This window comes from Oncorhynchus gorbuscha, linkage group LG02, assembly GCF_021184085.1.
Source record: "Oncorhynchus gorbuscha isolate QuinsamMale2020 ecotype Even-year linkage group LG02, OgorEven_v1.0, whole genome shotgun sequence".
NCBI classification, from domain to species: Eukaryota; Metazoa; Chordata; class Actinopteri; order Salmoniformes; family Salmonidae; genus Oncorhynchus; species Oncorhynchus gorbuscha.
The window spans coordinates 25,692,015-25,743,043 of record NC_060174.1 but is presented as its reverse complement, the minus strand read 5'-3'; the positions used below and the strand labels follow the sequence as shown (position 1 = coordinate 25,743,043).

General features: G+C 45.0%; 4 protein-coding genes across 15 annotated transcripts; 1 reads left to right on the top strand and 3 right to left on the bottom strand.

The window, feature by feature from the left end:
* Positions 1-2,682: 2,682 nt before the first annotated feature.
* On the bottom strand, positions 2,683-7,514 carry prmt7 (protein arginine methyltransferase 7). Of its 4 annotated transcripts, none has more exons than XM_046293403.1 (17): positions 7,231-7,512; positions 6,949-6,985; positions 6,610-6,759; positions 6,338-6,446; positions 5,909-6,021; positions 5,591-5,820; positions 5,305-5,485; positions 5,100-5,227; positions 4,816-4,954; positions 4,614-4,697; positions 4,455-4,502; positions 4,272-4,358; positions 3,945-4,106; positions 3,789-3,863; positions 3,461-3,618; positions 3,222-3,318; positions 2,683-3,068 (listed from the first exon to the last, which is right to left on the bottom strand). In XM_046293403.1, exons 1-17 carry the CDS (start codon positions 7,323-7,325, stop codon positions 2,910-2,912), a joined length of 2,052 nt encoding a protein of 683 aa, XP_046149359.1. In that variant the 5' UTR covers positions 7,326-7,512; the 3' UTR covers positions 2,683-2,909. The 4 variants fall into 4 exon arrangements, with proteins under 4 accessions (XP_046149359.1, XP_046149358.1, XP_046149357.1 ...); XM_046293402.1 differs by having other exon boundaries at positions 3,461-3,621; positions 7,231-7,508; XM_046293401.1 differs by having other exon boundaries at positions 3,789-4,106; positions 7,231-7,514.
* A 279-nt stretch (positions 7,515-7,793) lies between these two features.
* Positions 7,794-14,753, bottom strand: exoc3l1 (exocyst complex component 3-like 1). Of its 2 annotated transcripts, XM_046305881.1 has the most exons (13): positions 14,533-14,753; positions 13,825-14,000; positions 12,985-13,204; positions 12,337-12,755; positions 11,826-12,115; positions 11,021-11,138; positions 10,215-10,340; positions 9,934-10,034; positions 9,640-9,756; positions 9,155-9,431; positions 8,909-9,067; positions 8,575-8,708; positions 7,794-8,392 (listed from the first exon to the last, which is right to left on the bottom strand). In XM_046305881.1, the coding sequence occupies exons 1-13, from the start codon at positions 14,570-14,572 to the stop codon at positions 8,206-8,208; spliced, it is 2,364 nt and encodes a 787-aa protein (XP_046161837.1). In that variant the 5' UTR covers positions 14,573-14,753; the 3' UTR covers positions 7,794-8,205. The 2 variants fall into 2 exon arrangements, with proteins under 2 accessions (XP_046161837.1, XP_046161845.1); XM_046305889.1 differs by lacking the exons at positions 13,825-14,000; positions 14,533-14,753 and having other exon boundaries at positions 12,337-12,750; positions 12,985-13,126.
* A 2,210-nt stretch (positions 14,754-16,963) lies between these two features.
* LOC123999814 (anillin-like) lies at positions 16,964-35,177 on the bottom strand. 8 transcript variants are annotated; one of them, XM_046305860.1, is made up of 24 exons: positions 34,984-35,177; positions 34,704-34,798; positions 34,429-34,608; positions 27,661-27,729; positions 27,322-27,497; positions 27,026-27,118; positions 26,803-26,892; positions 26,358-26,526; positions 23,325-23,626; positions 23,094-23,188; positions 22,074-22,203; positions 21,719-21,854; positions 21,310-21,501; positions 20,979-21,105; positions 20,568-20,616; positions 20,378-20,434; positions 20,222-20,254; positions 19,941-19,962; positions 19,797-19,846; positions 19,281-19,334; positions 18,877-18,963; positions 18,633-18,740; positions 18,334-18,479; positions 16,964-18,071 (listed from the first exon to the last, which is right to left on the bottom strand). In XM_046305860.1, exons 2-24 carry the CDS (start codon positions 34,792-34,794, stop codon positions 17,906-17,908), a joined length of 2,622 nt encoding a protein of 873 aa, XP_046161816.1. In that variant the 5' UTR covers positions 34,795-34,798; positions 34,984-35,177; the 3' UTR covers positions 16,964-17,905. The 8 variants fall into 8 exon arrangements, with proteins under 8 accessions (XP_046161816.1, XP_046161796.1, XP_046161791.1 ...); XM_046305840.1 differs by having other exon boundaries at positions 19,737-19,846; positions 34,947-35,175; XM_046305835.1 differs by having other exon boundaries at positions 19,737-19,846; positions 34,984-35,173.
* A 13,012-nt stretch (positions 35,178-48,189) lies between these two features.
* Positions 48,190-49,833, top strand: LOC123992117 (C-C motif chemokine 4-like). Its single transcript, XM_046293399.1, has 3 exons — positions 48,190-48,908; positions 49,113-49,233; positions 49,418-49,833. Exons 1-3 carry the CDS (start codon positions 48,845-48,847, stop codon positions 49,548-49,550), a joined length of 318 nt encoding a protein of 105 aa, XP_046149355.1. The 5' UTR covers positions 48,190-48,844; the 3' UTR covers positions 49,551-49,833.
* The last annotated feature ends 1,196 nt before the right edge of the window (positions 49,834-51,029 follow it).

Here is a 51,029-nt window from a genome sequence, read left to right as displayed (position 1 = left end):
GGAGAAGGTCTCCGGAAATGGTCTGGAGAAGAGAGGAGGGGATAGGGTCGAGCGGGCAGGTTGTTGGGCGGCCGGCCGTCACAAGACGCGAGATTTCATCTGGAGAGAGAGGGGAGAAAGAGGTCAGAGCACAGGGTAGGGCAGTGTGAGCAGAACCAGCGGTGTTGTTTGACTTAGCAAACGAGGATCGGATGTCGTCGATCTTCTTTTCAAAATGGTTGACGAAGTCATCTGCAGAGAGGGAGGGGGGGGGGAGGATTCAGGAGGGAGGAGAATGTGGCAAAGAGCTTCCTAGGGTTAGAGGCAGATGCTTGGAATTTAGAGTGGTAGAAAGTGGCTTTAGCAGCAGAGACAGAGGAGGAAAATGTAGAGAGGAGGGAGTGAAAGGATGCCAGGTCCGCAGGGAGGCGAGTTTTCCTCCATTTCTGCTCGGCCTTCCGGAGCCCTGTTCTGTGAGCTCGCATTGAGTCGTCAAGCCACGGAGCGGGAGGGGAGGACCGAGCCGGCCTGGAAGATAGGGGACATAGAGAGTCAAAGGATGCAGAAAGGGAGGAGAGGAGGGTTGAGGAGGCAGAATCAGGAGATAGGTTGGAGAAGGTTTGAGCAGAGGGAAGAGATGATAGGATGGAAGAGGAGAGAGTAGCGGGGGAGAGAGAGCGAAGGTTGGGACGGCGCGATACCATCCGAGTAGGGGCAGTGTGGGAAGTGTTGGATGAGAGCGAGAGGGAAAAGGATACAAGGTAGTGGTCGGAGACTTGGAGGGGAGTTGCAATGAGGTTAGTGGAAGAACAGCATCTAGTAAAGATGAGGTCGAGCGTATTGCCTGCCTTGTGAGTAGGGGGGAAGGTGAGAGGGTGAGGTCAAAAGAGGAGAGGAGTGGAAAGAAGGAGGCAGAGAGGAATGAGTCAAAGGTAGACGTGGGGAGGTTAAAGTCGCCCAGAACTGTGAGAGGTGAGCCGTCCTCAGGAAAGGAGCTTATCAAGGCATCAAGCTCATTGATGAACTCTCCGAGGGGACCTGGAGGGCGATAAATGATAAGGATGTTAAGCTTGAAAGGGCTGGTAACTGTGACAGCATGAAATTCAAAGGAGGCGATAGACAGATGGGTAAGGGGAGAAAGAGAGAATGACCACATGGGAGAGAGAAGGATCCCTATGCCACCACCCCGCTGACCAGAAGCTCTCGGGGTGTGCGAGAACACGTGGGCGGACGAAGAGAGAGCAGTAGGAGTAGCAGTGTTATCTGTGGTGATCCATGTTTCTGTCAGTGCCAAGAAGTCGAGGGACTGGAGGGAGGCATAGGCTGAGATGAACTCTGCCTTGTTGGCTGCAGATCGGCAGTTCCAGAGGCTACCGGAGACCTGGAACTCCACGTGGGTCGTGCGCGCTGGGACCACCAGATTAGGGTGGCAGCGGCCACGCGGTGTGGAGCGTTTGTATGGTCTGTGCAGAGAGGAGAGAACAGGGATAGACAGACACATAGTTGACAGGCTACAGAAGAGGCTACGCTAATGCAAGGAGATTGGAATGACAAGTGGACTACACGTCTCGAATGTTCAGAAAGTTAAGCTTACGTAGCAAGAATCTTATTGACTAAAATTATTAAAAATGATACAGTACTGCTGAAGTAGGCTAGCTGGCAGTGGCTGCGTTGTTGACTTTGTAGGCTAGCTGACAGTGGCTGCGTTGTTGACACTACACTAATCAAGTCGTTCCGTTGAGTGTAGTAGTTTCTACAGTGCTGCTATTCGGGGGCTAGCTGGCTAGCTAGCAGTGTTGATTACGTTACGTTGCGTTAAAAGAACGACAATAGCTGGCTAGCTAACCTAGAAAATCGCTCTAGACTACACAATTATCTTTGATACACAGACGGCTATGTAGCTAGCTATGTAGCTAGCTACGATCAAACAAATCAAACCGTTGTGCTGTAATGAAATGAAATGAAAAATGTGATACTACCTGTGGAGCGAAGCGGAATGCGACCGGGTTGTTGAGTGCGGAAGTTCTATTCAGTAGACGTTGGCTAGCTGTTGGCTAGCTAGCAGTGTCTCCTACGTTAAGGACGACAAATAGCTGGCTAGCTAACCTCGGTAAATTAAGATAATCACTCTAAGACTACACGCTCTAAACTACACAATTATCTTGGATACGAAGACAGCAAAGACAACTATGTAGCTAGCTAACACTACACTAATCAAGTCGTTCAGTTGAGTGTAATAGTTTCTACAGTGCTGCTATTCGGTAGACGGTGGACGTTTGCTAGCTGGCTAGCTGCTGGGCAGATAGTGTAGACTACGTTAGGACGACGAAATACGAAGTTGCAATAGAAGTGCTGACTGTTTCACTTTGTTGTCCTCTTTCTTCTGTCCTTCTTTTGTCCTTATTTTGTCTTCCTTTCTTCTGTTAACTAGATATTTTTTGTTGTTATTCTTTGTAAGCTAGCTAGCTTCTTCCAGGAGAGTCCCTAGCAACTGCTTAGCAACAAGTAAACAATTCTGTTAGCAATTCACCTAGCTAAGATAACTGTACAATTTTATGAAAAAAATAGTTATTTTTCAAAAGCCTGTCTTGTTTAGTTTGTTCCTTGTTTTGTCTTCTATTGAGTCTTGCAGTTTTCTCTTGATTTTTTCGATGTACTTCACTCTAAAAAAAACATTTAAATCTCAATAAATACAGGAGCTCATTTTTCAGCAGCTGCTCAATTTAGAACTCCGGAATTTTAATCATTTTTCAATCATGGCCTGTTTATATATTCACTTTCACACTTAAAAGCACAAGAATACAGTATAAAACAAACACCATCCATCAGTATTTGGTTTTACTAGAGTAATTTGGGGCTATATTTGCAATGTCTGTCCTCTTTATAGAAGCCAACCCAGAGATGTCCAATTTCATGTGTACCACTACAGATCATTGTGAGGCAACTGTGAAGTCCATTTTGATATCCCCAATGCTGGGTTCAAAGGTGAAACTATATGACACTGAGGCCCTTCCATCCCCTGAGCTCTCCCATGGGGACCTGAAGAAGTACACGCCTTGTTTCCGATGGAGACTCCATTCACAGGCACCCTACAGGGGAATAAAGAGGGGTTCATTTACTATTCAACTATATAGAACCATTTTGGATCAGTGAATTTATTGAACCTTTATCAGGGATTCATACTGAATTACAGAAATACAAATTGCAATGAATTAGTAGTATTGAATGAGTGATGTTAGTACCTCTTCACTGACTGGTCTCGTCAGGCCCATGCTAACTTTGATGTCATCATTCAGTTGGTACTCCATCCACAGGGCCACACCATGGCAACGTCCCCTCCTGTACAGAAACACAAATGGTGTTGGGGACCATTTGGAATGCAGTTCTCAGAGGATATTTGAGAATGTACTCTTGCTAGGAGATAATAAATTTACTTACCGGTATGAGAAATTAAAATTCTGACCAAAATAAGAGTCCGTACCTCGTAAATGGTAGTGATCCCTGACATCTGATTGGCTGTTCAGGAACACACTGTAGGAAGTCAAAGGTCATGACAGCTCTGGGCTGGGTCAGGGCCCGACACGGGTACTCCCATAGGGGCTGTGGCTCGGCCTCATGGGACTCACGGAAATCCAGAGACTGCTGCGCGAGGAGCGTTACAAAGGTGCTGTGAGTGAGAGCTAATGAATAGACTAGAGCAGTGCCCATTGCTATCTTTGATCACATTGATACGTGTATTTTTCTCCAACTGAAATTGTCCATTCACTTAAAGGTAGTTTAAGTTCATATTGAAAGAGGTGGATTCTAACCTGAACCATCTCATCCATAGGTCCAACATCAAAGCCTTCACATGTACCACAAGGAGCTCTTATCCTCCACAGATCCTGACAGAGGTTGAATGAATGAGAGAGGCACAAGTTCAAAAGTTTACTTTTCATTTTACTACAGATGCCAATATCTCTTACCTGAAATTCCACAGCGACCATGCACAGAGTGGCAGAGCAAGGCAAGATGGTGGCATTGGGTGTCAGCAGACGGACCAGGGCAGTACGGCAGTACCAGAAGTACAGGGAGTGCCAGGGCAGAAGACTGGTGCTGAAGTAGGGCTCACCTATCAACACTGATATCTAGGGGACACATGAAATAATATAAATACATTCATCAAATAAAAGCAGTAGAAAAGAGTAACAACTTTTACAAGTGTAAAATAGTTTTTGTACAGACACTGTTCAGGGGATTGTAATACTGTATATCATATACAGATCACCCCCAAACAGTGTTACTGTTAATACCTGTTCCCCCGCCAGGTCAGTACTGGACAGCTGGTCAGGACGAATCCCCAGAATCTGAACTCCTCTCATGGAGTTGGCATTCAGCACCTACAGAGATATATACACCTTTTATCAACCCTGTGTTCATTGACTTTCACTAATAGATTTGAACAAAGTAACAACTTTTGTTATGGGGACTCTCACTTGTTCAATGACCTGCTTCAACATTCCAGAGTTTTCCAAACTGATCACCTGGATGGATACAGACAAACCTTAGTGTGGCTTTGTTGGAATCATTTCAAATACCAAATAGGTGAGTAAACATATACAAGTACGGGCATGACAAAGTCAAAATAGTAATACCTTCTTAGCTCCAAGCATGTGAGCGAAGATGGGTAACAGACTCCCATCACTGACGCCTACGCACACGCTGTCTGGTTTTATAACCTAAAATTGACAAACACCCATATTCATTATTTGTATCGAATAGTAGCTACACCATATCCATTATGGCAAAGCCGCACACACCCTGCTCTATGCCTGACCCTCAAACCTCATCACTCACACTGCGTAGAGCTCTGACGTAGCTCTGTGTGCGCTGGCGGTCGTTGAGCTCCCCGAAGCGCGTGCGTGTCCACACCAGGTGAGCCTGACAGACGCAACATGGCCGGCAAGGTGGTGCCTCACTCGACATGCCCTGTTGACTGAGAGGACACATAATAAACAAATCACACACAGCTCTGATGAAACAACCGTTACCACCCTTCTTTGTACAACATTAGGTAACTACAGACAGTTTTGTACATCGAAGTAGTCTAGTGTGTGTGTGTGTATATAGGAGTTAGTTACCCGTCTGGCTGTAGGCTGTACCACAGGCTGTAGTCATCATGGGAAACAGTAAGGCTAAGTTCCTCTCCCTCTGCCACCCTCCTCTCCACAGGAAGGAAGTAGACACTCTGCATCCAGTGATCCCGCCACTAAAAAGACAGACACAAACATTACTTCCTCAAACTGTATCACACATGTACATCCATGACATACCCACTGCACTTACAGGAGCGGACTGAGGGTCTGGGTAGGTCCAGCTGGGAGCCATGGAACACACGATGGAGCCGCTGGGGTCCATGTCTATGTCCCACCAGGAGAGGACCACTTGAGCCCGGCCACTGGACTGAGCTGGGAAGCTGGAGGAGTGGGACTGAGGGGCACTGCTCACTGGCTTACTGAAGTCCACACTGAGAGTGAGAGAAGAGAGAGAAAAGCATAAATTACCACTGAATGGAGAAGATTAATTGGGAATATATGTATAATACATGTTTGTTCAACAATGTGCATCTCACCTGAACATGGTGCAGAGAGGCCCTAGTGGTGTGAAGCGGTGAGGGGGCACCTGACTGAGCTGGATGTCACAGACCGAGTGGGCTCCAGCACAGTGGCTTACAGCGGGAGGAGGCAGCAGTTTGCGACCATCCACCTCCATGGGTTGTAACTGTGCCCAACTCCACAACTGCTCTGACTCCACTAGCTGGGCATACACTGTGGCACGGTGGGGCACAGCCTCACAGCCCGCCTACAGGAGAAATACACATCTGCTTCACACGTCGGACTATTTCTCACAACACACACACGTGCACGCAAGCACACACAGACACACCTACCTGGACCAAGTTGAGATGAGCATGTTCATAGCTGGGTAAGGCTCCCTCTCCAATCAGTTCAGTGTCAAACAGCTCTGTGACGAGGACATTGGCTCGAGTCTGCATGTCTCCATCTGGAGTGGAAACACATGTAGCAGACTTATGATAATACAGTTGAGGTTATAAAGTTTCCCTGCACAGTTAAAGAAAAGTGCTCCAAAGTGGATGTAACTGCACTGTATGAGGCATATTTCAGATATATTTCAGGTCACAGTTCATTACATGGGTTATTGTTAAGGTGATTCAAAAACAAACTTTGCACTTGCCATCAAACTTGAGTTAGTCACACACAGGAGTTACTGATGCTGCAGCACAGGCCATTTGAAAAGACATGTTTGAATCAGCACAAATGTACGTCACATGACTGTGTGTGTGATACGTGTGACTTACCTAGTCCAACTGTCACTTCTGTAGAGTGTTTATTGATGATCTTGATCTTGTCTGAGAAGCCATTTTTCTTCACTATTCTGAAAGCAGCGTCTGCCATGGGCTTGAAAACCTATTGGATGAGAAAACAAATCCCAATTAAATGGTGTTTCAAAATCAATTCTTCCATAGAACACCATTTCCTATATTCCATTATCCTGTCATTGATGGTGAATTCTAAACGCTATTTGATTGATTTGCCAATGGTGTGTGGGTTTCAGCAAACTCATGCTCACCTCTACAGCGTAGCAGTAGTCAGCCCCAGCTGTGACAGCCATCATGGACAGCAGTCCTGTTCCAGTGCCAATGTCCAGAACGATGACTTCCTCACCCCGTGCCTTCACTCTGCTCACAGCAACCCTGATGCCCTGGTAGTATTTCTCATTCTGGAGGGCAGACAGACAGAGGTTAAGATACAACATCAGTGGTCCCCAACCAGGGGTACTTGGCCTACTGGTAAAATGCACATGAAGGGTACTTCAGGGCTGTCCCCCGGACAGAAACATACAGGGAAAGTACAAACTATATGTTGTAAGTGTTATTTCCTGTCAAATGAAGCATGGACACACACTCACCCTATCGTGATCGTGCAGCATATCAGCATAGCAGGACCTGAGAAACAAACCGGTGATCATAATTTGATCAGATACGGACGTGGGAACACTGCCTAAACGCCCCGGACGCGAAATCGAGCTCACCTCATGGTTAAAAAAGTGATTTGACAAAAAGATAGAAAATAGTGCTTTGTATAGCTAGTGCAATAAATTCATATTAAATTATATACAAACGAAATGTTGCATTGGCGGAATCTTTTAATGGAATGTAAGTGGTTTGCTTGCTAGCATAACGTTAACTACCTGGCAATCTCTTGATGATAGTCATACTCCTCACTCTCCTCGACCCAATCCAACGCGCCTGTGGCCGGGTTGGCACGTCCGCAGAAAGTCTTCATTACAGTAGCTATATATCGATTCCGATGCCACGGTCTTGTATCAATATAATATATTGTATTCCAGAATAATACCGTTTTTACACTAATCCCTACCAAATTGGATTATGGCAGCATTGCTTTAACGGGGGCAGACATGTTTTTTCTCCCCCAGAATGTCAATTGGGGTGTATTCATTCCGTGAATTCTGTTGGAAAACGTTTCTCAAACGGGACAAAATGGGCGGAAATGAACTGAATGTGTCCAATAGAAACTCAAGTTTTACTCCGTTAGCTTCTGTTTTGTTCTTAAACGGTCAACGGTTCCCTTAATGAATACCCACCTCACGTCACCCTCCAAGTCACATGACTAGTGTCAAATTAACCCTTTGTTATCTGAGCGCTTCTGCTCTTTTTTTCTGGCAGTGTATACTTGTCATTGTAACAGATTGATCAACTATTTTTCCAAGTAAAAAGTAACGAAATCCACAGATTTTCAGTTAGAATGTATTGTTCATCTGAATATACATACAATGAATAATACAGTAAAATACATCACATTACAGGTGTCCCCCGATGTTCTGTAGGTACAGTCTCTTGTGGTAACAATCAATTTAGAACATCAAAAGGATTGATTTTACATTGGAATTGTAATGTATTCATTAAGACCATCTCACCAGACAATATCCATAGTACCACCCTGTGAAGCTGAACAAGCATTTGACTGCATCTGCAATAACACCTGCTAAACTGTGTACAAGACCAATAAACATACATTTGAACTCTGCAGACCATCAAGCTTGATATACAATCCACTATGCGGTGGATGGATGTATTATAAAGTTGATATAACTTATGAATTACAAGCTGTGTGTTGTGTGGATTTAAAGGCTGCAAAATTGTAGTCAGGCACACTTGGCAGTAGGCAGACAGAATGGCATGCTAGGAGTAGGGACCAGGATGTCAGAGAAGATGGGTCGGTAGCCAGCAGGAAGAGGAGGAGTGCTCTGCTCCAGGAGGTCCAGAACTGTACCCCTCACATCCCTGGAAACATCTCCCCTAACATCCAGCAACACTGACACATGCTCATCACTGAGGGGCACAGACAGAAGACCAACACAGAAGATCAACACCTGACTACTGAAGAGACGGCTGTACAAGTGTCCCTGATATAATCATGTCTTAGGAGTGCGGTCATTAAGGCAAATGTTAGATGTGTTAAAAAACATGAATTGATTTATAGGATATTGATATGGTAAGGATTGTGTGTATACCTGATATCAGGGTACTTGGCCACCAGTCCAGACACCTCGAGCGTAAGCATGCTAGGGTCTTTAAGCCGGATGAAGTCAGCCAGAACAGGCAGTAAAGCCATTGGGTTCACCTCACTCACTGATCCCTCCACTTCCTAAACAGACAGTGCATGCATGAACATGGAATACTGTAAATAAAATGGTGTAGTGAATAAAAATGAAGGAAGGGGTGGGTATATGTTGAGTATGGTGTGGGTTGGGTATGTAGTCTGTGTACCGTGGGATAAAGGACAGAGCAGAGCGGAGATGAGTGTCCCACTAAACTGGGTGTGGCTAAACTCAAGACTATCCTCACCACCAGGCCCTGGAAGAGATCCCTCAGATGCTGGGCATCCAGTGCCATTCTCTGGGCCAGCTGGCGCCGCTCCTCTGCATTCCGACACACCAGCCTCTTCTGCATCAACACCCTCACATACTCCACCACCGTCAGCCACTGGCACTCTTCCTGCAAACGCTACAGGAACAGGGAGGGGTCAACAATACCATACAGAAGACTAGTATAAATCAGCTACAGACTAATTTGATTGTCAAAGAGCCTGACCTGCCGGCAGGGTGGGCGAACACGACTATACAGCTCAAAATGGCGCTCCAGGACTCCACATAACTTCAGGGTAACCGTGACGTCTCCCTGGGCCAGCCAGGAGCGAGACAGTAGTCCCTGCAGGAAGGGCTGGAGCTCTAGCAGCAGCTGGTCCATCACCAGGCGGCAGGCCCTCCTCACTGCTCGGTCCAGAGCAGCCAGGGGGCCGGGGGGAGTCCGGGAGAACCGGCTGGCTGAACGGGACGAGAGCTGCTGCTGCAAACTCTCTGTGGAGGTTCTGAGGAGAGGATAGGATACGGGGAGAAACAGAAGATAGGAGGGGAGGGGAAGAAGAGGAAAGGAGTTGAGACGAGAGGCAAGGACAGTCTTGAACAAACTGTATAATATACTGCATGTATGTGTGTACACAGACTCACATTGATGAACGTAAAGATGAACAGAAACAGATAGCACTGACAAAAATAAAACAATATACAGAAGCTCACTTGAGGATGATGCAGTTGCTTATAGAGGCCAGTAGATAATGGAGGTAGAACTTGTTTTGATTTGTGCTCTGATCCCTGCGGTGCTCCTTCCCAAATTCCACAAGAGCCTCCCGAAACCTGGAAACAGAGGGAGACGGAATGAGAGACTTACATGATGGAAAGAGAACGAGGACCACGTATTTAATTGCAGTTACAATGAAATATCATAGGTTGCATTAGACCTTAAATATGTGAAAAGTATCACTGATTTTGTGCCACATTCTCACACATACTGATATAAGAACACTGACCCACCTATTGAGGAGGTTCTCCATCTCATAGAGCCCCATCTGTATGGTCTGATCCCGAAGTGATTCACTAACCATCAGAGCCACCCGTGCATTCTCCTCCAGCATCTAACACAACCACAACACAAACACAATATCAGTTCAACTCAATCATCGGCCTCAAAACACTCAACGTGTCGCCACAAAAGAAACACAACATTGCCACAACTCATGTATCTGCATAGAAATATAATTGAACCACATTTTAAACCAATATTAATGTAGAGGTAGTGAGGTATGTATGTTTACTTGTGTGATGATGGTTGGCAGGCTGGTGAGGTAAAAGCCTTCGTGGTCTGTGTCTGGTTCCTGGTCTCTCTGCCAGTCTGTCAGCTCCACCTCCAGGGCCTTATGCATCCACTCAGACACACTTTTCTACAGCACAATACACACTCCACTCAACCACACTTTTCTACAGCTCAATAAAACACAAACTCCATAGGGACCTCCTAAGTGGCATAGCGGTCTAAGCCACGGCATCACAGTGCTAGAGACATTACTACAGACCCGGGTTCATTTCCGGGCTGTGCCACAACCGGCTGTGGCTGGGAGTCCCATGGGAAGGAGCACAATTGGCCCAGCGTCGTCCGGGTTAGGGGATGGTTTGGCCGGTGGGGCGTTACTTGGCTCATCGCACTCTAGCAACTCCTTGTGGCAGGCCGGGTGCCTGCAGGCTGACCCCGGTCACCAGTTGAACAGTGTTTCCTCTGACACATTGGTGCAGCTGGCTTCCGGGTTAAGCTGGTGGGTTTTAAGGAGCGCGGTTAGGCGGGTCATGTTTCGGAGGATGCATGACACTCCACCCTCGCCTCTCCCGAGTCCATTCGGGAGTGTCAGAAATGTGGCGAGATCAAAAATTGGGGAGAAAAAGGGGGTAAAATACAACAACAACAAAAAACTCCACTGAGACAGACAGGGATATCCCACACCACAGTGCACAGAGGCATTAGTACACAGACATACAGGCACACTGACAAACAAACAAGACCTAGTTAGAAACACAGATAGTAAAGGCAGACAAACAGACAACTCAAAGACCCAGAAGTCTCACCCACCCGCACACTGTGTACGTATTTGTTCTGCAGCTGTTCCAGACACTCCTGGGAGATCAGGGGTCCCAGCTCCTCTGACTCCATCTCCACCATTAGGTCTGGATGCCCCATCATATCTGAGCTGCACACATACGGTACACACTGATCTAATTTACCAAAGTTACCAGAGTCTTCAGTAATTTTGGTAATCAACAGAAAATGGATTGCAATCTATGGTAACTTTGGTCATTTATACATGCATAACTTAAATTACATATATCATTAATTTGTCCATATTGTCCAAGAGAAAATAGCCTAATTAATGAAAAAGCATTTATTCAACAATAGCATTGTTTTCAATTACCTTTGCAACTCCTGAAACTATTTACTTTTTTGACAACTGCCACGAGTTTGACACAAAAACATTGTCAACAAATACATAGACAATGCCATAATCAAATAAATAAAAATATAAAGGATATTTCATTCTCAAACTCCTGTATTGAACACCAATGGTATTATGGTTTATATTTAGGATAGTTTTTTACAGCTTAGTCATTCAATGTTTTATTTTGAAATCATCTTATGTAATTATTTCATATAATAATGGGATAAGGCCAGACAGCGGGCCAGAGATAATTACAGACACCTGTGATAACCTGAAGTTCACGAAAGGGCCACTAAATATATAAAATCCTTGAAAGATACCAAAATTCTGTAAGTTTACTGGTAAACTTATAAAGTTTCCAGTAATATACCCTTCTTTTGCAACCCTATTAACACATAAAAACATATTTTGGCTCAAATTGTTTGGTCTATATTTGCTCACCTGTTGTAGATGTGTAGGACCCAGTTAAGAACAGCAAAGATCTCCCCGCTCTCCAGCTCCCATCCGCTGACCTGGCCCAGGTGTGACTGTAGACAGCGGTGGCAGGCCCGGAGGTAGGCCCTGGTCAGGTTATAGTGGGGTGGAACGCAGTGGTCCAGCAGGTGGCGCACCGTGTCCAGGTCTCCCATGATTCCGTGCTGTAGGGCAGACAGGTGGCCTGCAAGGCCAGGCCCACGGGTGTGCAGGTAAGAGACGCTACGGAAACGTGCAGACACTGCCTCTTCCAACACCTAACAGAGTACAACATCACTGTAAAGCACCTGTGCAATGCTACTGTCAAAACACAAGGAAAACCATCCATGTATCTCATTAACATAGGACCTAGGCCTATTGCATCATGCTCTATTCCAGTCATTTATTTTGATGTACATGTGTGGGCTCTTGAACGATGCTCAACCCTATCATTGAATCTCACAGTATTCAACTAGTGTACATTCAAGTCTAGACATACTTGGAAGAAGCGCTCCCTCCAGCAGCGTGGCCGTCCAGAGGGAAGAGGCCTGCTGTGCCCCCCTGCACCTCCTCTCTCCTCCAACATGGCCTGATCCAGTGCCTCCTCTCGCTCCACAATCCTCACAGCAGACACAAACGGCGTAGGGTTCTGCCGGGCTAAAGCCAGTCCACTCCCCACCACTGCCCACAGCTCCTTCCCCAGAGCCTCCACCAGCTTTCCAACACCTGAGAAGTAGTTCCTGACCAGTTCCTCATCCTGGACACTGAGGGCTGTCCCTGCTGTCCCAGGGGCCCCTGCTCCATGGAGCTGCCACAGGATGTCATCCTGCCAGCACTCTAGCTCCATCAGACGTGCGTGGGCCTCCAGGAGCCGGCGAGATTCTACCAGCCTCTCTGTCTCCGATACCATGCTCTGTACTGACAGGTAATAAGGGAGACACTGTAGTTTTAGCCAAGTTACAGATTGACATACCGGTAGTTATTAAAGTTTTGGCTGGAAGGGAGTCAATTATTCCTTAAGGAACAGGATATGTGCATTTATGGGAGTCTCTCTGAAGATTCAATTAAGTTTTATTTGAAAAGATTCATGAAATATTTTCCCAGTTGTGAAGCTACAGAACCATGGAAGCTGTTAGGGCAGTCTCACCAGAGTAGAGGCGTGGCAGGTTGCTAACGGCAGCAAGGAGTTGACAGTGATTGACAGAGACTTCTCGCATCATCTCCAGAGCCTTGACTCCCTCTGCGTTTCTGCTGGACTCCACCCCTGCCTTCCCCAGGGCACGGGACACCTCTTTCAGCTCTTCCCGGGCCTCACGAAGCTGCTCCAGGCCCCAGCCCACCCCCTCTAGGTAGGACTGGACCACTGACTGGAGGAAAGGCAACATATGTAGGATCTCACAATCAGAAAATCAATCAAGGCACAAGTGGAAGTGCCATATAATAATCATTTGTTGGGTGCTTATATTTGTCCTATTTCATGTACAAGTATGTATTATACAAATGTGTGAATTGGAAATGTGTTTTTTGCATATACCAACTCCCCCGAGACACCCTCGGAGAGTGGTGGTACGGCCAGGGTCTGCCATTATCAACGGCGACCCTTGAGCTATGAGACCAGGGCTGCCCAACCCTCTTCCTGGAGATCTACTGTCCTGTAGGTTTTCAGTCCAACCCTAATTTAGCGTATCTGATTCAGCTAGTTAAGGTCTTGCTGAGCAGCTAATAAGTAGAACCAGGTGTGTTAAATTAGGGTTGGACTGAAAACCCACAGGACTGTAGATCTCCAGGAAGAGGGTTGGGCAGCCCTGTATTAGGCCATCGACAGATTTTTCACCTTAACATATATTATGTTAACATCGACACAGATTAATAACCTGCCATCACAAACATTTTGAAAAATCAATTTCTCTCTCAAGTTTTTTAAATTTCATGTGGAAAGTGACAATAGCCTCTAGTGAGAGCTGGTGTGTTTGTAGTTACAGAATACCTTGAGTCTTGACTGGATGGACGAGGTCCTCTGGCTTTCCCTTTTGCGGTACTGTCCTAACCTCTCCAGATGCTCAGGGCGACAGAACACACCCGATGCCCACTTCAGGGCCGCGCCCCTGGCCAAGCTCTCTGCCCTCTCCGCCTCTGGCCACACCTCTGGGAGCGCTGCCGCATCTGTCAATCACACGAAAACAAGCTCAATTCACCAGACATTATGTGACAGGAGGATCCACGTGAAAGTATACATCTCTGTCTGTCTTTATAGAATAAAATCCCTGTTTTGTTCAGCTTGTATGTGTGTGGGGACATGAGCGATTATGAATCAATGGAGAGCAGCACGGTGTGTTAATCTGTGTGTGTGCGTGTGCAATTTAAACAAACAGCTCTGTCTCACTGGTGGTCATGAGACAGAGATGTTTACTACAAGCATTAAATGTGACATCAGCATTTCTGCTGCACAATAAACCTATGGAGAATGAGACTAATGTATTCATTAATAGCACCATCATGCTTGAAATACAGAAAATAATACGCTTCCTCTGTCTTAAACACAGAAACAATTCAATTTGGAGAGGATGAGAGATATACATGCAAATGTATTACAATCTATTCTTTCCTCTGTTGTGAGTTAGTGAGAAGTGGGTGTTGGTTAGAGTCAGTGGGTACAGTCTGTTTTGGTTGTTAGCAGTGTGTGTAGAGTCTGTACCTTCAGGTTTGTCACCACCATTCTTGTCTCCGTCTGACATTTAAGTTCAGTTCAGCGGTCCGCCTGTCCACCACCAACAGTGGCCTACCCAGAGGGCCAGAACACCACTGAACGAGGGGGATGATCAGAGCCCGAAAGAGAGAGAAGGGGTGGAGGAACGAAGGCACATAACCATTGTACTGACGGCCTTCCTCTCACACTCCCAGACACATCCTCTACGCAGAGGCCGGCAGGAAGGGAGGGAGAGGGGGCAAAGAGGGGGGAGGGCAAGAGGGAGGGGACTCCAGCCAAAAGACAAAATCCAGATGGATGGGGGGGAAAAGGGGGAGAGCTAGGGGGTTATGGTCTTGTTTCGAAGAGTGCCGCTCTGTGTCTGAAATTATTATTTTCCTTTACGGGCAAATTCATTTTATACATACGCGTTGATAGAAAAATACATGCATACAGAAAACTCTTCCATATTTGTAAGACATTGTAGTTTGTAAAGCAGCTCAATACAATGAGTAAATTATGTACTGACCTTAAGCTGCACATTGGTCTCTGAGGAGCGAAGTCCCAGTAAAGTCCTCTGATCCTCCACAGCTGTTGAGATCTGGGACAAACTAGGGACGTTTCACAACTGCTACCTCTAAAGGGAGTTTGTTTATTTGTGTATCAGTCAAGGCCTCTGACCTCTCCCCACGTCTGTGTTTACATCTCCTCGTTTCCTGGACCTCTTCAAAACACACTGAATTATGCCAAGTGGCCCAGACACTAGCCAACAACAGCCTCAGTGGGGGTATTATTACAGCCTTGGTATTCGTGATGGGATTTCTTACAACTATTTTCCTTTTCCAGTTTGTAACACAATCCAGTTGATGCAGCTTCCACAAATCAGTGAGGCAGTCAATTAGAGTTTATTTGATGTAAAGCCTCCTGTACCATGTCTTTAGTGGTTCATATGCCAAGTACCATAATGGGTTCAGGCCAGGTATCTAACAAAACAAAAGACTTAGAGAAACTTCCCAAATATGACAGCAACAGATTGGGGAGAGGATGTTATATTGTCTCCTCTCAGGGTGGGACTGTTGTACTTTCAAGGCCAGTGCCCCATTGTTCTTACTGTATCTTACTGACCACCCAGATCACTAAAGTCACTGGATGTCTATCATTACTTGCCCCACAACATTGGCCTTGTGTGCACTGGGCATCTCACTACTCATGTCAATGTTATGCTAGCTATAGGCCCAGTATGCATACCAAATGGCATCATATTGCCTACAAAGTGCACTACTTTTGACCAGGTCCCACATTAGTACACTACATTTTAGAACAAGGTGCCATTTAGGACCCGTTTGCTGGCTGAACACAACACTTTGAGGCGTGGTCTGTACAGATGTGTACCCCTGTGCCACTCCTCCACTGTCATCACCTTGAGCTGAGAACAGCCCCACCTCCACCCAGAGGGGCTCAAGGGAACAGGAAGTCTATTTCTGTAGTAGTAAACCAAACACAGGGAGTACTTCCTGTCTGGCATTCCTGACCTGGGCTGAGTTCCTGCTCCAATTCAACCCCATTCAGTTAAAGGCCCAGTGCAGTCATACATGTAATTATCCAGTTTAATATACACATTTCCACACTAGGAGGTTGGAATAATACTGTGAAATTGTGAAAATTATTTTAATGCCCTTTTAGTGTAAGAGCTGTTTGAAAAGACTGGCCGAAATTTCAGGCTGTTTTGGTGGGACGGGTTCTTTGCCTGCCTGGTGACATCACCAGGTGTCAAATCAGTTTATGTAAACTGTGTGGTTCGAGCTCTGAATACAGAATGGCTGACAGCCATGGTATATCAGACCGTATACCATGGGTATGACAAAAACATCTATTTTTACTGCTCTAATTACGTTGGTAACCAGTTTATAATAGCAATAAGGCACCCTGGGGGTTTGTGATATATGGCCAGTATACCACAGCACTCCGCGTTGTGCCTTCGAACAGCCCTTAGCCGTGGTATATTGGTCATATACCACATCCCCTCGGGCTTTATTGCTTAAAATAGACCAATAAGAGTTTCAAACTTTCTTGCCACTCCCATAGCCCTAGCAAAATTCTTTGCTTGACAATTCTCTCTTTGCAAAGAAGCTATTTTGTTTATTTATGGCCAATTCAATTGAAAACAATCACAATAAGTTACTTCATTGTTACCCAGAAATGATTTTATAGAAATTGAGATAAAAACTGCTGCATCATATTGTAATATTGCCATCACCATTTTAAAATAGAGAAATATTAGTCATTAAGGTCACACTGCATTGTGTGTGTCAGCTTTAAAGACTTTGCGGACAATAAATGCTACATTTGAGCCCATGGGGCTTTGAACTCAATGTTCATATTCTCCATATAAAAATGTACAGGGTAAAAAAGGAGGACAAAACAAATGCATCAGATCATGTACACTATTAGAGACATTTTTATTATTTACTTGTAGTACCTTCATCAAATCAACTGCATATAAGAATGTTGACAGGTAGCTGATAACATCCACATACAAAAAGAGAATGACAGATTGACAGCAAATACATCAAGGGGGGAAATAGGTTAACATCAGAGTCTACAGACAGCAGCTACATTCATCATGTCCCTTTAGGGTCCTACTAGGATTTATCATCAGATGAGGCACTAACATTATGCCGAACATCTCCTTCGGACGTACATCATTCTATACTCTCAATTGCCTTGCCTGGGTAGCTGCCATTTTTGTGGTCTGGCCCCTGTTGGGTTATGCACAACACAGCACTAGATTTTGAATGAAGGAACTCATTAAATGGTCAGTATTTCCAACCTCGTAGCAGGTTGTCAAGTACAATACTATAACTCAACTTGCACTGGAATTCTACTTAAATCACTAAATTAATGGGTTTTAGATGAGGTATTTATATATTTTAGAGGTAGACTATATTATTTCTGATAGACATATTTCCACACTTTAGAGGGTATTACAGCAATGCTGTAGTACTGAAATAATGTTGTCCAGTAGACATGTCATGCTTTGTAGTGTTTGGCTTATCAGAATTATAACTACACTATTGGATTAATCATCTATTTAGTGTTAGGGCTCTTCTGCACTAGCTTTGATACGTATTCAGTAGTTTCTAGATTATATGGATGTAGTTAAATTGTCCACTTCAAGCTCAGTTAAAGGGTATATAATGCTAATAGGCCACAAGATGGAGCTCTATTTTAAAGAGCTATTCAGTGACAAGGCAAAAATATCACCACGTATAAAATAACCTCCCAATGGTAATCATAAGAATCGATAAAGATATATATATAAAGAGAGCGAGAGAGGGATAGATATATATAAAGATATGCTATATCATTATATAATAGTGTGTTACAGACTGCTCTCCCTTATGTTCCCACTGCTGGCCTGAGTGTTGGGCTGTGCTCCAGCATGGTTCAGTGCTCGGTGAGTCCAGGCATGCAGGTCCAGGAGAACCTGGTTGAGCTTCTCCATCCAGTCCTTTCGATCCTCCCGCGTATCTGCTGAGAACCAGCACCTGAAGAACAGAGAGATCATGGAACAGAGATTGGATTCAACACTTAATGGGAATACTGAAATGTCATGCTAGATCTATGAAGATACACCACCGTCTATGACATACACAGATATGCTTACTTTAGCAGGATCCGTCATTCACAAAACATTCATATTGAAAACATCCATGACCACTTGTTGTCAAGGAATGGTCATTTGCTTGTATCATGTGAGTAGTTGTCTAGCATGAACTGTAATGTAACAACTATTAAATATAATCTTACAAGGCCAGAGCGAGCTGGTCATTCTGTTGTGCAGTCTGGATGCCACTGACCAGTTCAAAAGTATAAGGGCGAGCACAGGAGTCCCTCTTCACTGGCTTCACACTTTGACTAGAGGAACTAAACAAAGAGATACTGCCTTCTGCTACCTGCAAGCACAACAGACAGTACAGTAGAGGGAATAACAGAATGTTTTTAAGAGTTCAATGACCATAAGAAATATCAAGTCAGGGTGTAACTTGGTCTACGAGAAATAAAACCAAGAGCTCCAGTCTATAGTCATCTGTCACTTCAATGCCCACCTTGCTGCCCTGGTCATTGGGGTGGTTCCAATAGGACATATGGTTTCCCTCCAGGACAAAGAAGCGTCGATGCCAAGCTCCAAATCCATTCACCACCTCAAACATTGTCTGAATGGAAGGAGAAGGGAGAAAGAAGGGGTGGGTGGAAGATGAAATACCGTAAAGAAAGTATAGAGGACAGAAGCAGGATAATATTCACAGGAGAGATCCCAATGATTTGGGTTTAAACAAACAAGTAACTCACAAGGAAGCCCTGGTGTTGGACGTTAGACTGGCTCTCGCTGTCTAGTCGCAGGTAGATGTTTCCCTCTAGTGGAGATAGGAAGGGCACCTGTGCAGAGAGGAGGGGGAACTAGCAGGACATGGATGCCAGGGTTGTGCTGCTTGTAATAGTTCATCTAACTAAGGAGGTAAACAAAACATGCAGTGGAAAGCAATATGCAATGATTGTATTTTGCTCTAAGTCATAGGAACATACATTTATTTCTACACACATTTTCATCTACCTACAGAGTACACCATCACTGATATTGAAGCCAGTGTAGCTAAGACTAATTATTGGTTGTTGATACCAGTGTTGTTGGCCACACACTCAGAGGCATGAAAGGAGTCAGATGGAGAAGCAAAGAGAAAAGGTGAGAGCAAAACCTTTTCCTGAAACTCATCTCCCAGGAGTCTCCTGATTTTGCCTTCAAACTGTATCTGTGCACAAGTGGAGGTAAAGGTTACATCACTAGTGATCCCCACCCAGACACGGGAAAACTTTAAACCAAAAACAAACTAAAGTCATGTGAGGAAATGACAACCATTCCAATCTGTATATCGCAACTGACAGAATTACGACGGGTGGAAAAATCTCAAATGTGACATGACATAGATTCAATCAAATGGTAACCCACATCCTCAAGTGACCGTGAGTGAAACAAGCTAGCAATCAGGTGGTTCAAAATAAAAAAAGGACAAGATAAATCCACGAATGCAGTGACAAAAACATCAAATCGCCACATCTTCCCATACTGCAGTAAAAATATCTGATACACAATCATCCAGGCTGGAGCACTGCAGCAGGTGACTGTGACGTGCAGCCAGGTGAGGTGAGTCTACCTTGTCCAGGGGGAACTTGCTATGGCCCAGGGAGGCCAGGGAGATCTTGTGAGAACCAACCAGAGAGAAGTGGCTGGTGCGGCGGGTGTTCAGGGCTGGCATGGTAGAAGCTGTGGGCGGTTGATTTGATCCAAGTCATCAACTGACACCACTCAGGATGAATGTTATCTTCAGATTATATGCAACCGGGACAATAATACTTACATGTCACACGGTGGTTGGATCTCTGTTGAAAAGCAACAAGAATAAGTTTTCAGATGAGAAATGTGTAACAAGTAAGGAAAAAGGGTTGGTGTCTATCCATCTATTCCAAATTAAATGCATGTGTGCCTTTCTGCACTCTTACCGATCAAATATGTATTCTCTGACATCCCAGATCTATACAGTGTCCTAACATATACAGCATTTCATTGAAAAGGGTCATGCAGATGCATACACAGTGAGTGGGACATTTCAAGTACTAGGCAGATAAGAAAGCTGATCACCTTTATGGTGCTTAGAAGCTTCCTTGGGGTGATCTTAAAGAAGAACAAGTAGTAAGATCAGAAATTAGCTTTGTGCAGAACACTCGCATGTATACTTCATTGTAATCTATAGAACACTGGACAGCATTTCTTAAATCAGAAGATTAGCTCACTCACCTTTGACCTGGAAGAGCTGCGGAGATCCACATTACAGGTGTTGCCTGAGGTGTGGGACTGAGTAATAGAACAAAGTTTGGAAATAATACATACAACCTATTAACACCTTTCTCAACATTGACCCTCTATTGTAAAGATTGACTAATACACCCGTTTTAAGTGACACATTCAGTAATACGTTCCATCTCACCAGGCTGTAGACCTCAACATCAATCTCAAAGTTGGAGTGAATGTTCTGCCTGAAGGGACACAGTACAGAATCAGAAAGACTTGGACAGACGAGGGGTCAAAGCCATTTCAGCAGTAATACAGTAGACATTACATAAGCATCTCCTTCAAGGCAGGGACAGACCAGTAGGATTGCCGGCCGAGAGTACTTGGCACCTCTGAACAGAGCCGGCCGTAATTTGCAAACTGATTCTACATGTAGAAATACGGCCAAAATGATGGCCGTCAGTCGTCCACCGGCGAGTGGTCTCTATAACACGCACACCGACAGCAAGCAAACGGCGAACAAACAGCCCCCTACTGTATAGACCGACAACCGAGTTGTCACCTTTACTCCACATACTCCATATGTGGAACCAGTGGCGGGACTCACATGGTGATGGAGGTGGGGAAGGAGATGGTGTCTCCATTCTGGGCATCCGCTGCAGTGGCCAATGGGGTCGCAACAATGTTGCAGGGTCCATAGCGAATCAGGACAAAGAAATAGTGAGTTGGGCGACCTTTAGGGAGGAGAGAAATATTCAGGAGACTTGTTCATTAATAATCTGGTATGGTGTCTTGAGCTGACCATGAATTGGATTATACGGTTTTGTGCATTTAACCTAAATGAAGAGGAAAACAACTAACCTCTGCAGCTGGCAGATTCAAAATAAACTTTACATTATAAAGGTGACAACATGCATAGCCTATCGGAGGGTAGGTACCTGTTTGTGTGCGGGCTGAGCAGACAAACTCCACCTTGAGAGGGAGCTGGACACTGTTGATGCTGACGGTGCCCCTGCAGGGGTGCTGGGACATGCTGGTGTCCCCCTCACCATCACCGCCCTCTAACTCCCCTGAGATCCCCCTCTCCCTCAGCCTGGTCACCTCAGCCAGCAGGGCCGCCCGCTTCTCACCTGACACAGAGAGAGAGAGAAGGGACAGTCAGATGACAATACAATGGAGACTAATCAAGAGGTTCATCATTCACTCCAGAATAGAAGTATTTGGGAGGGAAAGGAGAGGAATAACCATAGGACAGAGATAGAGATGAGTTTGTGTAGAAACTAACTGAGCAGATGGAAAAACTGGAATCATGGCGCTAGAAGGTGGATATGACCAGCGGCGACTCACAGGAGACGAGCAGTAGTTTCTCAGCCTCGGCCTCCTCCAGGGAACCTCTGCCGTGGTCCTCGTCAGTGCAGCAGCTCAGGGCCTGCAACGTCTGATTGATGACCGTCTGTAGCTTGGCAGCCTCCTCATTCAGAACCTGACAAATCACAGCAGGACAGGATATTCACTCCACCCAGCCATAATCATTTAAATAATATTTCTTTACAGTGTCAGAGGCATAGTTATGTTATCCATGTGGTACATTTGTCAATGCATTCACATAAAGGAACATTTTGGATGGAATGCTACAGTGGTATTCACACTCCATGACACAGAAAACACACTAGACTCAACCGCTCCAAGTTGTACTACAGACCATGATCCTGTCCTTGGTGTTGACAGTTTTCTGGGGGTGGGACTTCTCAGCGGCACGCCTCTGCAACCCTGGGGTTACACTCTGAATAGCTGGCTTGGTGCTCTGCCTCTGGGTACCGTAAGCATCGATGCTGTTAATCAATCAATGACAAAACACATTGGAGTCATCAGTCACAGGTAGAAATCACAAGCCAATCATTTTTTTGTTGTACTTTTTTACCTACATTTCTTGATAGTTAATTGGTAGTTACAGTCTTGTCACATCACTGCAATTCCCGTATGGACTCAGGAGAGGAGAAGGTCGAGACCCGCGCGTCCTCCGAAACACAACCCCGCCAAGCCGCACTGCTTCTTGACACACTGCTCACTTAACCCGGAAGCCAGCTGCACCAATAGGTTGGAGGAAACACCGTCCAACTGGCAACCATGTCAGCGTGCATGCGCCCGGCTCACCACAGGAGTCACTAGAGCGCAATGGGACAAGGACTTTCCAACCCTAACCCAGACAACGCCGGGCCAATTGTGCACTACCTCATGGGTCTCCCTGTCACAGCCGGCTGCAACACAGTTAACATTCAAACAAACTATTGCTGTAGTATGTCTGGGACCTGGTTTTCCAGCAGTGACCCATTGAACCGATTGTTTTGTTTATGATGTTCCGGAGTTCTAAATTGAGCAGCTGCTGAAAAATGAGCTCCCTGTATATATTGAGATTTAAATGGTTTTTTAGAGTGAAGTACGTGATTGAACCCGAATTTGTAGTGACTTAGACCACTGTTCTACTCGGGTGACTGCCAATCATATCTTTTGAAAGATTTTCATTGTAAATATTTTTTTCCAATTTCACTCATGTTAGCTGATCCCCCCCTCGCAGTTTTTTTTTACACCCTAATAACAGACTCACCATCAAGCGTAGATTATTTGAATCAGCTGTGTATCGCTAAGGCAAAAGCCAAAATGTGCACCCTGGGGGGCAGGACAGATTTTGGGAAACCCTGGTGTAGAGGACATGATGGCTCACCTGTAGAGAGGGGCACTGTCGGCAGGGGGAGTGGTCAGCTCTTCAGGAGTCAGAGGTAGGGATGGTGGGGTGGCTGGCTGACTAGCTGCAAGTCTCTGCAGGGATATTAAAACACTTCGATGTCAATTTGGAAGTGTAAACACTCCAAGCTTTAAGACTGCAGGGCAACACTTTCAGAATCAAATTCAACAAGGTGACCCTGGCACCCTTTGTCTGTCTGCAGAGCCTTACCATTGGAGTGACCACAGCTTCCACAGACCTGCTGAGAGGAGAGAGGATGCAGCTGTGTGGGAGGGTCAGCAGCTCATCTACACTGGAGTCCAGTTCCCTGATCTCTTCCAGGTCTTCACCCTCCTCAGCTTTCTCTTTGTCCAACTCTATTTTCTCCTTTCTGCGCATCACTGTGGCTATGCCACTGTCGTAATCCTCAGTGCCCTCCTCTCTTCCCTGGGCAGAAGCCTCCAGCATGTCCTTAAACATCAGGTCAATCATCTCAGCAGTGTTGGTTTCATCTTGAGAGCTCAGCTCAGCCTCTGTGGATATATCCCCATATGCATTAAGTTAACATTCAAACAAACTATTGCTGTAGTATGTCTGGGACCTGGTTTTCCAACTTGTGACAAATATTTCAAATGGCTCATCATTTGGTTGTTCAGTGTAAAAATTTTTTTATAGGGGTGTGAGGTGGTGGCAGTGACCCATTGAACCGATTGTTTAGAATGGAGTGCACTGCAGACAGTAAAATATGACCAGTATCTTTATAACCCAGGTGTGTAAGCGACTGCATGTACAGTACCTTCAGACAGTATTCACACCCCTAGACTTTTTCCACATTTTGTTGCTACAGGCAGACTGAATTGAAAATGGATTCAATTTAGACTGTGCGTCACTGGCCTACTCACAATACCCCTTCATCTCAAAGTGGAATTATGATTTTAACAGGATTACAAATTATTAACCAATTTAAAGCTCAAATGTCTTGAGTCAATATGTATTCAACCCCTTTTATGGCCAGCCTAAAAATGTGCTTAACAAGTTTGCGATAGTGTTTAACATTTTTGAATGACTACCTCATCTCTGTACCCCACACATATAGATAATTGTAAGGTCCCTCAGTCAAGAAATTAATTTCAATCACAGATTCAACCAAAGACCTGGGAGGTTTTCCAATGCCTCGCAAAGAGCACCTATTGGTAGATGGGTAAAAAATTTAAAGCAGACATTGAATATCCCTTTGAGCATGGTGAAGTTACTAATTACACTTTGCATGCTGTATCAATACACACAGGCGTCCTTCCTAACTCAGTTGCTGGAGAGGATGGAAACTGCTCAGATTTCACCTTGAGACCAATGGTGACTAAAACAGTCAGAGTTTAATGGCTGTAATAGGAGAAAACTGAGGATGAATCAACAACATTGTAGTTACTCCACAATGCTAACCTAATTGATAGTGAAAAGGAAGCATGTACAGAATACAAATATTCCAAAACATGCACCCTGTTTGCAACAAGGCACTAAAGTAATACGGCACAAAATGTGGCAAAGCAATTAACTTTGTCCCGAATACAACGTGTTTTGTTTGAGGCAAATCCAATACAAGCCATTACGGAGTACCACATACACACACGGTGCATCATGTTAGTGGTATGCTTGTAATCGGTTTGGACTGGGAGTTTTTCAGGATAAAAAAAGAAAAGGAATCGAATGTCAAAATCATAGATGAAAACCAGGTCCAGTCTGCTTTCCAACAGACACTGGGAGATTAATTCAGCTTTCAGCAGGACAATAACCTAAAACACAAATCTACACTGGAGTTGCTTACTACTAAGACAATGAATGTTCCTGAGTGGCTGAGTTAGTTTGGACTTAAATCTGTTAAAAAATCTATGGCAAGACCTGAAAATGATTGTTTAACAATGATTAAGAACCAATTTGACAGAGCATGAAGAATTTTTAATACAATGTTACACAATCCAGGTGTGGAAAGCTCTTAGATACTTTCCCAGAAACACTCACAGCTGTAATCGCTGCCAAATGTGCTTCTACAAAGTATTGAGTCAGGGGTGTGAATACTTATGTAAATATATTTCTGTATTTAATTTTCAATAATGTGCAAAAATGACTAAACATATTTTCACTTTGTCATTATGGAGTAGTGTGTGTGTAGATGGGTTCGAAAAAAAAAATATATATATTTAATCCATTTTGAATTCAGGCTGTAATAACAATGTGGAATAAGTCAAGGGGTATGAATACTTTCTAAAATCACTGTAAGAAAGCCAAATTGTTTATTCATGACCTCACAAACTTGTGCCAACAGCCCTAAACCACATTTGTCTCACCTGACATACTCTCTCTTCTCCAGCTAGATGAGGAGTCCAGCTCACACAGGGCCTAGTCATTGATCATTTCTGGCTCCAGGGTAAAGGTGACTTTCTTTAGCTCTTTTGCCTCTGACTGCAGTTCACAAGTCTGGTCCTGATCTGTATGTAGCTCAAAGTCTTCCTGTTCCCTGTCTGACGATGTTGTGGTCAACCCCTGCTTATGACCCAAAACAGAACCCCCCCCCCCCTCGGTCTTCACCTTCAGCAGATGCCACACCCTGGACCTAATCTACAATACTTTCTGGCTTCCCTTGTTCAACTCCTGAAGACTTCATCTCCTCTTGCTCCTGACATGATGGGAACCCAACCTTCTCTAGTGGGGACCCCACTTCCATCTGCTCCTCACCTACAAAGTACCCCATCTCTTCAACAACAGAACACCTCAATTTCCTTCTTCTCCTCTTCACCTACAAAGTACCCCATCTCTTCAACTACAGAACACCTAATTTCCTCCTTCTCCTCCTCTAGTGGGGACCTCATCTTCCCTTCCTCTATCGTGGACCCTACCTCCTCCCGACTCCATTGACACTTGCTTATCATCTAAAAGGGAATGGGACTCATCATCCAACTGGTCACCTATATAGAACTTCAGACCCCTCTGCTTCTCACTAAGGACTGAACCTCTTTCCTCCTGCTTGTTCCTCCTGCTTGCTCTTTCACTACAGGACCCACTGCTGCCTCATGTCGTTTATCTGGCAGAGCATTTCCCTGACAAAATGTCCAGAGTGCACTCTGCCTCCTCTGTCATGCGTCTCCTCAACCTCTTGTGGTGGGACATCCATGTGGTAAACTGAGGCTCTCATCTCACACCCCTATTCTACACTTACATTTGCACAAAGCTCTGACTAACAGGAACAGTTCGATTTTTCTCAATATATACCGTTATAATGTCTACCTCCAAGCTCTTCATCTGTAATAGTGACTTCTCCTCTTGCAGTGTCTTGGATTGGAGGCTCCACTCCATGGATCTTAGCAGTGACAGAAGTCTCGGTAAAGCTGCCGTCCTTCACCCAGAGAGGCTCATCACCAGTCACATTGAGGTCTGCCTGCTGGACAAAACATTTTCTTTTTTATAGCTCAGGCCAAAATTCAAGCAAGCACCTTTGTTCCTCTCATGCACACATCTATGAAGCCTTTTGTAATACACATATTACAAAAGGTACTGTGCCACTATGTGAAGGACCAGGTGAACCCTTAAACCCGATTACCATTCACATGACTTTGAAGAGGACAATGATTGTCAGTGACACCTGTGACATTGAGACACCCAGGTTTCTCCACAGAACCAGTTACACCGAGTCTAATGTCCATATATGTAAACTCACATTCCATGGTTGGAATGGTGGCCACTGCAGTCTCCTGCTATAGCCAACCATCATCCGAGGGGAGGATGAGGAGACGGGTGGGGTCGCCTTCTAATGATCTCACAACAAATACCATTGTTCTATCAGGAACCGAGTACTTGAGCTCAACCAAAGAGTCACATACATAACCCTTAAGAACAATATGCCATTACCAGACACAAGGGGAGGGTAACACCAAACTTACCTCAGTCAGTGAGGAATCAGAGAATCTTTGATTTAGAAAGACATTCTTTGCAATTGGCTGGGCCCTTAAGAGTCGCAGCTCCTCCTCCCTTTCCTGATTGGTCAGACAAATAGAAGCCTTGAGACAGACACTTCCCAGGAATCTTAACAATTGTGTAATATCAATATTTCAACAACCTCTAGATAAGCTCCTGCTGTTCTCAAGAGAGTTGGTGAGCACACAAACCACATCGAAAATCTTATTTCACTGCCTGGTGTATGTGTGTGTGGCACAGACCTGGCGTATGCGGCACAGACCTGGCGTATGCAGGAGACTTGCTTGGAGCTGGGTGTTTCACTGTCCTCAAGTTTAAGCTGTAAGTTGGTAACTGCGTTGGAGAGGGTACGGGGGCACCAGTTTCCTGGCAGAGGGCTGGCCGGACAGGCGGTGGGGGCGTTAAACCGCTCCACCCGTGAGCTGAATTCTGCCTCACCTGAAAAACAGACCAGATGCTCCTATCATACAACAAACCTCAGAGCAGACAAGTGTTCTCCCTCACATTCAATGACTGATAATGATGCATTCTTTACATTGGCAAATGATTGTTGCACACTGTGTAAAGAAGCATTAAAAGGTGAACGTGTAAGATTACTCACCAATAAGAATGTGCTCTTTGAACCCTTCCTGGATTATAATGGATGGTCTCGGAGCCAGTAGAGGGCCTCCTACAAACAAAACAACCACCATTAGTCACTGTTTCTCAATGACTACAGATCTAAGTATTGCAAATATATGTTATTTTAGGAGGGATAGTTATTAAATCAAACTTGGTCACATGCTCCAAATACAACAGGTGTAGACTTTACTGTGAAATGCTTACTTAACGAGCCGTTTCCCAACAAGGCAGAGTTAAAAAGTACAAAAAATGTTCTAAATAAAAATAGAAAAGAGTAACAATGAATATCAATAAAGAGGCTATAATACAAGGATAGCCCTAGTATCATGATGACTCGCAGTTCCATTACATAAGTCATTGGAAGAAGGTGTTTTCTGTACAGGGAAGTTTTATAAGACTCCCAACGCTTGGTCTGAACATTAACATGGATTGCTGGCGATACGGTTTTTGAAGCACAAGGACCTTTTCTTTCATATTGGCGTTAAATAATCTTCAAAGAACAAAAGGTTAAATTGATACACCTTTATAGGGTCAGGTTTCCCACACAGCCATATTTTTCATGTTACAGTGCTTGTTTACAGGAAAACAGAGTGGACTACCTGTGCAAATTAGCTATGTGCATCTCCGAAAACCTGTGTGTAAATCCGGAAGTCGGACAACACAAACATGTTGTCACTGAAAAATACTGCAACTATTAAAACACTGTACAGTAACTATGTACTTTGCATTTGTGAAATTTTGAAGTGATATTAAAATAGAGGGATTTATGTTTTCAGAACCATACCACATTTGAGAATTGACTCACGTTTAGATGGATTGTTTGGCCATTTGGGCTGCCAGAGCCAGTTCGCCTTTAAACAGAACATGTAAGGTCCATGAGCTATAAGGAGTAAGGCTCCTTTAATCCATTATTGGGCTATATAAAAATCCCTTTTTCAGGACCCTGTCTTTCAAAGATAATTCATAAAAATCCAAATGACTTCAGATCTTCATTGTAAAGGGTTTGAACACTGTTTGCCATGCTTGTTCAATGAACCATAAACAATTAATGAACATGCACCTGTGGAACGGTTGTTAAGACACTAACATCTTAGGCAGGCAATTAAGGACACAGTTATGAAAAGTTAGGACACTGAAGATGTTTGAAGTTGGTGAGGGAGATAAAAGTCACAGGCAGCAGAGTACTGGAACGAAAGGCGGCCAAATGAAGTGTTGGCTTTAGGGATGATCAGTGAGATACACCTGCTGGAGCGCGTGCTACGGATGGGTGTTGCCATCGTGACCAGTGAACTGAGATAAGGCGGAGCTTTACCTAGCATGGACTTGTAGATGACCTGGAGCCAGTGGGTCTGGCAACGAATATGTAGCGAGGGCCGACTAGAGCATACAAGTCGCAGTGGTGGGTGGTATAAGGTGCTTTAGTGACAAAACGGATGGCACTGTGATAAACTGCATCCAGTTTGCTGAGTAGTGTTGGAAGCCATTTTGTAGATGACGTCGCCGAAGTCGAGGATCGGTAGGATAGTCAGTTTTACTAGGGTAAGCTTGGCGGCGTGAGTGAAGGAGGCTTTGTTGCGGAATAGATAGCCGACTCTTGATTTGATTTTCGATTGGAGATGTTTGATATGAGTCTGGAAGGAGAGTTTGCAGTCTAGCCAGACACCTAGGTACTTATAGATGTCCACATATTCAAGGTCGGAACCTAGTCAGGCATGCGGGTGCAGGCAGCGATTGGTTGAAAAGTATGCATTTGGTTTTACTAGCGTTTAAGAGCAGTTGGAGGCCACGGAAGGAGTGTTGTATGGCATTGAAGCTCGTTTGGAGGTTAGATAGCACAGTGTCCAATGACGGGCCGAAAGTATATAGAATGGTGTCGTCTGCGTAGAGGTGGATCAGGGAATCGCCCGCAGCAAGAGCAACATCATTGATATATACAGAGAAAAGAGTCAGCCCGAGAAGTGAACCCTGTGGCACCCCCATAGAGACTGCCAGAGGACCGGACAGCATGCCCTCCGATTTGACACACTGAACTCTGTCTGCAAAGTAATTGGTGAACCAGGCAAGGCAGTCATCTGAAAAACCGAGGCTACTGAGTCTGGGGATAAGAATATGGTGATTGACAGAGTCGAAAGCCTTGGCAAGGTCGATGAAGACGGCTGCACAGTACTGTCTTTTATCGATGGCGGTTATGATATCGTTTAGTACCTTGAGCGTGGCTGAGGTGCGCCCATGACCGGCTTGGAAACCAGATTGCACAGCGGAGAAGGTACGGTGGGATTCGAGATGGTCAGTGATCTGTTTGTTGACTTGGCTTTCGAAGACCTTAGATAGGCAGGGCAGGATGGATATAGGTCTGTAACAGTTTGGGTCCAGGGTGTCTCCCCCTTTGAAGAGGGGGATGACTGCGGCAGCTTTCCCAATCCTTGGGGATCTCAGACGATATGAAAGAGAGGTTGAACAGGCTGGTAATAGGGGTTGCGACAATGGCGGCGGATAGTTTCAGAAATAGAGGGTCCAGATTGTCAAGCCCAGCGGATTTGTACGGGTCCAGGTTTTGCAGCTCTTTCAGAACATCTGCTATCTGGATTTGGGTAAAGGAGAACCTGGAGAGGCTTGGGCGAGGAGCTGCGGGGGGGGGGGGGGGGGGCGGAGCTGTTGGCCGAGGTTGGAGTAGCCAGGCGGAAGGCATGGCCAGCCGTTGAGAAATGCTTGTTGAAGTTTTCGATAATCATGGATTTATCGGTGGTGACCGTGTTACCTAGCCTCAGTGCAGTGGGCAGCTGGGAGGAGGTGCTCTTGCTCTCCATGGACTTCACATTGTCCCAGAACTTTTTGGAGTTGGAGCTACAGGATGCAAACTTCTGCCTGAAGAAGCTGGCCTTAGCTTTTCTGACTGACTGCGTGTATTGGTTCCTGACTTCCCTGAACAGTTACATATCGCGGGGACTATTCGATGCTATTGCAGTCCGCCACAGGATGTTTTTGTGCTGCTCGAGGGCAGTCAGGTCTGGAGTGAACCAAGGGCTGTATCTGTTCTTAGTTCTGCATTTTTTGAACGGAGCATGCTTATCTAAAATGGTGAGGAAGTTACTTTTAAAGAATGACCAGGCATCCTCAACTGACGGGATGAGGTCAATGTCCTTCCAGGATACCCGGGCCAGGTCCATTAGAAAGGCCTGCTCACAGAAGTGTTTTAGGGAGCGTTTGACAGTGATGAGGGGTGGTCGTTTGACTGCGGCTCCGTAGCGGATACAGGCAATGAGGCAGTGATCGCTGAGATCCTGGTTGAAGACAGCGGAGGTGTATTTGGAGGGCCAGTTGGTCAGGATGACATCTATGAGGGTGCCCTTGTTTACAGAGTTAGGGTTGTACCTGGTGGGTTCCTTGATGATTTGTGTGAGATTGAGGGCATCTAGCTTAGATTGTAGGACTGCCGGGGTGTTAAGCATATCCCAGTTTAGGTCACCTAACAGAACAAACTCTGAAGCTAGATGGGGGGGCGATCAATTCACAAATGGTGTCCAGGGCACAGCTGGGAGCTGAGGGGGGTCGGTAGCAGGCGGCAACAGTGAGAGACTTATTTCTGGAGAGAGTAATTTTCAAAATTAGTAGTTCGAACTGTTTGGGTATGGACCTGGAAAGTATGACATTACTTTGCAGGCTTCCTCCCCCTTTGGCAGTTCTATCTTGACGGAAGATGTTATAGTTGGGTATGGAAATCTCATAATTTTTGGTGGCCTTCCTGAGCCAGGATTCAGACACAGCAAGGACATCAGGGTTAGCAGAGTGTGCTAAAGCAGTGAGTAAAACAAACTTAGGGAGGAGGCTTCTGATGTTGACATGCATGAAACCAAGGCTTTTTCGAACACAGAAGTTAACAAATGAGGGTGCCTGGGGACATGCAGGGCCTAGGTTTACCTCCACATCATCCGCGGAACAGAGAAGGAGTAGTATGAGGGTGCGGCTAAAGGCTATCAAAACTGGTCGCCTAGAGCGTTGGGGACAGAGAATAAGAGGAGCAGGTTTCTGGGCATGGTAGAATATATTCAGGGCATAATGCGCAGACAGGGGTATGGTGGGGTGTGGGTACAGCAGAGGTAAGCCCAGGCACTGGGTGATGATGAGAGAGGCTGTATCTCTGGACATGCTGGTTGTAATGGGTGAGGTCACCGCATGTGTGGGAGGTGGGACAAAGGAGGTATCAGGGGTATGAAGAGTGGATCTAGGGGCTCCATTGTAAACTAAAACAATGATAACTAACCTGAACAACAGTATACAGGGCATATTGACATTTGAGAGAGACATACAGTGAGGCATACAGCAATCACAGGTGTTGAATTGGGAAAGCTAGCTAAAACAGTAGGTGAGACAACAACAGCTAATCAGCTAGCACAACAACAGCAGGTAAAATGGCGTTGACTAGGCAACGGGGCGGACAGATAAAACAAACAAGCAGAATGGAGTACCGTGATTAATGGACAGTCCAGCGTTCATCAGCTATGTAGCCAAGAGATCAGTGTCCAGGGGGTAGCGGTGGATGGGGCAGGGAAGCTGGACTGGCGAGTGTTATCCAGGTTTTAAAAAACTAACAATGACTAAATAGCTTGTAGCTAGTTAGCTGGTTAGCTTCTGGAGGTTCTTGAGTGTGTTCTAAAAATTAAAAATAATAGCGATTCCGTATCACATTGGGTGAGGCAGGTTTCCGGAAGGTATAAACAAATTAAAAATCAAAAAATATATGGGTCCAGTGAGTGTTTGGGACGCGTCGATTCAGACGGTGAGCAGGCCTGTGCTAACAAGCTAACAGTTCGTAGGCCGGGGCTAAACAAGGTAGCAGTTAGCGGACCGAAGCTAAACAAGCTAGCAATTAGCAGGCGAATTAGCAAGCAAGGAGATAGCAAGGGCTAGAGAGTTAGCCTTTGGGGGACGTCACGATGGGGTGAGTCTGTTTATTCCTCTTCATGTGGTGACATCGATAGACCGGTCGTGGGCCCGTGTATTGTAGCCCAGGAGTATGCTACAGTGGTAGCACAGGTGCTCTGGCCGGGCTCGCTTCAAGCTAAGTGGGTGGAAACGCTAGCCAGGAGTAATCATCCGGGGTTGCGGTTTAGCTAGATAGCTAGTTGTGAAGATCCAGCTGAAAAATGTTCCGTATGCGGTGGGAATCCGGGGATGAAAAATAAATAGGTCCGTTATGCTCTGGTTAGAGTCGCGTTGTTCGAACTGGCGAGAGCTTTCCGAGCTAAAGGTTAGCTGATGACCGCTAGCATAGCTGGTGGTTAGCTGGCTAGCTTCAGTTGAGGGGTTCCGGTTCCGAAGTAAATATAAATACTTTAGGAAAAATAGCTACATTGGGTGAGGCGGGTTGCAGAAGAGTATTTGGAAACTTAGGTTTAGCAAAATGTTTTTAAAGAGATATGCGAAGAAAAATATGTAAAACGAAAAAGAAACGATATATACAAGGGACACGACACGACAGGAACTCGAGGGCCCAGGGTCCCTGCTTATCTGCGCGAACATGCCTTAGTCACGCTGCAAGGAGGCATGAGGACTGCAGATGTGGCCAGGGCAATAAATTGCAATGTTCGTACTGTGAGACGCCTAAGACAGAGCTACAGGGAGACAGGATGGACAGCTGATCGTCCTCGCAGTGGCAGACCACGTGTAACAACACCTGCACAGGATCGGTACATCCGAACATCACACCTGCGGGACAGGTACAGGATGGCAACAACAGCCCAAGTTACACCAGAAACGCACAATCCCTCCATCAGTGCTCAGACTGACCGCAATAGGCTGACAGAGGCGGAACTGAGGGCTTGTAGGCCTGTTGTAAGGCAGGTCCTCAGACACCACCGTCGCTGGACCAGACAGGACTGGCAAAAAGTGCTCTTCACTGACGAGTCGCAATTTTTTTCTCACCAGGGGTGAGGGTCGGGTTCGCGTTTATCGTCGAAGGAATGAGTTACACCAAGGCCTGTACTCTGGAGCGGGATCGATTTGGAGGTGGAGGGTCCGTCATGGTCTGGGGCGGTGTGTCACAGCATCATCGGACTGAGCTTGTTGTCATTGCAGGCAATCTCAATGCTGTGCGTTACAAGGAAGACATCCTCCTCCCTCATGTGGTACCCTTCCTGCAGGCTCATCCTGACATGACCCTCCAGCATGACAATGCCACCAGCCATAATGCTCGTTCTGTGCGTGATTTCCTGCAACATAGAAATGTCAGTGTTATGCCATGGCCAGCTTAGAGCCCGGATCTCAATCCCATTGAGCACGTCTGGGACATGTTGGATCGGAGGGTGAGGGCTAGGACCATTCCCCCCCAGAAATGGAACTTGCAGGTGCCTTGGAGGAAGAGTGGCGTAAAATCTCACAGCAAGAACTAGCAAATCTGGTGCAGTCCATGAGGAGATGCACTGCAGTACCTAGTGCAGCTGGTGGCCACACCAGATACGGACTGTTACTTTTGATGCCCCCTTTGTTCAGGGACACATTATTCCATTTCTGTTAGTCACATGTCCAGTTTATGTCTCAGTTGTTGAATCTTGTTATGTTCATACAAATGTTTACACATGTTAAGTTTGATGAAAATAAACACAGTTGACAGTGAAAGGACATTTCTTTTGGCTGAGTTTACAAGGAGATAATTGAGATAATATGTACATGTAGGTAGGGGTAAAAGTGACTAGGCAATCAGGAGAGATAATATAAATAAAGAGATTAGCAGCAGCATGTCTTATCTTACCAGCATGTCTCTGGGTTAATTGCTGTACTCTGAAGCTGACAGAGCAGAGAGCGGGGGTGTCTGGCTTCACCTCCAGCTCTACAAAGCAGAGGTGGTCTCTTGATGAAGAACTCTTGTTAGGACTGACGTTCTCCTCGCCCAACAACTTCAGGCGACGCCTCTTCTGAACATCACTGACCTCTAAGACAGGATAAGGAAGTTCATAATAACGGGTATGCCCCAACTCTGCACTGTTAGTTAGGTGTTTGTTAGTTACACATTGACAACACACTCACCTGACGAGGGGACATTGTCCTCTGTGTCAGACAGAGGACCTCTATGTCTCTTCAAAGCTGTCGACAACCCACTTCGATGTTTCCTATCCATACTCCTATAAAATAAACACCAAATTAAGTGCAGTGCCCAGCTAACTATCGATTATGCAAATGAGCGAACTATCTGATTTACCCAGCAGTAGGGTCAGCTACGAGCTTGCTGCATACTGCTATTAGCTAACGTATGTGGCTGAAACGACTTACCGTTAGCTAAAATGTGTAGGATATCACATCTTCTTACCTGAACAGAAATGTCAGTGTGTGGCAAACAAGTCACGACTGGGCATAAATTTCAGTGAAGATTCAAAATACTTTTTTCGACGCCTTTCCTACTTTAAACTTTGAATTTCAGCGGGTTCTAGACGTACGTCTGTTGTGCTTGAAAACATCGCCCTAAGACTACCGTAACTCCAAGCGTTAGTGCGCAACACTTTTGGTATTGTATTTATGGTAGGTAGACGATTAACTTCCAGAGTGGAAGAGGCAAGGAACTTCAATAACTAACTTTATTAGATCCTTGAAGTCTCCCAAACTCTCGATTTGTCAAATACAACCACAATCCAATACAAGTCAACAGTAACATGTTGTCCCCCACGAATGCCGCAGTGCCCCCATTTGTGCCAATTAGTGATAACAATTCAAGCACCAACCGGACAGGATATATGCTCGTTCAAAGTTTGGAATTTCAGTTGATTACTGTAAGCGCCCCTTTTGGGTTTATCGTCGTGATATCGTCATTTCAACATACTGTACTTATTGTATCAAATGGTAGGCTACAGTAGCCTACAATGACATATCAACTACTTGATGGCCAACAGATGCAAATGTAGCCTATCATTCTCCACATTTAATGTCATTTTCATTGTCAACCTTTTCCCACAACACAAGTACAAGGAGTTCCATAACTTCCATTTCAAATTGAGCAGCGCTCCAGACCCTAAAACTGAGCATCAAATCAAATCAAATTTTTATTTGTCACATACACATGGTTAGCAGATGTTAATGCGAGTGTAGCGAAATGCTTGTGCTTCGAGTTCCGACAATGCAGTAATAACCAACAAGTAATCTAACTAACAATTCCAAAACTACTGTCTTATACACACAAGTGTAAGGGGATAAAGAATATGTACATAAAGATATATGAATGAGTGATGGTACAGAGCGGCATAGGCAAGATGCAGTAGATGGTATCGAGTACAGTATATACATATGAGATGAGTATGTAAACAATGTGGCATAGTTAAAGTGGCTAGTGATACATGTATTACATAAAGATGCAGTAGAAGTAGATGATATAGAGTACAGTATATACGTATACATATGAGATGAATAATGTAGGGTATGTAAACATTATATTAGGTAGCATTGTTTAAAGTGGCTAGTGATATATTTTACATAATTTCCCATCAATTCCCATTATTAAAGTGGCTGGAGTTGAGTCAGTGTGTTGGCAGCAGCCACTCAATGTTAGTGGTGGCTGTTTAACAGTCTGATGGCCTTGAGATAGAAGCTGTTTTTCAGTCTCTCGGTCCCAGCATTGATGCACCTGTACTGACCTCGCCTTCTGGATGATAGCGGGGTGAACAGGCAGTGGCTCGGGTGGTTGTTGTCCTTGATGATCTTTATGGCCTTCCTGTAACATTGGGTGGTGTAGGTGTCCTGGAGGGCAGGTAGTTTGCCCCCGGTGATGCGTTGTGCAGACCTCACTACGGTCTGGAGAGCCTTACGGTTGTGGGCGAAGCAGTTGCTGTACCAGGCCGTGATACAGCCCGCCAGGATGCTCTCGATTGTGCATCTGTAGAAGTTTGTGAGTGCTTTTGGTGACAAGCCGAATTTCTTCAGCCTCCTGAGGTTGAAGAGGCGCTGCTGCGCCTTCTTCACGATGCTGTCTGTGTGGGTGGACCAATTCAGTTTATCTGTGATGTGTATGCCGAGGAACTTAAAACTTGCTACCCTCTCCACTACTGTTCCATCGATGTGGATAGGGGGGTGTTCCCTCTGCTGTTTCCTGAAGTCCACAATCATCTCCTTAGTTTTGTTGACGTTGAGTGTGAGGTTATTTTCCTGACACCACACTCCGAGGGCCCTCACCTCCTCCCTGTAGGCCATCTCGTCGTTGTTGGTAATCAAGCCTACCACTGTTGTGTCGTCCGCAAACTTGATGATTGAGTTGGAGGCGTGCGTGGCCATGCAGTCGTGGGTGAACAGGGAGAATGCACCCTTGCGGAGCCCCAATGTTAATGATCAGCGGGGTGGAGATGTTGTTTCCTACCCTGTCCACAAAGCGTTTACTTTATCTGGGAGCAAGACTTCGGGGTCCGCGACAGGGATGGTTTTCTTTTTGTAGCCCGTAATTGACTGTAGACCCTGCCACATACCTCTCATGTCTGAGCCGTTGAATTGCGACTCTACTTTGTCTCTATACTGACGCTTAGCTTGTTTGATTGCCCTGCGGAGGGAATAGCTACATTGTTTGTATTCGGTCATGTTTCCGGTTGCCTTGCCCTGATTAAAAGCAGTGATTCACGCTTTCAGTTTTGCGCGAATGCTGCCATCAATCCACGCTTTCTGATTGGGGAAGGTTTTAATTGTCGCCGTGGGTACAACATCACCGATGCACTTGCTAATAAACTCGCTCAACGAAACAGCATAAACATCAATGTTGTTGTTCGACGCTATCCAGAAAATATCCCAGTCCACGTGATCGAAGCAATCTTGAAGCGTGGAATCAGATTGGTCGAACCAAGGTTGAACAGACCTGTGCACTGGCGTTTCCTGTTTTAGTTTCTGTCTATAGGCTGGGAGCAACAAAATGGAGTTGTGGTCAAATTTGCCGAAAGGAGGGCGAGGGAGGGCTTTGTATGCGTTGCAGAAGTTAGAGTAACAATGATCCAGAACTTTTCCAGCCCAGGTCGCGCATTTGATATGCTTTAAAATTTAGCCTTGTTAAAATCCCCAGCTACAATAAATGCAGCCTCAGGATATGTGGTTTCCAGTTTACATAGAGTCCAATGAAGTTCTTTCAGGGCCTTCGAGGTGTCTGCTTGGGGGGATGTACACGACTGTGATTATAATCGAAGAGAATTCTCTTGGTAGATAATGCGGTCGGCATTTGATTGTAAGGAATTCTAGGTCAGGTGAACAAAAGGACTTGAGTTCTTTGAACACTTTAGAAGGATTTTTTCGTTTCACAACTGGCTATGTGATTATTACAGCTCAATGGGTATAACTCCTTATAAAACACGTTTTATAAGGAGGATGGGATCCACCCAAATCATATGGGATCATGGATCCTTTCACAGCACTATAAGGCTGCATTGAGACAATGACTTATCAATGACCCAAGCCCAGCTCAGCTAATCCCTACCATTGTGATGCAGAGTTGTCATAATTCTTCAGCAAATGTACATTACACCAGGGGTGTTGGTAGACACAATGTAAGTTAACCTAATTTATGTCCCTCTAACTGTCCTGAATGCCTCTGCTGATCCTACAGCTATTGTGTGCAGTAATCATGTGCCTATGAACCAGATTTATACTGTTAGCACCAAGCCGGTGTGCCCTATGAGGAAGTCCACTGGTGTGCAGCTCACCATGCGCAACATGAAGAACATGAGCATGTCTACTGCTGCTAAGCTTCCCAGTAAAGCAATAAAAGTAAGTAAACTTCCCAGAAGAAAAGTGCTCAAAATAGCCCACGTTAACTTATGTAGCTTAGGAAACAAGGTTCATGAAATCAATAATTTTCTAGTAACAGATGACATTCTGACTATTTCTGAAACTCACTTAGATCATACCTTTGATGATACAGTGGTAGCAATACAAGGTAATAACATTTTCAGAATATATAGAAATGTCAATTGTGGAGGTGTTGCTGTTTATATTCAGAACCATATTCCTGTAAAGATTAGAATGGATCTCATGTCAAATACTATTGAAGTACATTTACATTTACATTTAAGTCATTTAGCAGACGCTCTTATCCAGAGCGACTTACAAATTGGTGCATTCACCTTATAACATCCAGTGGAACAGTCACTTTACAATAGTGCATCTAAATCTTAAAGGGGGGGGGTGAGAGGGATTACTTATCCTATCCTAGGTATTCCTTGAAGAGGTTCTGCTAAATGACTTAAATGTATGTAAATGTAAGAGGTGGGGTTTCAGGTGTCTCCGGAAGGTGGTGATTGACTCCGCTGTCCTGGCGTCGTGAGGGAGTTTGTTCCACCATTGGGGGGCCAGAGCAGCGAACAGTTTTGACTGGGCTGAGCGGGAGCTGTACTTCCTCAGTGGTAGGGAGGCGAGCAGGCCAGATGTGGATGAACGCAGTGCCCTTGTTTGGGTGTAGGGCCTGATCAGAGCCTGGAGGTACTGAGGTGCCGTTCCCCTCACAGCTCCGTAGGCAAGCACCATGGTCTTGTAGCGGATGCGAGCTTCAACTGGAAGCCAGTGGAGAGAACGGAGGATCGGGGTGACGTGAGAGAACTTGGGAAGGTTGAACACCAGACGGGCTGCGGCGTTCTGGATGAGTTGAAGGGGTTTAATGGCACAGGCAGGGAGCCCAGCCAACAGCGAGTTGCAGTAATCCAGACGGGAGATGACAAGTGCCTGGATTAGGACCTGCGCCGCTTCCTGTGTGAGGCAGGGTCGTACTCTGCGGATGTTGTAGAGCATGAACCTACAGGAACGGGCCACCGCATTGATGTTGGTTGAGAACGACAGGGTGTTGTCCAGGATCACGCCAAGGTTCTTAGCGCTCTGGGAGGAGGACACAATGGAGTTGTCAACCGTGATGGCGAGATCATGGAACGGGCAGTTCTTCCCCGGGAGGAAGAGCAGCTCCGTCTTGCCGAGGTTCAGCTTGAGGTGGTGATCCGTCATCCACACTGATATGTCTGCCAGACATGCAGAGATGCGATTCGCCACCTGGTCATCAGAAGGGGGAAAGGAGAAGATTAGTTGTGTGTCGTCTGCATAGCAATGATAGGAGAGACCATGTGAGGTTATGACAGAGCCAAGTGACTTGGTGTATAGCGAGAATAGGAGAGGGCCTAGAACAGAGCCCTGGGGGACACCAGTGGTGAGAGCGCGTGGTGAGGAGACAGATTCTCGCCACGCCACCTGGTAGGAGCGACCTGTCAGGTAGGACGCAATCCAAGCGTGGGCCGCGCCGGAGATGCCCAACTCGGAAAGGGTGGAGAGGAGGATCTGATGGTTCACAGTATCGAAGGCAGCCGATAGATCTAGAAGGATGAGAGCAGAGAAGAGAGAGTTAGCTTTAGCAGTGCGGAGCGCCTCTGTGATACAGAGGAGAGCAGTCTCAGTTGAATGACTAGTCTTGAAACCTGACTGATTTGGATCAAGAAGGTCATTCAGAGAGAGATAGCGGGAGAGCTGGCCAAGGACGGCACGTTCAAGAGTTTTGGAGAGAAAAGAAAGAAGGGATACTGGTCTGTAATTGTTGACATCGGAGGGATCGAGTGTAGGTTTTTTCAGAAGGGGTGCAACTCTCGCTCTCTTGAAGACGGAAGGGACGTAGCCAGCGGTCAGGGATGAGTTGATGAGCGAGGTGAGGTAAGGGAGAAGGTCTCCGGAAATGGTCTGGAGAAGAGAGGAGGGGATAGGGTCAAGCGGGCAGGTTGTTGGGCGGCCGGCCGTCACAAGACGCGAGATTTCATCTGGAGAGAGAGCACAGGGTAGGGCAGTGTGAGCAGAACCAGCGGTGTCGTTTGACTTAGCAAACGAGGATCGGATGTCGTCGACCTTCTTTTCAAAATGGTTGACGAAGTCATCTGCAGAGAGGGAGGAGGGGGGGAGGAGGATTCAGGAGGGAGGAGAAGGTGGCAAAGAGCTTCCTAGGGTTAGAGGCAGATGCTTGGAATTTAGCGTGGTAGAAAGTGGCTTTAGCAGCAGAGACAGAGGAGGAAAATGTAGAGAGGAGGGAGTGAAAGGATGCCAGGTCCGCAGGGAGGCGAGTTTTCCTCCATTTCCGCTCGGCTGCCCGGAGCCCTGTTCTGTGAGCTCGCAATGAGTCATCGAGCCACGGAGCGGGAGGGGAGGACCGAGCCGGCCTGGAGGATAGGGGACATAGAGAGTCAAAGGATGCAGAGAGGGAGGAGAGGAGGGTTGAGGAGGCAGAATCAGGAGATAGGTTGGAGAAGGTTTGAGCGGAGGGAAGAGATGATAGGATGGAAGAGGAGAGAGTAGCGGGGGAGAGAGAGCGAAGGTTGGGACGGCGCGATACCATCCGAGTAGGGGCAGTGTGGGAGGTGTTGGATGAGAGCGAGAGGGAAAAGGATACAAGGTAGTGGTCGGAGACTTGGAGGGGAGTTGCAATGAGGTTAGTGGAAGAACAGCATCTAGTAAAGATGAGGTCGAGCGTATTGCCTGCCTTGTGAGTAGGGGGGAAGGTGAGAGGGTGAGGTCAAAAGAGGAGAGGAGTGGAAAGAAGGAGGCAGAGAGGAATGAATCAAAGGTAGACGTGGGGAGGTTAAAGTCGCCCAGAACTGTGAGAGGTGAGCCGTCCTCAGGAAAGGAGCTTATCAAGGCATCAAGCTCATTGATGAACTCTCCGAGGGAACCTGGAGGGCGATAAATGATAAGGATGTTAAGCTTGAAAGGGCTGGTAACTGTGACAGCATGGAATTCAAAGGAGGCGATAGACAGATGGGTAAGGGGAGAAAGAGAGAATGACCACTTGGGAGAGATGAGGATCCCGGTGCCACCACCCCGCTGACCAGAAGCTCTCAGGGTGTGCGCGAACACGTGGGCGGACGAAGAGAGAGCAGTAGGAGTAGCAGTGTTGTCTGTGGTGATCCATGTTTCCGTCAGTGCCAAGAAGTCGAGGGACTGGAGGGAGGCATAGGCTGAGATGAACTCTGCCTTGTTGACCGCAGATTGGTAATATGTCTACAGGTTCATCTGCCTCACCTAAAGCCTATTCTGGTGGGAAGCTGCTATAGACCACCAAGTGCTAACAGTCAGTATCTGGATAACATGTGTGAAATGCTTGATAATATATGTGATATCAACAGAGAGGTATATTTTCTGGGTGATTTAAATATTGACTGGCTTTCATCAAGCTGCCCACTCAAGAAAAAGCTTCAAACTGTAACCAGTGCCTGCAACCTGGTTCAGATTATCAGTCAACCTAGGGTAGTTACAAACAGCACAGGAATTAAATCATCAACATATATTGATCACATCTTTACTAATGCTGCAGAAATTAGCTTGAAAGCAGTATCCAGATCCATTGGATGTCGTGATCACAATATAGTAGCCATATCTAGGAAAACCAAAGTTCCAAAGGCTGGGCCTAATATAGTGTATAAGAGGTCATGCAAGAAGTTTTGTAGTGATTCCTATGTTATTGATGTAAAGAATATCTGTTGGTCCGTGGTGTGTAATGAGGAGCAAACAGACACTTTACTTGACACATTTATGAAATTGCTTATTCCAGTTGCTAATAAGCATGCACCCATTAAGAAAATGACTGTGAAAACTGTTAGATCCCTATGGATTGATGAGGAATTAAACAATTGTATGGTTGAGATTGATGGGGCAAAAGGAATGGCAAATAATTCTGGCTGCACAATCAATTGGCAAACTTACTGAAAATTGAGAAATCATGTGATTCAACTGAATAAAAAGAAGAAGAAACTACACTATGAAACAAATATTAATTAAATAAAGAATGATAGTGAAAAGCTTTGGAGCACCTTAAATTAAATTCTGGGAAAAAAGTCAAACTCAGCTCATCATTCATTGAATCAGATGGCTCATTCATCACAAAATGAACTGATATTGCTAACTACTTTAATGATTTTTTTCATTGGCAAGATTAGCAAATGCTGACACTACACATCCAAGTATATCTGACCAAATTATGAAAGACAAGCATTGTCATTTTAAATTCTGTAAAGTTAGTGTGGAAGAGGCAAAACAATTATTGTTGTCTATCAACAATGACAAGCCATTATCAATCATAGTCTGCTGCTGGAAAAATGTATGTGTTATGGCTTTACACCGCCTGCTATATTGGGGATAAAGAGTTACCTGTCTAACAGAACACAGAGGGTGTTCTTTAATGGAAGCCTTTCCAACATAATCCAGGTAGAATCAGGAATTCCCCAAGGCAGCTGTCTAGGCCCATTTCTTTTTGAATCTTTACTAATTAATTGCTACTGGCTTTGAGGAAAGCCAGCATTTCTATGTATGTTGATAACACAACACTATACATGTCAGCTACAACAGCGACCGAAATGACTGCAACACTTAACAAAGGGTTGCAGTTAGTATCAGAGTGGGTGGCAAGGAATAGGTTCATCCTAAATATTTCTAAAACTAAAAGCATTGTATTTGGGACAAATTATTCCCTAAACTTCAACTAAATCTTGTAATAAATAATGTGGAAATTGAGCAAGTTGTGGTGACCAAACTGCTTGGAGTAACCCTGGATTGTACACTGTCATGGTCAAAACATATTGATACAACAGTAGCTAAGATGAGTTTGTCCATGACAGCACTGCTCTGCCTTCTTGACAATATTGTCAACAAGGCTGGTCCTACAGGCTCTAGTTTTGTTGCAGCTGGACTACTGTTCAGTAGTGTTGTCAGGTGCCACAAAGAAGGACTTCGGAAAATAGTAATTGGTTCAGAACAGGGCAGCACAGCTGGCCCTTAGATGAACACAGAGAGCTAATATTAATAATATGCATGTCAAGCTCTCCTGGCTCAAAGTGGAGGAGAGATTGACTTCATCACTGCTTGTATTTATGAGAGGTATTGACATGTTGAATGCACCAAGCTGTCTGTTTGAACTACTGGGGCACAGCTCAGACACCCATGCATACCCCACAAGACATGCCAGAAGAGATCTCTTCATAGTCCCCAAGTCCAAAACAGACTATGGAAGGCACACAGTACTACATAGAGCCATGACTACAGGGAACTCTATTCCACATCAAGTAACCCATGCAAGCAGTAAAATTTGATTTAAAAAAACAGATTAAAAAAACACCTTATGGAACAGCGGGGACTGTGAAGCTATACAAACATAGGCACAGACACATGCATACACACGATAGCATACACACCATACACACACGTACACATGGATTTTGTATTGTATATATGTGGTAGTGGTGGAGTAGGGGCCTGAGGGCACACAGTGTGTTGTGAATGTATTGTAATGTTTTTACAATTGTATTAACTGCCTTAATTTAGCTGGACCTCAGGAAGAGTAGCTGCTGCATTGGCAGCAGCTAATGGGGATCCATAACAAACACAAATACAAATCAAGGTATAAACATGTGCCCGTTAAAGCGCCACCGTGTGGTCGATATGAATGTTCTTGCATATGTTGAGTCTTGACAGTATTTTGCAACATGTACCAAATTGTGTTACACTACGAATATCCTTGACTGATTCATACTTTAGGTCAAATGGGGTGAGGGGTGTGACATTCAAAGTTGCTTTTTCCTATCTCTTGTTATACCTCCACCATCTGGCCAATCAGTGTAATTTAGTAAATGCCGGATCTCTATGGCAAGACACATTTCACAGAAGTGTCTTCAAAATTGGGCCAGCGCTGGCTGAGATATCAGATTAGACTAAAATAAGAATGAGAATGTGTATGGACGGAGACAGATCCACAGTCCCCTCCCTGATTTAATTGTGGAGGACAACAAATCCCAAACACATTCTACATTCATTTAACATGGATTGAACATACATGAGAGGTCTGAAGTAATCTCATTAGCATTAATGCAGAATACCAATGTTTAACTGTCTGTGGAAATTGGTGAGGGTTGAAAATGAGGGGTTGCAAGTGTGTGGGAGTCAGCCTGTTATGAAAATGCTACTGTATGTATGTGTGTAAAAAATATCTGATAAGATCTGTTGTCTGTACAATCTCCACTTGTCACAGACAGCTCCACACCACAGACTTCTGCAACAGCGTCCTACACTGACATTTTCACAGTGTTGGGGAGTAGTGAACTATATGTAGTTCAACTAGTAATTTAACAACATTTTGCAGTAGCTTGGTGGTAGTTTAAGTAAATTCAAATACGGATGGTGTTTTCAGTAGTTAATTACATTTTTGCCATGTAGCGGAGTAGCTAACTATTGGAACTACACACTACATACCTTACTAAGTCTCACTTGAAACATTGTGTGTTTAATAGGATAAATTACACATTCTGTTATTATATATATATATATATATATATATATATATATATATATATATATATATATATATATATATACACACACACCCCAAAGTGTCCTGTTATTACATTTTAGATTTCAGATTTACATATGATAATTTTTCACAAAGTAGTTTGGAGGTAGTGAACTACTTTTCAAATTAAGTTTAGTTGAGTAAACTATATTTTTTGTAGGGCTAGCTTAAGTGTAGCTTAACTTCTTCCAGTGTGAAGTAATTGGTAGCTATACATACACAGTGCATTCAGAAAGTACTACTCAGTACTTTGTTGAAGCTCCTTTGGCAGTGATTACAGCCTCGTGTATTCTTGGGTATGACAGTTCAAGCTTGGCACACTTGTATTTGGGGTGTTTCTCCCATTCTTCTCTGCAGATCCTCTCAAGCTCTGTCGGGTTGGATGGGGAGCGTCACTGCACAGCTATTTTCAGCTCTCTCAAGAGATGTTCGATCAGGTTCAAGTCCGGGATCAGGCTGGGCCATTCAAAGACATTTGTGGACTTGTCCCGAAGCCACTCCTTTGTTGTCCTGTTGGGGGGGGGGGTGAACCTTCGCCCCAGTCGGAGGTCCTGAGCACTCTGGAGCAGGTTCTCATCAAGGATCTCTCTGTACTTTGCTCCGGTCATCTTTCCTTCAACCATGACTAATCTCCCAGTCCCTGCCTCTGAAAATAATCCCCACAGCATCATGCTGCCACAACCATGCTTCACCTTAGGGATGGTGCCAGTTTTCCTCCAAACGTGATGCTTGGCATTCAGGCCAAAGAGTTCAATCTTGGTTTCATCAGACCAGATAATCTTGTTTCTCATGGAAAACTCCAAGTGGGCTGACATGTGCCTTTTACTGAGGAGTGGCTTCTGTCTGGCCACACTACCATTAAGGCCTGATTGGTGGAGTGCTGCAGAGATGGTTGTCCTTCTGAAAGGTTCTCCCATCTCCACAGAGGAACTCTGGAGCTCTGTCAGAGTGACCATTGGTTTCTTGGTTACCTCCCTGACCAAGGCCCTTCTCCCCCGATTGCTCAGTTTGGCCTGGCGGCCAGCTCTGGGAAGAGTCTTGGTGGTTCCAAACTTCAACCATTTAAGAATGATGGAGGGCACGGTCTTCATGGGGACCTTTAATGCTGCAGAATTGTTTTTGGTACCCTTCCCCAGATCTGTGCCTTGACACAATCCTGTCTCTAAGCACTAAGGACAATTGCTTCGACCTCATGGCATGGTTTTTGGTCTAACATGCACTGTCAACTGTGGGACCTTATATAGACAGGTGTGTACCTTTTCAAATCATATCCAATCAATTGAATTTACCACAGGGGGTCTTCAATCAAGTTGTAGAAACATCTAAAGGATGACCAATGTTAACAGAATGCACCTAAGCTCAAATTTGAGTTTCATAGCAAAAGGTCTGAATTAGTATGTAAATAAGGTATTTATGTTTGCAAAAAATAAATAAATATTTCTAAAAACCTGTTTTCCCTTTGTCATTATGGGTTATTGTGTGTATATGGATGAAAAGAAATATGATTTAATACATTTTAGAATAAGACTGAAACATACCAAAATGTGGAAAAAGTCAGGGGTCTGAGTACTTTCCGAATGCACTGTATATAACTATATTTTCAGAGTAGCTTCCCCAACACTTCCTTTTCACACGCATTTGAAAAAATAATCTTAAATAGAAAATGCTTGGGGGTTTCCTGATGTCATTGGTATCATTTGACCAAATGAAAATGGTCATACAGTAGACCTAGCATGCATATATACAGTGCATTCGGAAAGTAATCAGACCCCGTTACTTTTTCACATTTTGTTACGTTACAGCCCTAATCTAAAATAGATTAAATATATATTTTTCTCATCAATCTACACAATACCCCATAATAAAGCAAAAACAGTTTAGATTTTTGTTGCACTTTATTGCAAATAAAAAACATAAATACCTTATCTACATAAGTATTTAGACCTTTGAGCTCAGTTGCATCCTGTTTACATTGATCATCCTTTAGATGTTTCTACAACTTGATTGAAGACCCTCTGTGGTAAATTCAATTGATTGGATATGATGTGGAAAGGCACACACCTGGCTATATAAGGTCCCACAGTTGACAGTGTATGTCAGACCAAATACCAGATCATGAGGTCAAAGGAATTCTCCGTAGAGCTCCAAGACAGGATTGTGTCGAGGCACAGATCTGGGGAAGGGTTCCAAAACATTTCTGCAGCATTGAAGGTCCCCAACAACACAGTGGCCTCCATCATTCTTAAATGGTTGAAGTTTGGAACCACCAAGACTCTTCTGGGGGAGAAGGGCCTTGGTCAGGAAGGTGACCAAGAACCCGATGGTCACTCTGACAGAGCTCCAGAGTTCCTCTGTGGAGATGGGAGAACCTTTCAGAAGGACAACCATCTCTGCAGCACTCCACCAATCAGGCCTTAATGGTAGTGTGGCCAGATGGAAGCCACTCCTCAGTAAGGAGTGAGGCACATGACAACCCACTTGGAGTTTGCCAAAAGGCATCTAAATGACTCTCAGACCATGAGAAACAAGATTCTCTGGTCTGATGAAACCAAGACTTTGGCCTGAATTCCAAGCGTCACTTCTGGAGGAAACCTGGCACCATCCCTACAGTGAAGCACGGTGGTGGCAGCATCATGCTGTGGGGATGTTTTTCAGCAGCAGGAAGTGGGAGACTAGTCAGAATTGAGAGAAAGATGAACGGAGCAAAGTACAGAGAGATCCTTGATGAAAAACTGCTTCTGAGCACTCAGGACCTTAGACTGGGGCAAAGGATCACCTTCCAACAGGACAACAACCCTAAGCACACAGTCAAGACAACACAGGAGTGGCTTCGACAAGTATCTGAATGTCCTTGAGTGGCCCGGCCAGAGCCCGGACATGAATCTGATCAAACATCTCTGGAGAGAGCTGAAAATTGCTGTGCAGCGACACTCCACATCCATCCTGACAGAGCTTGAGAGGATCTACAGAGAATGTGAGAAACTCCCCAAATATAGGCATGCCAACCTTGTAGTATCATACCCACGAAGACTCAAGGCTGTAATTGCTGCCAAAGGTGCTTTAACAAAGTACTGAGTAAAGCGTCTGAATACTTATGTAAATGTGATATTTCAGTAATTTATTTTGTTTGTTGCAAAAATGTCTAAAACATTGCTTTTGCTTTGTAATTATGGGGTATTGTGTGTAGATTGATAGTGGAAAAAAATATTGAATCCATTTTAGAATAAGGTTGTAACGTAACAAAATGTGGAAGAAGTCAAGGGATCTGAATACTTTCCGAATGCACTGTACATATCAATATGGTTTGTTATTAAGGCTTGCGGTGATCGTAATTGTATAGTCATTTTTGACCTATTACAACTAAATAATGGTAGAGGACAACAGAATGTTCAGCTTTTTCAAAGACTGTTAAATGAATGATGGTTGATGATTGCATAGCCTCAAATAGCTGATAGAGTGTGACCCATTACGGCTTCATCCACTTTTTGTGATGATTCGTCATTCGCTTTCCGGCGACAAAGGGTTGCTAGAGATCATTTGCAAGAACTGTGGTGGCACTGCATTTAATCTTATCTTCATCGCCTCATGTTTAGTCCCCTGACTCTCAAAAAGGAAGTGACAAGGAAGTAGAATATAAAGATGATAGATATTGTTGTGGTTGGCAGGCTATGGGGGTGTATGGAAATTGGACATCGTAATGTAATTCTCTTCTAGGAAATATTAATATAACTCTGGAAGTTCCATCATACATCTTGAGAGTATTTATATGAGGAGATGCAACCCTTATGGACTCAGACTACAGAGGAACTAAAACAAAGACAGGTCAAACGCCAGACTTTCGACATCTCAAATCATCATGAAGACTACCTGCTTGGCTCTTGGGTTATTGCTGCTGACAGTATCCCAGTCCTATGCTATCCGTAAGTTCATTAAGTTTTCATGAGGATTGTAAACCAATGTGTGCTTATATGCCCTTTTATAACTTGGCCAGGTGACTCCTTTCATGATTTTGATTATATACCTGTAAAGAGCTTGTCATACTTATCTTGGGTCGGTTGCCTTATGGCTTATGCTAGGAAATAGTAATCGAAGGATGTTCTAATTGACATCTTATTCCCCCACAGCTCTTGGACTGGAGTCATCACCTGACAGCTGCTGTTTCAGCTTCTCCAAAATTAGAGTGCCCCCCAAGAAGATCGACTCCATCCAGAGAACTCACAGTGGATGCCCCCGACCAGCATTTGTGTAAGTGTTTGTCCTCTTCCTCTGATGCCACAGTCCAAAAGGACAACTGCTTAGTTTTAGGCCCTAGCATTGTCTCAGTTATGGAAGTCAGAAGAACTGCTGACTTTCACTGACTTGCAACAATCATACAAGCAATAGAATCCGCCTGATGTTTCTCCTTTGTACCATTATCCCTATACAACAGGGTCAGAAATGTTGAGGGCAGAGTGATTTGCTTCCAGTCAAGTGTGCCGTGGGTACAGAAAGCCTTCAACCGGGCCAAGCAGCCAGCAGCTGTGGCCACAAGTAGCGGCATTGAGGGCTCCAGTCATCCTTGATAACCTCCTCATCATGACTCAAGCCTCACAAGACTATATCGTCATCAACATGCAAGCAATGCATTCTAAGTGACATGTTTATCTCTTAGAATGCAGCAATGACTATTTTGCGACATGGAATTGGGGAAGGAGTGTACACACCTTTTTGTTTATGTGAAAATCCACTGCTTAAATAAAATGAACATTTGACTTAAACATAAGTCTCATCTTTAATATAATAATGTACAGTTAGATAGAGAACAGATGATAAAATGAAGAACCAAATAAAGCTGAAAACAGTGTACATATTTAAAAAAAACAATACAAAAAACAAAACTCCTCCTAAAGTTATGACGACCTTTTAAGGGGTTTCTAGGATAAGGGATTGGTTAAAGTACTATTTAAAAAATGTTTGTTTCGGAACTTCGCTCAACTGAGCCTTTTACTGAACAGTATAGGTTGGGTCAAAGGTTGTCCTCTGTTAATTGACAGTGATTTTGAGTTCAGTTGAGTCATTTCCATTATGAATGTAAACCAGAGAAGAAGTACAGGGGTTAGATACTAGATGTGTGTTGTCTGAGTCTGTCCCTTCTGCATGGCTTCAATGCATCTTAAGATTCTACAGGTTTGTAAAATCAAGACTAGGCTAAAAGATTGGCTTATGAACCACTTACTGTAATGATCCTACTGGGTTTAAGAAATCTTAGTTCTCCAACCATACATTATATATTAAAATAAAACTTGATGATCCTCAGAGAGGTAAGGGTTTTGAGGTGTCACACAGTGTGGCTTAGTGTTAGTCTCACCATGCGTTTGGGACAAACCCATGCATATAGAGGTTTCAGCACAGTCTTTAGAACAGAGGACGAGACGGGGAGAGGACGAGACGGGGAGAGAGAGAGAGGACGAGACGGGGAGAGAGAGAGAGGACGAGACGGGGAGAGAGAGAGAGGACGAGACGGGGAGAGAGAGAGAGGACGAGACGGGGAGAGAGAGAGAGGACGAGACGGGGAGAGAGAGAGAGGACGAGACGGGGAGAGAGAGAGAGGGGAGAGAGAGAGGACGAGACGGGGAGAGAGAGAGAGGACGAGACGGGGAGAGAGAGAGAGGACGAGACGGGGAGAGAGAGAGAGGACGAGACGGGGAGAGAGAGAGAGGACGAGACGGGGAGAGAGAGAGAGGACGAGACGGGGAGAGAGAGAGAGGACGAGACGGGGAGAGAGAGAGAGGACGAGACGGGGAGAGAGAGAGGAGGACGAGACGGGGAGAGAGAGAGAGACGGGGGAGAGGAGAGACGAGAGAGAGAGAGAGACGAGACGGGAGAGAGAGAGAGGACGAGACGGGGAGAGAGAGAGAGGACGAGACGGGGAGAGAGAGAGAGGACGAGACGGGGAGAGAGAGAGGGGAGAGAGAGAGAGGACGAGACGGGGAGAGAGAGGATAAGGGATAGATAGGGCTTTAGGTTCAGGGCTTCCACAAAATCCATCACTTCACATAAAA

What these genes read in the sequence shown, in the direction of transcription:
- prmt7 (XM_046293400.1), bottom strand. Translation starts at nt 7,325, where the DNA reads ATGAAGACTTTCTGCGGACGTGCCAACCCGGCCACAGGCGCGTTGGAT. An exon ending in ACATGCTTGGAGCTAAGAAG is followed by an intron (nt 4,503 to 4,613) that starts GTATTACTATTT and finishes GTATCCATCCAG; the next exon opens with GTGATCAGTTTGGAAAACTC. An exon ending in TGAAGCAGGTCATTGAACAA is followed by an intron (nt 4,359 to 4,454) that starts GTGAGAGTCCCC and finishes ATATCTCTGTAG; the next exon opens with GTGCTGAATGCCAACTCCAT.
- exoc3l1 (XM_046305881.1), bottom strand. Translation starts at nt 14,572, where the DNA reads ATGTCAGACGGAGACAAGAATGGTGGTGACAAACCTGAAG. An exon ending in GTCCTACACATCTACAACAG is followed by an intron (nt 11,139 to 11,825) that starts GTGAGCAAATAT and finishes GTATGTGTGCAG; the next exon opens with CTCAGATATGATGGGGCATC. An exon ending in GCCAAGTACCCTGATATCAG is followed by an intron (nt 8,393 to 8,574) that starts GTATACACACAA and finishes TGTGCCCCTCAG; the next exon opens with TGATGAGCATGTGTCAGTGT.
- LOC123999814 (XM_046305840.1), bottom strand. Translation starts at nt 34,794, where the DNA reads ATGGATAGGAAACATCGAAGTGGGTTGTCGACAGCTTTGAAGAGACAT. An exon ending in CAAAGAGCACATTCTTATTG is followed by an intron (nt 27,498 to 27,660) that starts GTGAGTAATCTT and finishes TCTGTTTTTCAG; the next exon opens with GTGAGGCAGAATTCAGCTCA. An exon ending in CTCAGCCCGCACACAAACAG is followed by an intron (nt 21,106 to 21,309) that starts GTACCTACCCTC and finishes TCCTCCCTAAAG; the next exon opens with GTCGCCCAACTCACTATTTC.
- LOC123992117 (XM_046293399.1), top strand. Translation starts at nt 48,845, where the DNA reads ATGAAGACTACCTGCTTGGCTCTTGGGTTATTGCTGCTGACAGTATCC. An exon ending in ATCCCAGTCCTATGCTATCC is followed by an intron (nt 48,909 to 49,112) that starts GTAAGTTCATTA and finishes ATTCCCCCACAG; the next exon opens with CTCTTGGACTGGAGTCATCA. An exon ending in TGCCCCCGACCAGCATTTGT is followed by an intron (nt 49,234 to 49,417) that starts GTAAGTGTTTGT and finishes CCTATACAACAG; the next exon opens with GGTCAGAAATGTTGAGGGCA.